The 68,938-nt window shown below is 54.1% G+C and overlaps 3 protein-coding genes and 1 long non-coding RNA gene across 19 annotated transcripts in view; 1 reads left to right on the top strand and 3 right to left on the bottom strand.

Moving 5' to 3' along the window:
• Positions 1-17,157: 17,157 nt before the first annotated feature.
• Tab1 (TGF-beta activated kinase 1 (MAP3K7) binding protein 1) lies at positions 17,158-43,934 on the bottom strand. Of its 2 annotated transcripts, none has more exons than XM_015501897.2 (11): positions 43,792-43,934; positions 30,380-30,516; positions 29,891-30,044; positions 28,623-28,709; positions 28,049-28,187; positions 27,646-27,759; positions 26,866-26,977; positions 23,968-24,112; positions 21,787-22,009; positions 20,136-20,298; positions 17,158-18,732 (listed from the first exon to the last, which is right to left on the bottom strand). In XM_015501897.2, the coding sequence occupies exons 1-11, from the start codon at positions 43,822-43,824 to the stop codon at positions 18,525-18,527; spliced, it is 1,515 nt and encodes a 504-aa protein (XP_015357383.1). In that variant the 5' UTR covers positions 43,825-43,934; the 3' UTR covers positions 17,158-18,524. The 2 variants fall into 2 exon arrangements, with proteins under 2 accessions (XP_015357383.1, XP_048659075.1); XM_048803118.1 differs by lacking the exon at positions 17,158-18,732 and adding an exon at positions 18,748-18,989.
• On the top strand, positions 43,606-47,582 carry LOC125616826. Its single transcript, XR_007347602.1, has 3 exons — positions 43,606-45,279; positions 45,735-45,870; positions 47,480-47,582. It is a non-coding gene; the product is annotated as an uncharacterized LOC125616826 (long non-coding RNA).
• On the bottom strand, positions 46,633-50,952 carry LOC125616825. Of its 11 annotated transcripts, none has more exons than XR_007347595.1 (6): positions 50,465-50,952; positions 49,978-50,235; positions 49,151-49,225; positions 47,983-48,014; positions 47,121-47,867; positions 46,633-46,853 (listed from the first exon to the last, which is right to left on the bottom strand). XR_007347595.1 is itself a non-coding variant. In XM_048803126.1 (4 exons), exons 1-4 carry the CDS (start codon positions 50,783-50,785, stop codon positions 47,633-47,635), a joined length of 846 nt encoding a protein of 281 aa, XP_048659083.1. In that variant the 5' UTR covers positions 50,786-50,952. The 11 variants fall into 11 exon arrangements, 2 of the variants coding, with proteins under 2 accessions (XP_048659083.1, XP_048659084.1); XR_007347601.1 differs by having other exon boundaries at positions 47,121-47,678; positions 47,789-47,867; positions 49,151-50,235; XR_007347593.1 differs by having other exon boundaries at positions 47,121-48,014.
• An 11,035-nt stretch (positions 50,953-61,987) lies between these two features.
• Syngr1 (synaptogyrin 1) overlaps positions 61,988-68,938 on the bottom strand; it is a 20,107-nt gene continuing 13,156 nt past the window's right edge. For 3 of the 5 annotated variants that reach the window (XM_048803124.1, XM_048803119.1, XM_048803125.1), the window contains exon 4: positions 63,855-66,985. In XM_048803124.1, coding sequence (XP_048659081.1) covers positions 66,764-66,985 — 222 coding nt within the window. In that variant the 3' untranslated portion in view covers positions 63,855-66,763. Of the gene's footprint in view, positions 62,795-63,854; positions 66,986-68,938 lie in introns of those variants that run through there. The other 2 variants (XM_048803123.1, XM_048803120.1) reach the window with 2 other exon arrangements.

Here is a 68,938-nt window from a genome sequence, read left to right on the forward strand (position 1 = left end):
GGTCTGGGACTCCAGAGTGAATTTCTCTCTTCTTCCAGTTCCACCCACCCGCAGGGTCAGCGGTCCCTCTGGCCACCAGGGCCAGGCCCCGCCCAGCTACCCACCCAGAAGTGGCCTCTCCCACAGTGGCCGACCCCACAGAGAGGAAGATGAGCATGGGGGGTGTTCACTTATTTACTGGGTGCCTTGCATAGGCCAAGCCCTGGACTCCCGGCTATCTTGGGGGTGAATATGAGTCAAACTTGTCCCTACCCCCAGGAGAGCCTGGACCAGGGCCGGGAGGAGCCAGCAGAGGGGAGGAGGGATGGTCTGCCTTCGGGACTCTTAGGGTTCAGACATGAATAAAAGCCCTTGTGCAAGACAATGCAAGAAAGCTTAGAGGTGAAGTGATGGGTCAGGAGAGCCTTAACCTAATCACTTGGTGAGAACTGTGGGCAGGAGGCTGGGCTGGAGGAGGGTGCTGGGGATGTGCCTTTGGGCTCTAGATACTTTCTGTGCTCGGTGAACAGAGCTCCTTCTCTCTGCTTCTTGGTCCCTTGTCCGGAGCCAATTTCCTCCACCACCCTCTCCTCCATGATGTCCTGCGTCACCGCAGACCCTGAGGAATGGAGTCAGCCATCTAGGCACGGAGACCTCTGAAACTGTGAGCCCCAAAATGAACTTTTCTCCTCTAAAACTGTTCTTGTCGGGTCTTTTGGTCACAGCAGTGAAAAAGCTGACACAGGGACCAAGGAGTGGGCCAGCATCTCCCCCAGGCCCTTAGGATCGGGCAGCATCTGGCTGAGGAACAGCGCCAAGTGCCTTTAGGGGAGGGCTTGGTCACCGCAGGGATGGGACGAGGGAGGTCTTTCAGGCTTGGACCCTTGTGAGCTCCAATGATGCCCAGGTGCTGCAGGCTGGATGCAGTCCCCAAGCAGAAGCAAGTAACTAGACACTCCCAAGGTCCCCTGAGCAAGAAAAAACTGTCCACGCTGGCCCAGGCACGTGGCCTGCAGAACGAGGCTGGATGCCCCGGGGGAACGGGCCAAGTCACACCAGTGGCCCCAACTGGTTTCTTCTTGCTTGGGGACCCTTCCAGAGGAGAAGTGGACACCCACACACCAGGTGGGGCACGCCCCCCCACCTCCCCTGACAGTATTCCGCGGGGTCACGGCAGGGGGTGCAGGGCTGGGAACCACGAGGACAGTGGCATGAGCCCCCCAGAGCCCCCTCCTCCGGGTTCCTCTTCCAGCCGCACCCCACGCCTGCTTGGGCAAAGGTGGTTTGTGACACAGAGATGGGGCCACAAGCCAGCGCCGACTCACAGCCCGTCCACCTAATGCAGCTGCAGTTCCTGGGCTGCTTCAGGTTCCAAGGCCCGGACACTGGGCCACACACTCCCCTGGACACAGGAAGGCGGGTGCGGGCCAGGCCTGGAAGGGACCTTGGGAGCATCTGGTATAAATTATCTTTTCTGAGCCTGAGAACGACAGGCCCAGAGGTGGCCTGCGCGGCTCAGCGTTCTCTCTGGTCCAGCTGACGACGGGAAACTCGGATGAGCTGGGAAGCTGCTGCAGGACCCTGGGCAAGGGTCTGGTGTCCAGCCGGAGCCAGGCCTGTGGGTGGAACTGGAAGAGAGAATCTCACCCCTGGAATCTGACCTGCAGCAGGAGAAGGCGACTTGCCTGCTGGGGGCCTGAGCTAGAAGCAGGGGCTCTGCTGTGACCTCGTCCTGCCTCCCGGAGGCAGCAGAACTGCCAGGCTCTCGGGGCTCAAGGCCGTGTCCTCCCCCACCCCATGCCGCTCTGCCAGCTCCTGTTGATGGGGCAGCTCTGGCTGCCTAGAACCTGCCGTGGGACCAGGTCCTCCTCAGGAACCCGGCAGCCCTCTCACCACTTACCTCCCTGCCCAGGGTCTAGGTGCCCTGGGGGGAGGCTGAGGCAAGAGGACCGCCAGTTTAAGGCCAGTCTGCACAACTTAGGGAGACCCTGTCCCAAAATAAAATAAAAACATCTCGGGGTACAGTCCAGTGGTAGAGGGCTCCTGGGTTCGACCTCTAGTACTGCAAAAATGAAAGCTTTCAAATTCAAATATGTTTGGGCCGATCTTTCAACCTCTCTGTGCCTCGGTTTCCTCATCTGTGGAAGGGGAACCTGAAGCAGCTGTGGCAGGGACGGAATGGGTGCACACGCATTCAGTGCCACTACTGCCACTACTCTGTGGGCGTTGCCCAGAGACGGGCTGCTCAGGGTCCCCCTCCTTCTGGGGATTTAGGGTCATGAAGTCTAGTTGGGAAGCTCTTTGGCAGCTCCTGAGTTGGAGTACCCCATTACACCAGTGAGGAAATGGGGTTCAGGGAGGTTGGCCTGTTCAGGGCCACAGGAAGCTGCTAGGATAGGACCCCAGCACCAGGACCAACTCAGCAGGGCTATGGCACCAAGGACCCAACACTTGACCACTCCTCTGGCACTGTGCTGCCACCCTTGAGAATGATGGACACCCCACCCCCAGCCAAGATGGGGGCTGCAGAGTCTGGGTCCTTGGGACCCTCAGAGGCTCCACCAGGACTAGAGGGTCTGCAGAAGGGACACCTGCCTCTGGCACCTCCCCTCGGAGGATAGAGCACCAACACCTCAGCACGGGACCGGGGACTTCTGGGCCTGCTGTCCTTACACCTACCTCCCGAAGGCCTGAGCGGGGGTGGAGAGAGCAGGGGTGGGCTCCAGGAGCTGGGGCCAGGCCCCTTGATCTGCCGAGAGTCACCTGGACACTGGGCATCTTGTTTGGGAATTCCTCGGAGGAGCCGAGAGCCTCCGAGTTCATAAAGCCAGTCCTCAAGCCTTGAGTCCCCAGTGTCAACCCAGGCAGGGGAGGGGAACCCTGAGCCCAGGAAAGGCAGGGTGTGTGGCAGAGGCCACACAGCAGGTCACGTTAGGGACCCTGTGAGCAGGAAGCTTCTACCCCAGGGCCTGACTCTCCCCAGGCCTGAGCCCTACCAGGTGCCATGTGTCCCCCAGGCTGGCCTCGGTCATCTTCCCTGCCCTGGGGCTACCTGGCCTGGTAGAGCAGGGCCAAGGGCTCAGTGACCACTGTGGGGACCCGGCAAGCCGGCTCTGGGGCCCACCTGTGGCAAGGGCACCCTGCCCCGGCCACCCCTCGCTGGAGCTGTTTGACTTCTGCTGGCTCCTTGCCCATCCTGCCAGGCGCCTGCGGCAGCGGCCAGCCTGGTGCCCGGGATGGAGTCAAACTGGGTGCCGGAGGCCCAGGAGCCCCCGTGCACCGCAGGTAGGGACGTCGAACCGCGCAGCGGCCCCTGGGAAGCCACCAAAGAGTTGGCACGGGACCCGGCAAGTCCCCACCTACACCCAAAAGAAAGGAAGGCAAGCAGGGCACCATGTTCACGGCTGCGCCACTCAAACTGCATCCTCAAAGATGGAGGCAAGCCAGCCGTCCAGCGGAGTCGTATGTTCACGTGGTGGGACGTTGGCCTTAAAAAGAAGGGCGTCTGTCACTGCCAGGGTCGGGTGAGCCTGGAGTGGTGCCAAGCAGAATGAGCCAATCAGAAAAGGGCAAAGCCGCAGGCCTCCACCTCAGTGAGAGTCTACAGACAGACAGGACAGACAGGATAGACAGCAGGACTGTGGCCAGAGGCCGCTGGGGGTGTGGGGCAGGGGCTGGGGTTTGATGGGTGCAGAGTCTGAGTTTCTAAAGATGAAAACGTTCTCTGGGCCTGCACCTGGGAGCCGCATGGACAGGGAGGAGAGCAGAGCTGGCCCCCGAGAATCCAGGATGGTGACAGTGTGTGATAGTGATCAGAACCACAGAGAGGCGCTGACCACAGCTGGCTGGCTCTTCCCACAAGCCAAGACACCAGTCAGGGGTGGGGGCAGAGCGGCCACCCCGGCCCAAATCCCGAATTCCCCAACTGTGACCTCAGGCAAGTTACCTGACCTCTCTGTGCCTATCTCCTCCTGCCTATAAAGCCAGGTGCATCCTGGGTAGGGTGGCCACTGAGACTTCCTGGGACTTTCTAAGGGTGGAGGAGGAAGAAGGACCTTCCACCCACCCCACCCTCCCCAGAGATCATCAACATCATTAATGTCATTATCCTTGGACTTTTTCTCAGAACCTGTAACAGGGTGCGGCCAGGGAGGGGCAGGGGAGGAAGGTTCTCAGGCCCAAGGCAGGGAGGGGCAGGCCTGAGAGGACAGGCGGGGCCCACTGAGTGACCCCCAACAGGAGGAGCAGGCCCGGCCTCATTCCTTGCTGGGGCCAGGTGGTTCACCCTTGGACGGGAAGCAGGGTGACAGTGGCCGAGGAAGACAAAGGTCCTGGGGCCTGGGGAGAAAGGGCCCGGCCAGGCCAGCTGACCACCCAGCGCCCACCTCGGGCCCCGCCTCAGCATTCACGGGCACACACACCCTCCACCCTGTCGCCCAGGAGCCCCTTGGCAGCCCTCTGTGTCCCCACTCTGCCTCCGAGGTGGGCACCCACCGGTGGAAGAGTCTGCCAAGGTGGCGCTGCCCGTCCCCCCTCTCCGACACAGCCTGCGCCTCCCAGTCCCCCTCCCCTGGAATCTGTGCTGGCCTGTGACTCGCCTTGGCCAATAGGGGAAGTGACCTGGAAATTTCCAGGCCTGGCCTCAGGAGACCTTGCAGTGTCCCTGTCCTCCCGTGTGGAAGCCGGAGGTCACAGAAGGAAACCTGATGGCCCTGGTGCTGGGGAGAGAGGCCACCAAGGAGGCAGCAGCCCTGGAGACCCCCAGGGACAGGGGCCCAGCGTCCAGCCCTGCGTGCTGCAGAGACATGACCTGACAGAGCAGTCCCACTTCTGCTAGCTAGGAGGGCTAAGGGCAGGGACGTTTTCACTACCGCTAGGGGGTGGGCACTTGGGCTCCCTGGAGGGTCCCCACCCCACGGGAGGGTGGCCTCTTCCTGTCACTGCTCTGCCCGGCCATGGTGGCTGCTTTTCGTCAGCCGAGACAGGCAGATGGAGCTGGGGGAAGAGGGTCTTTCTCTCCCCATCTCAGGGAAGCCATGGGGCTCCTGGGCTTTGGGTCTTCTAAGGTAAAAAGGTCCCAGGACGGAAGCAGGTGGACCCCTCCCAGCTGGCCCCCAGGGAGCTATGGACATCACCGTACGACAGGCTACTGCTGAGTGACATCCGCCCTGCGCCACGTCTGAGCCTCCTCCAGCCCCAGGCGGGAGGCTGAGGGATAAGTGACTTCCCCAAGGTCACAGAATTTGGGCAGAGCTGGGCCCCCAGCCCAGGCCTGGCAGGTCTGGTGGCCCTGTGCCTGTCCTCCTTCTACCTGACCTTAGTCCTCTCCTGCTCTAGGGGAGGGGAAGATGAGCAGGGCCACCTGCCAAGGCTAACTGGAGAGTGGCACAGTGTCCACCCTGTGTCTCTTCCCCTCCCCCCATCCCTGCTGCCCATGCCTGTCACTCTCTGGCAAGGTGACCAAGAGCTCGGCTCAAGGAGCCAATTGCTTGTTGGGGGGAGGGGTGACGCCTTTCCCCGTCAGCAACATTCCTGAGAACCCTCAGGAGCCCAGTGTCCCCAGAGCCCAGAGAAGTGGGCGCCACGCCCCCGGCCACACAGCAAGAGGATGGCCGCCGGCCATCTCTCCCCTCGGCCAAGTCCTGCCCCCACCCCTCACGTCAGGCTCTCCAGTTTGAGGAACTGCCAGAAATTCAGGGTGCTCAGCCCACCCGGAAGGGTTGTGGGACTAAATTTCTACAGAGGGGCTCAGCGGGGCCTGGGGACACATGTCTGCTTGGCCAGCAAGCACGTCCTTTGTAAGTCAGTGGTAGGTTCATCTGAGGCCCATGGGGACTGGAGGTCACCAAGACCCCTGGAAACCACCACGGTGCTGCGTGGTCTGCCCTCCGCAGGGCCTGCTTCCCACTGCCCGCTCCATCCCCTGGGCCTGGGCACGGTTCTCCCCCCAGAGCCCACCCTAGACCCTCCTGCTCAGCCTGGACGCTGCCCACTGCTCGCCAGCCCCCTTATCTTGGTCACCGCTGCAGCAGACAAGACCCAAGCAAGACCCTGTCATCCGCTAGCAGGGTTCAGGGCAGCCAGGTCCTGGGGCTGACCCCTGGGGGCCCACCCAGCCAGAGGCCTCTCCAGCCTCTGCCCTTGGTGGTACATCCTGAAGGGTGACAGAACAGGCCTTCCCCAGAGATGTCATTTTAAGAATTATTTGGGGCTAAAGGCCCTTAAACAAAAGGTGCAAGACTCTCTGAGCCTCTCCTTTTTCCTCCTGAAAACAGATGAAATTCCATGTCAAAGATGTCCTCTGTGCACCACCAGGAAGGACCATGCTTACCTTCCAGGCAGGAAGTTGGGATCAAGAGGTTTCTTTTGCTTCCATTGCTGGGGATGGAACTCAGGGCCTTTGCACATGCTAGGCAAGCGCTCAAGCCCAAGCCATATCTCCAGTCCTTATTATTTTTTAACTTGAGACAAGGGCTCACCAAGTTGCCCCCGACTGTCCTGCTACCTCAGTCTCATGAGTTGCTGGGAAGGCACCACAGCTCTGTGTGTGTGTGTGTGTGTGTGTGTGTGTGTGTGTTACTGGTGATGGAACTCAGTGCCTCACGGATGCTCAGCTAGTGCGGTACCACTGGGCCACTGGACCCCATCCCACATCCCCCCACCCCAGACTGAGAGGTTCTCTGCGGACCTCGTTGAATGATTCTAACCCTTCCTTTGCCTCCCCACCCAGTTTCCGGACTTCCCCGGGTCTTCCTTTCCTCTTGAGGGCTCCTGTATGTGCTAAAATTCATATTAAATAAATGTGCTTGCTTTTCTCTTCTCTATCCTATATCAGTTTAATTTTCACGTCCTATCCAAAGTCCCCAAGAAGATAGAGATAAATTTTTGTGTCCCCTGTGACCTTTGCTGGCAGGCTGTAATGGGGCAGGCCCAAGGGGGGTCCTACCTGCCTAAGTCACACAGCAGGAAAGGGCTGAGCCTGGCACCTGGCTCTGATCTGATCTCAGCATCTCTCGGAAATGGCGTCTCCTTCCCTGGGGCTGAAGGGAGAGCGGAGGTGGCCACTGCTCCTCTGCCACCAACTTTTAACCTTTGATTCCAGTAGAAGCAGGTGTGCGGATCTCCTCCCGTGACCTGCTCCCCGCCCCTTGGAGGGGCCACCTCCACGTCACAGGTGGCGGGGAAGCCTGGATCCATCCAGCAGGTGCCTGGCGCCAGCCCTGAGCCGGGCATCGGGGCCCCACGTGGCTTGAGCAGGTGTCTCTGCCCGGGGAACCCTGGCTCGCTTCTGCCTTGCGGGTCCCTCCACATCCCAGGTCTGCCGGTGCCTGGGACCTGGGGACAGGAGGAGGCACTGATGATCACATGGCAGCCCCTGAAACCGCAGGAGGGGACATCTGGTACTGGACTCGTGGCCCATGGGCAATCGCATTTGTGCTTGGGGACAGGAGAGGGGCTGTTTATAAATGGGGTCCCCCAGCCTCCCAGAAGGGTTGGGGATCCTGTGACCCCCGCAGCTCCACACCCGCCCTGGAGACTGACCTGCTCCAGATCACGCAGCCACCCCATCCTCTGCGGGGACTGAGTCGGGGGGAGGCCCGGCCCAGGCAACTGGGCTGTGTGCAGACCTGACAGTTGACAGAGGCTGAGGGGTCACACCCGGCAGGGCTGGCATTCCCGAGAGGCCTGGGGCCAGGCCCCTGAGGGCACAGAGTTTCCCGAGTGCCCTTCCTCCCTCGCCTGTCTTCCCCCTGCTGCCCTGGCCACTGGCTGGGTGTGATGCGGGCACCATTTCCTCTTGTGCTGGCTTTCTCTCCCCGGGCACATACTAGGTGCTCAATGCGTATTTGCCAAAGGAGTGAGTCGGCGCCCACTGGCCGTTCCTGGAGATGCAGGTCAGATGGACAAGACTGGCAGAGGGGAGGCCCATGGGGGGCGCTGGGTAGCGAGAGGTGTGGCTAAGGGGCCTGGGCCAGGGGTGCAGGCTAAAAAGGAGAAGAGGCCAACAGGTCCAGGCACTCTGTGGGAGGCTGGGGCAGGAAGGGGGTGGGGCACTGACTGGGCTCTGAGGGGCTAGGCTGCCCCTTGGCTACCCACTCCTGCAAACCTGCGAACCGGGCTCAGAGTCTGGGTTCCAGGTGTGACGTAATGGGGGCAGAACCAGGTGCCCTCAACCCTCCCTGCACTGGGGCTGAGGCCCCCCTGGATATGCCATTCCACCTTCATCTCTTGCTCCTCCAAGGCTGGGATGCAGGCCTCCTCCAGGAAGCCTTCCCTGATTCCCCTCCCCTGGGCCGAGCTCCTCCTCCCCTGCTCCTCCACTCACCCCCTCCCTCACTGGCTTCACTCAGGAAACAGTTCTGAGACTGGCCCTGGATGCAACCCCTGGGGACACAGATGACCTGGCTTCAAAGGAAGATACCGGAAGCCAAACCACAGCCTGACTCACCACCCGGCGATGCCTGAGCTTTCTTCTCATGGAGCCTGGGGTGGTCCTCAATCATTTTTATTACGGTGTTTCTTAAATATGTGCAGACACTGAGCCAGGTATAAACAGCTGTGTGCAGCTGGCCTCCGACTAAGCAAACTTACAAAGGAATACAGAGGAGGCATCGGAGCCAACCCAAATCCAGATTGGCAGCAGGAAGAGGCTTCCCTGCCCTCAGGACAGGCAGGAGTTCAGGAGCCCAGGAGGGCTTGGGTCTCCAGGGCCGGGTGGCCTTGGCCACCATGGCCCCGCTTCTCCCTGTCCCCTCCTGTGCCCAGCCACCCTGTGAGCCGTGGGCTGACATAGTGCCTGACAGTACAGGGCCATTCCGGGCACCTCAGCTGGGCACCAAGTCTTCCCCGTCTTTTCTGATTGACCTCTGGTGACTACAAGGCCCCAATGCCCTGGTCACCTCAAACCCTAACACACTGAGTAGGAGGACAGTTTTTAACTGTGGTGGCCAAGCTTGGCGCACGCCTGGAATCCCGGCAACTGGGGAGGCTGAGGCAGGAGGAAAAGGCTGAGACCGGAGGATGACAAGTTCAAAGCCAGCCTCAGCAAAAACCCAGGCGCTAAGCGACTCGGCGAGATCCTGTCTCTAAATAAAATACAATATATGGCTGGAGATGTGGCTCAGTGGGATCAATCTCCAGTGTTGAATAAGCACATACATAAACAAAAAGATTGTGGTAAAATATACGTGATAAATAAGTGCCACGTTGGCCACTTTTGAGGGTGTGGCCTGGGGGCGTGGAGAGCACAGCCTGGGGGCATTGAGCGTGTTCCACTGGTCACCTCTGCCCCTCTAGAGATCCATTTCCTCCTCTCCCCAGCACTTTCCGTCTATGAGCTTGGCCCTTGGTCTTCACACGAGGAGAGCCAGGTGCTATTTGCCCTTTCGTGACTGGTGCGTTTCGCTTGGCAGGGTCTCAGGTTCATCCAGGTTGTGGCCCCTGCAGGATGCCCACCCTCTTTCTCTGAATGACATTCTGCTGTCTGGACAGACGCATCTGGCTTGCCCATCCCCCGTGGCGCCCATTCCCACCTTCCGCCATGGTGAGCAATCCCCGGCCAGCGTCACCGCGAGCATCTGCTTGAGTCTTCGCTTTCAAATCTTTGAGATGTGTACCCCAAAGAAGAATTGTGGGGTCCAAAGGGAAGTCGGTTTTTTATTTAGGACATTTTTAAGGTGCTTATTTACATGATCTTAAATGGGATTATAGTCAATATGTTTCTAATTTATAGACTCAAAAATCCACCAAGTTAAAAAATCCTCACACTCTTCAGATTATGTCCAGACTCTGTTGGAAACAGTCTGGAGCTGTACCATCCGGTGGGGCAACCTTGAACCCCGTGGCCAAGCAGCCCCAGAGGGTGGCCGGCCTTGTGGGAATGATCTGTAGGAGCAGAAGGCGGCCAGATTCTGCCGACGTGGCAAACAGAGAACACGAGGCAAACACTGCAGTGTTTCCCATCCCTATGGGTTTGCCTCTTCTGGACGTTTCCTTTCAAGGGAATCATAGAACACGTGGCCTTCAGTGTCTGGCTTCTGTCACTGAGCATGATGCTTTCGTTTTGTTTTGTGGGTACAGGGGATTGAACCTGGGGGGTTTCTACCACCCCTTTTTATTTTTGAGACAGTCTGGCTAAGTTGCTGAGGCTGGCCTAGGACTTGTGATCCTCCTGCCTCAGCCTCTTGAATCGCTGAGATTATAGGTGTGTGCCACTATACCGGGCAGTGAGCATGAGGTTTCTAAGGTTTGTTCACACTGTAAGGCGTGAAAACGTTCATTCCTTTGCACAGCTGAATAATATTCCATTGTATGGACATACTGCAATGTGTTTACCCCTTGATCTGTTGATGAATGTGTGGATTGTTTCCTCCTTTTGGCTATTACGGGTAACACTGCTGTGAACTGTCTTGTATAGTTTATGTATGGATAAAATATAGAACTGTCTTGTATAGTTTATGTATGGATACGTGTTTTCATTTCCTAGGAGTAGAATTGAAGCTCATACAGCAATGGCTGACTCCTTCTGTCTTTTTAACATTTACCTTATTTATCAAAGTTCCAAGTTGCCAAGGTCAACTGGCTCCTAAGAGTGCGAGGACAGACATTTGACTTCAGTGAGGTAAGGTGTGGGAGTACTTGTTGCGCATCTCTCATGTCCTTCCTGGTGGGTGTAGGCCTGGCTGCCCACTGGTGACTCAGCTGCTACCCTGAACACTTGGGATATAGCTTTTCAGTGTCCCTAAGTCAGTTGCCTCTTTTTATGGGGCACGGGAATACCAGGGATTAAACTCAGGGGCATTCAGCCACTGATTCATATCCCCAGCCCTAAATTTTTTTTCTTTTTTTTTTTTTGGTGGTGCTGGGGATCGAACCCAGGGGCTTGTGCGTGTGAGGCAAGCCCTCTACCCACTGAGCTGTATCCCCAGCCCCTCCTTTGTATTTTAGTCAGAGACAGGGTCTCACTGAGTTGCTTTTGCTCACTGTTGCTGAGGTTGGCTTTGAACTCATGATCCTCCTGCCTCGGCCCTTCTGAGCTGCTGGGATTACAGGTGTGGGCCTCGGCACCTGGCCAGTTGTCTTTTTTTTTTTTTTTTAATATATTTTTAGTTGTAGAGGGACACAATACCTTTATTTTTTTTTATTTGGATTTTTTTATTTAAAGGCTTTTTAAAAAATGTTTTTATATGTTGATGGACCTTTATTTATATGCAGTGCTGAGAATTGAACCCAGGGCCTCACACATGGTAGGCAAGCGCTCCACCACTGAGCCCCAGGCCCAGCCCCTATTTGGTTTGTTTTTATTGTTGTTGTTCTTGTGCTGCTGGGGATGGGACCCAGGCCCCACGCATGCTGGCGGGTGCTCTGCCGCCGATCCACAGCCCGCCCAGGCAGCTGCCTCTTTACATCTACTTCCCAGCTTCAGAAATCATGTGGATGGCCAGGCACACGCCTATGATCCCAGTGACTCAGGAGGCTGAGGCAGGAGGATTACAAGTTTAAGGCCAGACTCAGCAATTTAGCAAGACCTTGTCTCAAAATAAATAAGTCAGTAAATAAATAAAAAGGATTGGGGATGTGGATCATTGGTGAAGCGTCCTGCATTCAATACCAGGTATCAAAAAAAAAAAAAAAGAAGGGGGTTGTTCTCTACTGCTCAGCTCACCCCACCCACCGTTCAATTCTTAAGAGTTTTTTGTTTGTGGTTGCTGTTTTGTTTCCAGTTCTGGGGAGGAGCCAGGGCCTTCAGGCATGCTGGGCAAGTGAGCTCAGGGAAGCCACTGAGCAGCCCTCCTTGTGGGTTTAACCAGGAGGGAAGGAAAGAAGGAAGAGAGGAAGGGAGAGCGCTCGTCCGCTTCTGACATTTTATTTATTTATTTATTTTGTGGTGCTGGGGACTGAACCCAGGGCCTTGTGCATGGGAGGCAAGCGCTGTACCAGCTGAGCTGTAGCCCCAGCCCTCTCTTCTGTCGTTTTAATGAGAAATTCCTGTGTTCCGCCTGCCAACTTAGCAGCCTGGTCAGGACAAGGCCAGCCTCCAGCAGTGCCCAGCCCTGGTGCAGCGCCCACCTGCTCTGGGAAGCTCCCCCGACCTGGCCTCAGTGCCCACTCTGGCTGGGCCTCCAGAGGCTCCCTTCACCCAGTCCTCCGAGTCCTTTCTCTGCGCCCTCCAACTGCAGCCCCCGTCTTGTGCTTTGTGCTGCAGAACAGAGGGGCGGGCACTGTGGAGGACAGAGCCTGCAAACCCTGGGAGGTCACCAAGGGCCCCTGTGGGCACCTCCCTTGCCTCCCTCTCCAGTCTCTTTTGGCCTGTTCTTAAAACTTTTCCAGACCCCATTCCTAGTTCTAGACCCCAGTGGTCTCAGGTTCAGGAAGGCTGGGACGGAGGCCTCCCCCAGGCCACCCCACTGAGGACTTAGGCCCTGCAGGTCCGTGTGACAGAGCTGTCTTCCTGACTGGGTGCAGGGGGCACAGAGCCTTGGGTCTCTATGCTTTTAGGGGCCTATGAGAATGTTTCACTTTCTTTGAGTCAGAAAAAAACCCCAAAACTTTTAGTTCAAAGAAGAATTTTAGTTGGATGCGGTGGCACACACCCTCAATCCCAGCAACTGTGGAGGCCGAGACAGAGGATTGCAAGTTCGAGGCCTGGGTAACTTGGAGAGAGTAAAACTTAAAAGGGCTGAGGAAGTAGCTCAGGGGCAGAACCCCTGGATTCAATCCCCAGGACCAATATATATATGCATGATACCAACATAGTCAGAAAATACAATTTTAAGTTGTTTTGCAGAAGAGGTCCATGGAAGCCCAAGTACACCCATGCCCATGCCCAGGGCCACCCACCATCTTGAGCTCCCGGAATCTGCAGGTAGAGTGGTCCCTTCCACAGAACAGTAGTGGCCCTTCCAGTCCCACTCAATGCCCAGATGCTGCCCTGTACAGGGTGCTGGGACCTACAGATGAACCACACGTGGGTCTCAGCAGGAGCCTCAGGGTCACACTGTGGACTGAGTCCGGGAACTGTCCCGGATGCCCTGGGCCTTTGGGATTCAAGGAAAGACTGGGAGCAGGGATGCCCTGGGGAGGGAGGTGTCATCGAGCTGTGGCCTGCAGGTGAGTAGCTCTGTCAGGGAGTGTCAGCAAAGGCACAGCTGCCCAGTGTCCAGGCCAGTCCCAGGCCTGAAGGATGGCCCAGCTGGCTTGAGTGAGGTCTGGGGCCTGCTGCTTGGCCAGTGTCTTTCTCTGCCAGTGGACTCCAGCCGCCCCTGCCCCCAAGGTCACAGAACTGCTGGTGTACATGTCGCTCTCTGGGCTCAGTCCAAGGGGCCTGAGCTCCTGGCCAGGACTGGACAAGACTGGTGATGGCAACCTCTTCCCACACTCCACTGCCTGGCCCCCTGCACCTGCCCAGACCCACACCCCCTGCTAAGCTCACACCCCTATCTGAGGCCCTACTTAAGGCACTGTGAGCACCCAGGGGACACGGCCACACGAAACAGTCAGTCTCTAATTAGGATCACCTGGGCCCCTCGGCCAGACCACATGGGTCTTCAAACCTGTATGATTAACATGTTTTTTTTTCTGATGCACTGATTTACTTTGATAATGAGTAATTTGAAATATCGTTTTTGAAAAAAAAAGTGATGCTATTTTTGTATTAAAATTAACACAGGACCTGACATACAAAAATGATAGGTGTGTGAGCTAATAAACATTAGTTAGCTTGACTTAGTATTCCTATATGTATACATGTATCAAAATATTAAGGTACACAAACACATATATGTATAACTTTTGTCAATTAAATAAATGAAATAATTCCTATCCCTACTTTAAACCAAAAAAAAAAAAAAAAAAAATTTAACGCAGGGAACTGGGAACGTGGTGGCATATACCTGTAATCCCAGTGGCTTGGAAGGCTGAGACAGGAGGATCGCTAGTTCAAAGCCAGCCTCAGCAAAAGCAAGGCCCTAAGCAACTCAGCGAGACCTGTCTCTAAATAAAATACAGGGCTGGGGGTGTGGGTCAGTAGTTGAGTGCCCCTGAGTCCAATCCCTGGTACCAAAAAAAAAAAAAAAATTAACACAGGGAAGGATGGGGAGGGGTTCTGAGGACGGTAAAGATGGTGGAATGAAATGGACATCATTACCCTAAGTACAGGTATGATTGCATGAATAGTGCGTCTCTACACCGTGTACAGAGAATTGAAATGGTGTGCTCCATTTGTGTGCAACAGAAATGCACTCTGCTGCATTAAAAAAAAAAAAAGGTAAATAAATAGAAAGGCAAAAATTTACTTTGTTTTTCTATTCTTATTAAATATCCTTCTTACATAAAAAAATAAAATTAACACAGGGATAGTATGAATTTAATTACAGAATGAACGACAAGGGCTGGGGACGTAGCTCTAGGGGAGTGCTTGCCTAGGGGTCCAATTCCCGGCACCCCCACACACATAACAAAATGAGGACACATCTAACTTCTTTTTTTTTTTTTAAAGAGAGAGAATTTTAATATTACTGACCCCCAAACCCTGGGGCCTGGGGTGAAGACCTTCCTGTAGCCACACACTGGAGCCCTGCTCTGTGGCTCACCACCTGTCCGTGGTTGCCCTGGGGCTGGGGAGGACCAGCGGCAAAGCAGGTGCTGGAGGTAGAGGCTGGGGCCACGGAGGTGCCTGAGCTCAGAAGTGGGCCCTGGGATGGCTCTGCGAGGCCACAGTGCAGGACCTTCATCCTGGTGCGCGTGGAAACCAGCCACAGCGCTGAAGGCCTGCCTCTGCCCTACCCCGGCCTCTTGGTGACCCGAGAACAAGGCAAGAGGGCTGCATCTGGCAACGACCACAGTCCAGGGTCCTCCGACACCTGTGGGGTCTCCAAAGGCAGTTATGGGGTCCAGGCGCTGGGGTCAACACTGCTCAAGGCTGGCTGCCAGGCGGTCTGTCCTCATGAGGCCACCCAGTCTCGCGGAAATGTCCAGCATTGGTCTGCTCCGGGCTGGTGTCACCTTTGAGTGGGAACAGAGTGTGCTTGCGCTGAGCCCACCAGGAGTGGCAGAGACTGGAGTTCTCCCAGGTTTCAGGAGGTCCCCCAAAGACTCCTCAGGGGGAGTAGGGGGCCTGGCCACGGCCTCTGTCTGCGGCTGAGAGGAGGCAAGAACCACAGCCACACCCAGCCCCTGGGTCCCAGCAGCCACAGGGGCATCAAGCCTGCTGCCTCCCCGCCACCAGGTTTGAGCATGAGCATGTGCCTGTGCCTGTGGGTGGTGTTCCTCTAGGGACGTGTCCTGGACCAGGCTCCACGCGGGCGGGAGGGCACAGGTAGGGAGGGGACCGCCTGGGACCACTGGACAACCTCAACAAGCAGGTCCTATCTTCACAGAGGGGAAGACCAAGGCTCAGTGCGAGCCCCTGGCCCAGGTCACAGGACGAGTCCTCCCCCCACTCACTCGTCCACTGAGTCCCTCAGCACTTGTAAGAGGGCCCACTAGGGGCCTTAGGGCTGGACCCAGTGGAGTAAAGGTCACAAAGTCGCTGTCCCCACAAAATGGATAACAGTGGACAAGGGAGATGACACAGATAAAGGAGCAAGTGACATTCGAGAATTTCTAGGAAAACTGAGCAGAGTGGACGGGTGGCCTCCCACAGGAGGGAGCGAGAAGGGGGAAGCATGAAGAAAGCACCTGTGCCTTCCCCCATGACTCAGGGCAGCAGAGTCCCTGCTCCTGTCCCCTCCCACAGCCACCCATGGAGGTGCCCCATCAGCAGGGGTGTCTTGGGAACCTGCGCTGCAGCCTGGTGGACGACCAGCTCAGGACAGTCAGAGGCCGGGGCCAGGCCTGGAAGCCACAGCAACCAGTGGTGGCCCAGGTGCTGTGGGCCTCCCTCAGTGCCCTCTTGTCTCAGCTGGGCCGTGCAGTGGCTCTGGGGGCCTTGCTCTTTGGCTGGTCCAGTCCAGGGCCCCAGTGGAGCCCCAGGCTGCTGTCAAGGGATGGGGCTGGCAGTGGGCTTCCCGGCTCTCACCTGCCTCAGGGAACGAGGGTCTCCCCCTGGAGCTGTGGGAGGGGTCAGCCCTAAGACCCTGGGCCCAGGGCCAGCCGCCTGCCACCTGTTGGACACCTGGAGAAGAGGCTCACCAGTGACCTGGCCACGGCACAGCTCTGCCTGGCCGTCGGACGTTCTCTCAGTCCTGACCTCTGGCTCTTCCCTCAGTCCCACGGTCTCACTCACCATCAGCCAAGGGGACCCGGCCTCCAGTGGTGTCCTTCCATTTGCCCTCAGGAGGGCTCACACAGAGCTAAATGACACCAAAGCAAGGGATGGAGACAAGGCCAATAGGGTGTGCCCAGGGCCTTCGGGTTGGATGTGGCCTGTTTCCTCCTCTGAGAACAGGAATGGCCAACCTGCCGGCAGCCCTGGCGGTGCCCCTCCAGTGGAGACGGAGACCGTGTGAAGTGGTGCAGCCCAGGCCTGGCCAGCCCAAGCCTCCTGCACCTGTCGCTCACCAGAGAGCAGTGCTCTCACCACCTCCCCAAGGGTGGCCGGAGGGACACCATGGCTGCAGGAGTGTGCAGGGCCCTGTGGTCATCAGACACCAGGGCACGGCTGGGTGCTGAGGGAGGAAGAGACCCTGAAAGGCCCGACAGCGAGGCAGGTGTGCGGGACTCTCTGACCACACCCAGCTCTGGACCAAAGCAGCACCCAGCCTGCCAGGCCGGCGCTTCCAGAGGGAAGAGTCTGTCCCAGGGAGCAGGAGGCCCGCTGGGGCCTGGTGCTCACAGGATATCCTTTACCAAACAAAGCCAAGTAAAGCAAACCAGCCAGAGGGCGAGGCCCCTCCCCTGGTGACCTGAGCCCTGGGCAGGCACAGCACCACTCCCACACACAGAGGCCCTGGGCTTCCACTCTCTCAGGGAGTGAGGAGAGCACCACAGGGGAGCCCCTGGCACGGCTGGGGCCCTGCCGCCTGGCAACGGTGTGGCTGTGAGCGCCTGACAGACAGCGCCTATGCTCCCCTGGGGACGATGGGCACAGATGTAGTCAGGACCCCTGGCTCCACCCCATCTCTGCCCTTACCGGCCTGGCTAGCATGGTCCTTAGCATCCTGGGCAGGACAGGAGGCAGCCACCTCCCAGGGAGAGAGTCATGTGGGACAGAAGTGCCAGCACGAACACTGCACCATGTGACGCCACCGTGTGTGACTTTACTGCATTAGAAACAGGACTCTATTGCTAGAGACCAAACAGCGACAGAGACATTCCTGGGAGAATTCCCTTTGTTCCAGAGCCTTTGTGACGGTTTAACCTGCTCCCTGCAGGAGAGCGATGGGTGGCTTCAAGGGGCCTTTCCTCTGCTTTCCCAGGAGACTCGGCCTGTCCCTGGCACTGCACTGGCCTCAGTTCTGCTGCAGAAATGGACTTTGGGATCATGGAGTGGGCAGAGGACCCTGGGGCCAGCCTCCACACTGCAGAGAATAAGCACACTGGGGCTGTTCAGTGGTGGTAGGTCCCTGGCCAGAGGGACATCATGGGTTGCAGACTCTAAAGAAGCCACAGGCCTGAGCTCCAGCTCTGCCATCGATGGTGTGACATTGGCCAGGAGCAAGTCTCTGTTTCCTCCTCTGAAAATGGGAATGGCAACCCTGTCTGGCAGCCCTGGCGGTGTCCCTCCAGTGGAGACAGACTGTGTGAAGAGGTGCAGCCCAGGCCTGGCCAGCCCAGTCCTTCCCCTTCAAGGCCTTGAGGCACCTCTTCCCTCGTGGAACCAGTTTTTGCTCTTTTCTCTTTTGACCACGCCCCTCAGTCTGACCCACAGGCAGTGTGTCAACCAGAGACCTCCAGAATCGTCCTCAGTGTAAAGGCCGCGCACCTCATCTGTTCCTAACGTGGCCTCCCTAGCACCAGTAGGGAGGATGCAGGGTGGAACTGGCTCACTGACTTGGGCCTCCCCTGCCTTCACAGCTCAGTGGGGCTCGGCCTCCCCTCTCCCGCATCCTCTTGGGAAGGCCCAGCTGCCCAGTGCACGCCCCTCTGGCAGCTCCAGGGCTTCTCTTAGGCCAGTTCTCTCGGGGCCTCTCTGTCTGACCTGGTCCCTGTGGCCATGGGAGCACGAGGCTGAGAAGCTGGAGAGGGGAAACCACCTCCTGGGAGTGGAGGGGCGCTAGCAGTGGCCCAGGTTATTTTACAGGAGATGGTGGCACTCGGGGCCCACAGGACAGCCTCTTCCCACGCTGCTGCAGGGCTGAAGGAATTCCCGGTGGCCTGCAGGCCAGCTGCAGCTTCCACACTTGGGCCCTTGCTCTGAGGAACAGCAATGTCCTGGCTGAGGCTGTGGCCAGGAGTGGCCTCCAGCCTCCCGCGAGGTGACAAGGCGTGGACAAGCAGCACAGTCTGCACCTGCAGCTCTACAGCCCAAGAGCCATGGGGCAGAGGCCGGTGCAGGCCGAGGACGGGAGTGCCCCTGCTCCTGGGCACAGGCAGTCAGGAAAGGCTGAACCAGAGCTGGCTCCTGCCCTCACTCGAGGTCCACTGGGCTACACTCGCCGGCCAGGCTACGGCGCCGTCATCACGCTCTGCTCGCCATGGTCCACGCTCCAAAGGCGATAAAATTCAGCGAAGTCCACGTAGGGCTCCACACGGCCGTCCTCCCCAGGCGGGAGCGAGTGGGCGGGCCGGGAGCGGAAGAGGCCGCCATCAGAGCTGGAGCTGCTGCTCTGGGTGCGCGTGTCGGTGGACTGCAGGGTCAGCGTCGGGCTCTGGCTGCAGGGACAAGAGGGGAGAACCACTCTGGGATGGCTGGGTCAAGGGGGCCTTGGTCCCCGGCCTGGGGACAGAGCATTCCCTGACTCACCAGGCCCTTGGGCCACAGGAATCTCTGGCAACAGTGGCCGCAGAAGGACAGATAAAATGTCAGACATGTGTCTTAAGGACTGGCCGCATGTGGCTGTTTAAATCAACTCAGGCTGAACAGAACACCCGGTTCCAGTGTAGAAGCAGCCACTCCTGGTGAGTGGCTCCTGTGGGACAGGCAGACACACACCCCTGCCAGCCTCCCAGTCTGCCTGGCCACGCCTCCACCCCACCCCACCCTCGGCCCACTGAGCACAGGCAGCCAGTCCCTTCCAGACACCTGCCTCCACTCCCCTCCCCCTGCTCCTTCCCTGGCCACACAGGGATAGGTGCCCATGCTCTCCAAGGCCCTGGACATCCACCTTCTCTTACACAGAACTATCTGTTAGCCGCTGACCTGTCAATGCCCAGGACACCCAGCTCAGGCACAGGGCCAGCCCTGGTGGGACCCAACCAACTCTCGGAGCTGGGGAGGGACGAGGCCGCACAGCCCAGGAGGCCAGAGGCAGAGGATGCTGAGTGTCCTGTCTTATCCGGGACAGTCCACGGCCATCAGGCTCTGCCTTGTGGACACAGCTGGTGGCTTCCTGGGGCAGCCCCACAGGGGTGAAGGATCGGCCACCCTGACCCTGTGCTGGAGGTGGAGCTTGGCTGCCTGGCAGGCTCCCACCAGCAGGGGCGGCCACAGCAAGGACAGCAAGGACAGCAGGGGAGGAGGCAAGGGAAGGAAGGACCCCTGCAGAGTGGAGGAAAACAGGCCACTCCCTCCTTTCAGCCACTTGTAATTGGCCACATCCTGTCAGCCACCCTGGGACGGGCTGGGTGTGGCATCTCTATTATTCGGTGCTGGAATGTGGAAACCAGATTTGTCGTTCCCCCCTTCCTGGGGTGGGGGGTGTGTGGGTGGTGGACACCAGGCCTGTCAGGCAGCTCTGCACGGAGGTGCCCCCTGGATCCCACCCAGGCTGCGGCCTCCATGCACCCCTCTTAATCTAGACAGCCCCCTCAGAAGCTGGACTCTGGGCATCACAGTTGAGAGCAGCAGCCGTGCCAGGCCAGGCCACAGGGAGAAGAATGAGAGCATGTCCCGGTGAACAAAAGCCAGAACACAGGCCCCAGCAGGCAGAGCAGCGGGCTGGCACCTTCAGCAGCCCCGCTCCCTGGCAGTCCCCCTGCAGACTCCCCCAGGTCCAGCTTCATCCAGCTGCTGGACCAACAGTGCCACCTCTTCCTGCCCAGGGCTCTAAGGAGATCTCCCTCAGCCAGGGCCCCAGGGCTTGCCTGTGTTCTCTCCCTGGGGCATGAGGGCTTACTTGGTGAGCGTGGGCGTGGCTTCATCCAGGGTGGAAGCACTGTGGGCCCCATTGACCATCTGGCCCTGGGAGGGCATGACGAGGGAGAGGGTCACGCTAGTCTTGCTGGTGCTCTGGGCACTCGAGTAAGGCACGGACACGGGGTACACGCGGCCCCCTGCAGCTGTAGGGGGAAGAGAGCATTGGGCACCAGATCAGGAGGAGGGGTAGGGCTACTCTGGGGCCTAAGGAGCACCTGGGGGCTGAAACCCTTCAAGCCCTGGCGCAGTCCTTGCCCCTTGGGGCAGCCCAGGAGTGTCCCTTGGCAGAGACTCTTCCAGACAGGCTGGGACCTCCCTCCACCAGGGAAGCCACTGGTGCTCAATGGAATCAAGGGCCCGGCTTCCCGTGGATGATCCAAGGATGGTCTGCTCCTAGTGGATCTCGACCCAATGCAAACATGGCTGCAGGAACAGTGAGCCTGAGAAACTCCAGCAAGCCCAGGGGCACAAAGCATCAGCGATGCCTGGGCTCCAAGGTTTCCTTGTTTAAAAAAGAAAAGGAAGTCAGCCCTGAGGAGCCCAGTGATGCCTTGGGAGGGACACCCCAAGGCACGACCACCTCTGTGCTTATGATTTAAGAATTAAAAGGAAAAAGGAAGAAAGTAACACGTCTCCCCTGTCCAACAAGGCCAGAGACAGAGCCAGATGCTGCGGCCTGACCATCTGTCCAGTACCTAATCTTACCCAGGTCCCTTTGCTCTGAAACTGTTTCCTCTTCCTGTCCTTACGGTTGCTCACAAGGACTACAGCAAGCAATGCAGGTCAGGATCTGGCCTCGCGGGCCCTCAGCCAGGGGTGCTATCACCTTCATGTGCCTCTGTGACACTGCACACCACCTGTTCACCCCTTAGGTCTGCAGGAGGACAGGGCAAGTGGTGCTACCCTCATTTCACATACAGAAGGAATAAAGGGGCAACCAGGTGTAAAGGCGCATGCCTGTAATCCCAGCAGCTTGGGAGGCTGACGTAGGAGGATTACGAGTTCAAAGCAGGCCTTAGCAGCAAGACCCTAATCATGGGGCTGGGGATGTGGCTCAAGCGGTAGCGCGCTCGCCTGGCATGCGTGCGGCCCGGGTTCGATCCTCAGCACCACATACAAACAAAGATGTTGTGTCCGCCGATAATTAAAAAATAGATATTAAAAAATTCTCTCTCTCTCTCTCTCCCCCCCACTCTTTCTTTAAAAAAAAAAAAAAAAAAGACCCTAATCAACTCAGTGAGATCCTGCCTTTAATAAAATATAAAAAATAGCTGAGGGGGCTGGGGTTGTGGCTCAGTGGTAACGCGCTTGCCTAACATGTGTGAGGCACTGGGTTTGAGTCTTAGCACCACATACAAATAAATAAAATAAAAGTTCATCAACAACTAAAAAAAAAAAAAAAAAAGAGCTGAGGATGTGGCTCTTGGTTAAGCATCCCAGGTTCAATCCCTGGTACCAAAAAATAAATAAATAAAACAAAACAAAACAACAAGGGGCAGCTCAGAGGCTGGAGGTCAGGGGCTGGGTTAGAACTGCAACCCAAACCTCCTAGCTCCACCTGCACTCCAGGTGCGAGTCCAAGGCTCAGCGGCTCTGCACCCACCTACAGCCTCTCTATAAGGTACACATACCTGGGGCCTGGGTTGGTGTGGGCTGGCTCATTTCACCCAGCGGGTAGCCAAAGTTCCTCACCAGCAGGGTCATGTCCTCGTGCCGTGGGCAGAACTTGGCACGCTCCCCACCACTGGCGAAGGTGTCACCATGGATGCGCTTCACCCGGTCCACCACAGCCTGGGCCACTGCGTCCAGGGAGGTCTGCTTGGCGAACTCAGTGTCAATCATTGCAGCAATCTCCTGGGGACAGGGCAATGAACCTGGTGAGGAATGAGGGGTGGCCAAGGGACTGGGGGTGGTCACTCCAGAGCCTTCTTTGAGAGACTTAGGTTTTACCAGACCAGCAGGTGGAGGAAGTACCCCGTTAGCCAAGCCAATAATCTGGGCTTGTCAAGGCATTCAGGATAATCCTTCTGGAACTTTCTCATTAGCAAAAGGCAAAAGATTTATATGATCCAAAGAGAAACCAGAGTATTAAGAGTATTAAGAACTTTCTCATTAGAAAAAATGTGTGACCTTGTGACCTCTCTGATTGTTTAAATGGGTAATATCCACCTTGCCGGTCATCATGAGGGTTACATAACACAGACGTGATAGCACTCTGCACACTACCACGGGGCCCAGTGTAGATGCACATCAGTAAGGAATTCCTTCTGGAAAGACTTCATGTAGGCTATGATGCACCAGATCAGGCATTTTATTAGCAATTAGGGATGTGGAACAAAGACACTGTTCTTGCCTTCAGATAAATCCCCTGTCCAGCATAATCTAGAACCCAGTAGAAGCCACTGGAAAATTCTATTGATTAGACAAAAAAAAATGAAAGAAAAAGAAAACCACACTGATGAAAACATCAAAAATGGATCCAATCCCATTTTACTCAGGAGGCTGAGGCAGGAGGGTTGTAAATTCAAGGCCAGTTTTAGTAAGGCACTCAAAATAAACAATAAAAAGGGCTGAGGATATGGCTCAGTGGTAGAGCTAGTACTGACTCAGTCCCCAGTACCAAAAAATAAAAAATTAGAAGCACAAAATCCTCTACATGAGGGCTGGCTACAGCCTGCTCCCCCATTACTGGGCCAAGGGTGCTCTACCACGGAGCTCTGTACACAGTCATTATTACTTTTTGAAACAGGGTCTCACAAAGTTGCTGAGGCTGGTCTTGAAGTGTAATCCTCCTGCCTCAGCCTCCTGAGATGCTGGATAACAGGCATCACTACTGCACCCAGTCTTTGGCTCCAGCTTCTTGGAGGCAGGAAGGGAGGGCAATTAAGGGCAATGTCCTTGACCTGGACCTGGACCTGGACCTGAGGAACCCAGCTCCACTGCCATCAGCGGTGTCACCTCAGGGAAGATCCTGAATAGAACTAAGTAAGCCACCGGCCCCTCTTGTTAGGAGGCTGCTGGGATGAATAATAAGATAAAATGGTGGGAAAACCTTGAGCACAGGGATCAGGGATAGTCAGGCACTTAAGACTTCTTCCTTTTAGTGAAAAAGGATGAGGCAGAAAAGGTGAGCCTCCCATCATACCCACTGCTGATGGAGGAAGACACCAAACACAACCCAAGGCTAGGCGAGGGCGGCCTCCTCCTGAACACCTGCCTGCAAGTCCCACTTCCTGCCATGGTGCAGAAGAAATAAACCACTCCATGTTCCCACGCCTGACCTCACCACGGTCCCTCCAAGGGAGATGTCACCCTCCCCATCCACTACAGGAGGGAGGACACTCTGGTGTTCTGACCAGGAACTGAAGCCCCAGAGAACCACTCCTGGAAAGGGGAACAAGCCTGACCCACTGCCCTCCTGGGCCCAGGCCTCTGTCCAGCACCCCAGAGCAAGGCTGCCAGGGGGAACTCACTGCCCTCTTGCCCTCTGCCCTCAGGCCTGAGGGCCCTGGGCGCTGATACTGCTGCTCACCCAGGAACAGAGCTTTGGGAGGGACAGGTGTTTTCAGAGCTATGGGCTTTTCTTTTTGGTGGTGCTGAGGATGGAACCCAGGGCCCCATGCGTGCTAGGCAAGTGCTCTACCACATCCCCAGCCCAAGCTCTGGGCTGTCCCTTCCCTCAGCTCTGCACTCAGAAAAGGTGTCTGGTGATGGCATCTGGGGATCAGTGCTCTGGGCTGCCAGGGGAGCACCCACCCTGCAGGCCAGCCAGTCATGCCCCGTGGTTGCCAGCTCTGTCCCGACCAGCTCACCTGGTTGGCTTGGCCAGGCCCATGGGCAGCCTCCAGGGCCTTGTACAGCCCCTCAGACATCAGGACCAGGAAGCCGGTCACCCCGTCCAGAGGCTGTGCACCATGGATTTCTGGCTCTGCGATGATGGGTTTGGACTTGGCAGCACTATGGGGAGAGAGTGGAGGGAGGACTTTGTGTGGAAAGGTCTCCAGGTGAATGTTGAGTCTGCTGAGGGGAAGAATCTACACCCAGAGTGTAAAATAAAACGCATGAGTTGGTGAGAGGGAAAGAAAGAGAGGCAAGAGAAAGTGAGTTGCTAGAATAAAGCTCAGAGGGCAAGAAAAACTGGCAGGCTGGGGGGTCAAGACAGCAAAGGCCCAGTGCTGGCTTCTGGCCCTGCTCCATCCTCCTACCCCCAAGAGCTCAGCCCTGGCAGGCTGCAGGGCAGAGCAGCAAGAGGTAGCATGTGCACACTTGTGTGTTCTCTTTTATACCAGTGATTGACCCCACGGGCACTTAACCACGAGCCACATCCCTGCCCTTATGAGATAGTTTCACTAAATTGCTTAGGGCCTTGCTAAGTTGCTGAGACTGGCTTTGAACTTGTGATCCTCATGTCTCAGTCTCCTGAGCCACTAGAATTACAGGCAGGCACCACCGTGCTGGCTAGGAATGGCTGCCTCTTAAAGTCTGCGCCTCTTGCTATTACTGGGGCTCCACCAAAACAGATTCCCATGCTGACTAAGGGCATAGGGACTATTTCTGATGTGCGGGTCATTAGATGTAAAAAAAAAACTCTAGTGTGTGTGCACATGAGGATGTGCCTGGTAACAATACTTGGAAGAGAGAAGTCTAGTGTATCCTGAGGGTTGGTCAGTTGGGGGCTACTCAGGTAAAGAATCCTATGGGAATCCCAGCAACCTCCACTGCAGGTGTGCGGGGAGGAGGGATGCACATTCTTTGTGAAAACAGGGGGTCGGTGTAAACTTAGCTCTAACCTCACCGAGCTGCATACATTAAATATACACAGCTTTTGTGTGTCAACCGGACCTCAATAAAGGGTGAGATCAGAACGCCAGGAAAGTGTGTCCAAACTTGTGGCAGCCTGCTTCTCAGTTGCCACAAAACACAAACTTATGCAGAGGCACATGTATGCACACGTGCACAGACATCTGTGGGCAGGACACACGAGAAACTAGAAGGCTCTGGGTGGGGGTCCTGGCTGACTTTCACCACACACATCCTAAGGCCTGTTCAACGCGCTTTAACCACAGACCCACTTTCCTTCTTTTTGTAGTACTGGGTTGGTTTTTTTTTTTTAATATTTATTTTTTAGCTACAAGTGGACATAATATCTTTATTTTATTTTTATGTGTTGCTGAGGATTGAACCTAGTACCTCACACATGCTAGGCGAGCGGTCTACCTTTGGGCCACAATTCCAGCCCAGGATTTTTTTTTTTTTTAGTATAAATTTTTTTAGTTGCACATGGACACTATACCTTTACTTTATTTACTTTTATGTGGTGCTAAGGATTGAACCCAGTGCCTCACATGTGCTAGGCAAGTGATCTCCACTCAGCCACAACCCCAGCCCTGTGGTACTGGGATTTTTAGACAGGGTCTCACTGTTTTTTTTTTTTTTTTTTTTTTTTTGGGGGGGGTACCAAGGATTGAACTCAGGGGCACTCAACCACTGAGCTACATCCCCAGCCCTTTTTTGTATTTTATTTAGAGACAGGGTCTCACTGAGTTGCTTAGTGCCTCGCTATTGCTGAGGCTAGCTTTCAACTCGCAATCCTCTTGTTTTAGCCTCCTGGGTGGCTGGCATGTGACACCATGCCCAGCTTTGTTAAGTTTCTGAGCCTGACCCGGAACTTGCAATCCTTCTGCCTCAGCATCCCAAGTAGCAGGGGGTCACCACACCCAGGTACCACAGACCTAATTTTTTTCTTCTTTATTCTTTTCTTCCATGGTACTGGGGGTTGAACCCAGGGCTTTGTGCATGCGAGGTAAGCACTCTACCGACTGAGCTACATCCCCAGCCCACCAAAGACCTAACTTTCAAATAAAGCAAAGAGAACCCCACAAACTAGGGACAAAGGTTCTAAACTTGCTTTCCTAAACCTTGGGTGGACAAGGAGTTGAAACTAACCCACGAGGCCTGCCTGCAGCTGGGGTCTCTGGCAGGATCCCTGTAGCCCTGGCTGTGACTGGTGACCTACAAGTGCACAGGCGTGTCTGCCCAGCCGTGAAGGTCAGCCGGCAGGTGAGGACACATGCTCCAAGTTCAGACTGCCTGGGATCCAGGCCCGCAGCAACCATCCTTAGCCCTGAGACTGGTGGCCACCTCAGTTTCCTCCTAGGAACATGCCTATGGGGTGGTGACAGCATGCACGTCACTGCTGAGTGGGAGGTCCATGTCTGAGGAGCTGTGCAGGGTGGACTCAAGGGCTCGCCATCACTACTACTGCTAATTTGTTGCCATGAGGACCTGGGTGACACCCAGAAGGGAACTGTCCCTGGAGGGAAATGGATAACTAATCTCAACTCTGGCCTTGCCTGTCACAGGCAGCATCCACCAGCCATCCATCCCTATCCATGCCAGGTACCTCATGCCAGGTACATCCATGCCAGGTACATCCATGCCAGGTGCTTCATGCCCCAGACTCTGGGGCACTACCGCTGTCTTGGGCTTTGGCCCAGCGCCCTACTATGACACCGTGCCGGTCTGGCTTCACAGACCCCAACTCTGCTAGGCTCGGGTCCCACCCTACACCAACCTCTCTGGGAGGAAGACAGAATACCCTTGTGCTCTGAACTAGTTCAACTGTACCCACCCCTGCAGCCTGAAATCTGCTTCTGCCTCAGACCCTCAAGTCTTACAAAGAACTGGGGGCAGCTGGGCTGGCCACCTACCTGAGCAGGTCAATGTCAGTGTAGCCATACTTGACTTTATAATCTCCAATGCGCCTGGTACTCTCCTGCCCACAGATGATCCCCACTTGCTTGATCTTTCCTGCATCCAAACCTACCAGAGGGAGAACAGTGCACATGAAAAACCAAGAAAAGGGGACAGAGACAGATCCACAAAGACGAGGAGTGAGGACCCACCAAGAAGGAAGTGAAGACGTCAGGGCACTGGAGAGCAACCTAAGGTCCCTTGCTGTCCTCAGCCTCACTCCCATGAGAATGCCCAGGCCCCTCCTCCACACACCGCGGCCCCGCCCACCACAGCCCTGTCTGCCTTGGGAGCAGCAAGCTGCCCTCAGCGGCCTCCATGTCTGTCACATCTGCCAGGAGCTCAGGGAAAGAAGGAAAGTTAGGCAGCGGCTGGAATCTCAGGGTTCCTTGGCTTTTCTCAGTTTCTGTCAATAACAGTGAGTACTACTATGTGCCAGGTACGTTAGGGAGCATTTTCATGTAATTTTAACTCTTTTAACCCTCACAACACCCTGGGGTAGGTGTTACTACCATTCTCATTACAAAGATGAGGAATCTGAGGCAGAGAAAGCTTGAATATGTCCCCGAATCACCACTTAGTAAGCAGCAGAGCTGAACAAAGCCCCAGGCAGGCTGGTCCCAGGGTCTCGTGGCTCTTCCACTATGCACCTGTCTGCCTGCCACCAAAGGAGGACAGGGGAGTTCAAGAGCCAGTCTCCTCTCCTATTTATCCCTCAGCTGGGCGCCCCCTCTTACCCAGCTGCGAGAGGCGGAAGAGCTCATCCTCATTCTCTGTGGTGTGGTCCACGTTTAGTTGGGTCACCTGCAACCCGTCCACTGTAGATTTGCATAGAAGTGCCCGGTTCGTACCTGCAGTAGAATTTGAACAGCTGACCAGAGACTTAGCGGAGGAGGAGAGGAACCCATAGCCCAGAGGGATTTAGGCCTCGGGCCCTGGAAAGGCCTTTCCTCCTTCCCTTCACTGCCCACAGCTGGCATCTCATGCCTGCATCTGCCCACCTCCAGGTGGGACGCGACACACGGTGGCAGTGAGAAGGAAACAGGGGATGGCCTTGAGACACTCTGCGTCCAAAGCATCCACGTGTGTGGACCCTGAAGCCAACCTTCCTCCCCCTGCCTGGATGGGTGAGCAGCTCACCTACATTGGCGACGTAGAGTTTGTTGTTGAGAAGGACGGCCACCACGGCCATGGCTCCTCCTGAAATCTCCCTCTCCAGCGCCTTGAGCCTCTCAAGGATCTTCTGATACTGAGGAGGCAACTGGTGCTGAGGGACGCCCTGCAACCCACCACCAGAGGTCAGGGCAGGGCTGGTCCTCGAGGGCCAGCTGACCAACCCCCTCCTACCCTTGGGAGCAAGGATGTGAGCCCCGGAGGACAGATGGTCTGTGGCACCACCAGGAGGGAGGCCTGGGCTGAACCCCAGGGAGTGGCAGTGACCCAGCTCGGTGGTGGCCCCACAGGTGCTGGTGGGTGACAAGAGGGATAAGTGATGAGGCTGGGGACTGATTTAGGCCTTGGGCCCTGGAAAGGCTTCTCCCCCTGCCTTTCACTGCCCATGGCAGGCCAGGGAGGCCCCTTGAGGACAACCCCTGGCACCCCCCAGCCTCTCCATCAGGATCTGTTCCCTGAGCTCCTGCTGCTCTGGCCCAGCATGCGAGCGACACAGTGGAGGTGTCTGGCCCTGACCTCCTCGGGTGCGTGGAAAGAGTACCTCTGGCAGCTGGGACTGGAGGCTGGCCTTCTCAGCCAGGGTGTCGTCGATAGACTCCAGGAAGCTCCTCTCCACCACATCAAAGGCCTGTGGGGACAGAGAGGGGGCAGAGCCTGGCTCAAACACCACTGCACCTGACGCCAAAAACGTCCCTACTGATGACGCCGTTGTCATGTGACAGGGGCTTTGCACACAGCAGTCCTGTCTCACAAACTGCAAGGCACCCAATGCTTCCTGCAAATCACCTCTGACAAAGAACTTAGGCCCAAGGGACAGGCACACTGCACGGGAGCCATCGTAGAAGGGACAGCAAGACAGGCTCAGGGAGGCAGGACCAGAGCACAGACCTAGAATCAGACTGGCAGGGTGTGAACTCCAGCTCCGCCACCTTGGGCTCCTCAGCTGCAGAACGGGACCACAAGGTTCTGAAGTGAGATGAGCTTCCCCAGCCCTCGGCACATCTCCGGCACAGAGGAGGGCTGGGCACAACCTCTGCAGGAGCAGGGTGCCTTTCCCAGGGCTTCTGCAAATCCTCCTGCTCCCTGGACACTGGTGACACTGACACCTTCCCTGGGGTGTGGGGCCTGCTGAGAACCACTGGCCCAGAAGCCCTAGGGCCCAGGAGGACAGCCTCACCTCAGGCAAAGGCCTCCAGCTATGCTTTGAAGAGCCCCCAGGAGGGCTCCCCACACAGCAGCAGCAGAAAGGCAGACTCCCCCTGGGGGGCTGGGACTCACCAGCCTCCCCATCAGGAACTGTTCCCTTAACTCCTGCTGCTCTGGCCTTAACACCACATAAAAATAAGTAAATAAAATACAACTAAAAATACATTAAAAGAAAAAAGGCAGACTCCCAGCAAGCGTGGGGAGGCCAGGCCCCCGAACACCCACCCAGGACTCTCTGCAGTCAGAGGCGAGCACCTGACCACATCCAAGGAAAGGAGTCGCTCTAAAGCACCTACAGGCCTGGCTGTACCCACCCAAGCTTCAGCCCGAGCCCACAACCCTGGCTCCCCTTCTCCAGCCGAGCTGCCTCCTCGGCCAGCCAGTCGCAGGAGGGATGGCTCCTCCCTGCCTGGCCCTACACTCCCTGGGAGCAGCGAGTCCCTGCCGCTGGGAAGGGCTTCCAGGGCTGACCCTGGGTGGGATGAAGAAGCCAGGAGTCTTCAGAACAATCCTGTCACATTTCACAGTTGCAGAACCCGAGTTCTGGAGGGACGGGGAGGACACACAGTGGGCGAGGGTACCACAGCAGCCTGCACCCCGTACCTGCAGCAGTACCCGCCGCACGTCAGCCTCAGTGTGTTCGGCGTTGAGCTGGCCGAGCAGGAGCTCTGCGGACAGCCGCTGGGCAACAAAGTTGGTCACCCGGTTGCCATCGTAGCCATTGAAGACCCCATAGAGGAAGCAGTTGTTCTCACTCCTGGCGGAAGCAAGGCACAGGAGGCCTGAGACCAGGGCCTCACAGGCAGCGGGGGAGAGGGAAAGGAACTGGGGAGACTAAGGTAGATCAGCTGCAGCTTCAGGTACCCACTGGGGTCCCCCCACTTTGGCTATCATGTCACTGTAGCTGTGCTCTCTTGGGATGCCCTCCCCCAGCTGTATCAGGCCTTGAATTACACACGGAAGGGACCACAACAGAGGCCACTCCTGTAGGCCACATCTCATCAGCAAATCCCACAAGACAGTGGCAAGACTGGCGCCTTTTCTTGCTTACAAACCAACTTCCTCCGCCAAAAGCAAGGCCAGCATGCACACCTGAACTTGAGCCAGCTGTCCTCTGGAGGGTGGCTCTCGGTGCCCTTGCCATCAGCAGAGTAGATGCGGTTGGAGGCTGATCCCACTCCAGAGAGGTGGCAGAGTGGCAGGTCGTCTGTCCAACTCGGTTGCTGCTCCTAGAAAAGGGGGCCAGGAAGCCATGAAGTCACCTTCCCAGGGCACACCCCATCTCACTTTCTTTTTTTTTTGGGGGGGGAGGGGGTACCAAAGATTGAACCTGGGGGCGTTCAACCACTCAGCTATACCTCCAGCCTTTTTTAGTTTTTATTTTGAGACAGGGTCTCCCTAAGTTGCTGAGGTTGGCTTTGAACTTGCAATCCTCCCCGCTCAGCCTCCCGAGCGGCTGGGATCACACAAGTGTGCACCACCTGCTTCCCTTTACCTTCTTTCCCAACAAAATCCTAGCAGGCCCAGCAGAGCCTGGACCCCACCCCCTGCAACACGCACAGAGGGCTCCACTTCTTTCTGGAGAACAGTGATGCTTCTGTGAACAGACACCTGAGGGGGCTTTGTTAGTCCGCAAACTGGAGGTCTCCACCAGGGAGCTGTGCAGCAAATGCCCCCACAGCCCCACTCCTCCCTGCAGAGCTTCTGACTGCGTGCACAGGAGTCCCCTGGCACCGGCTACACCTGCAGGTCTCAACGTCCAACCTGGGCACAGCCCTGGACATCTGCCTGGTAAACACCTCCCCACATGGGACTCTCACTGGGGCCTGAACTTGAGAAACTCCCACTTACAAGCTGGCCGCAGACCCTCTCCCTGACACTGGGGCCTCTGCTGCTGGCATCCTCCCCTCTGCCCCTCCAGCTTGTCCTCCTGGGCCAACACCTACAGCCCTTAGCCCTGCGCACACCCTTCTCCCTCCACGCAGAGCACCCCGCAATTCTTGCCCAGCAATCCTCCACGTCCTCTGGCTCAGGAGCCTTGTTCTGGGGGACTCATTCTACACGCCATTCCACCCTCCGCCTATCCGCATCTGACTCCCACCCTACGCCACACACTATCACTGCGGCTGACTTGTGCGTGCTCACACAGGTGTCCAGGCCCTGATCTGTGATGAACTTCCTGTATCTCTATGGGGTACGTACGCTCTGAGTAGCTATATCTTGATAAGCCCAGAGACAACCCAAAACCCGGCCCAGGTGTGATTCCTACTTCTTGCCTGGCCTCTCACCTGAGCACCACCCCTGGTTCACACAGGTCCTGCCACTGTGTTGAACTAGAGCAAACTAAACAACTGAACAGGGCCTCTGCCACCCAGCCACATCCGCAGCCCTTTTTATTGTTTGAGACAGAGTCTTGCTAGTTTGCTGAGGGTCTCACTACATTGCCCAAACTGGTATCAACTTGCAATCCTCCTGTCTTGGCCTCCTGAATAGCTGATATTAAAGGCATGTGCCATGGGCCGGGGATGTGGCTCAAGCGGTAGCGCGCTCGCCTGGCACGCGTGCGGCCCGGGTTCGATCCTCAGCACCACATACAAACAAAGATGTTGTGTCCACCAAAAACTGAAAAATAAATATTAAAAAAAAAATTCTCTCTCTCTCTCTCTCTAAAAAAAAAAAAAAAGGCATGTGCCACCACAGCAGGCTCTACGTCTAGCTTTTGTGACTATTTTCATCTTTTGTTTATTTACATACTTAGAGGGAATTGCTTTATTACCTTTTCCCCCCATTTTAAATGCTTTTATGCTACATTTATCTATTTCAGTGTTTTAGTTCTACATTTAGTACACAGGAGCAATTTTGGCAGGGTGTGGGAGTCTATTTTATTCTTAAATTAACACGTAGTAAAATTCACTTTAAGAGTCCTGTTAACACATGGAGAGATCACTGCAACAGCTGGGCACAGTGGTGCATGCCCCCGATTCCAGCAACTTGGCAGGCTAAGGCAGGAAGATCCCAAGTTCAAGGCCAGCTGGCGCAACAGTGAGACCCCTGTCTCAAAAAAATAAAGGGTTGAAGTAGTGGTAGAATACCTGTCTATTATGTGTGTCCCCAGTACAAGGAAAAAACAAAACAAAATAAAGCATGTAAGTGAAATCATGCAGTGTACATTCACGTTACCTTCTGTACTAGGGATTGATGCCAGGGATGCCCTGTCACTGAGCCACCTCCCACCCCCTCTTCCTTTTTATTTTTTGAGACAGTATTTCACTACCACTGAGCTACATTCCCAGAGGAGGGCCCCACCTTTCTTTTTATTTTGAGATAAGGTCTCACTAAGCTGCCAAGGCTGGCCTTGAACTTGCCATCCTCCATCCTCCTGCCTCAGCCTACTGGGTGGCTGGGATTATGGGCGTGCATCCAGTGCCCTCTGAGGCTGGCTTCTTTCATCCACACCATGCCCGAGACCCCTCTGTGTGCTCCTGTGCACACCCACAGCTGCTCCTCATGCTGCAGACCATTCTCTGAGCAGTGGATGTTTACTTACTCATCCACCGGAGGGCACAGGGCTGATTCCAGGGTTTAGTGATCATTAACAGTGCTGCTATAAACATTCACATTTGGTTCTCTGGGGTAAATACCCAGGGGTGGGACTGATGAGTCATACGGTGAATGTGTGTTTATCAGACTCTGCCAAGCGGTCCTCCAGAGTGGCTGTACTGGCTGCACTTCCCCCTCCCCGCTGTGTGGTTTCATTTGTTGTTTTGGACTTCCAGGAGGCTGCAGGCGCTCCTCCTGCTTTAATTCAAACTTCCCTCAAGGTCAATGATGTTGAGTTTCATGTGCTTATTTGCCACCTGTCTCTCTGCTCAAGCATCTGAGCCTTAAGCCCCCTTTTAATGGAGTTTCCTTAACTATTGAGTTTTTTGAGTTCTTACTGCCTCAGCAATAGCAAGGTGCTAAGCAACTCAGTGAGATTCTGTCTCTAAGTAAAATACAAAATAGGGCTGAGGATGTGGCTCAGTGACTGAGCCCCTGAGTTCAATCCTCAGTACCAAAAATAAATAAATACATAAATAAATAAATTCCCAGTCCACAGCCGTTCACTCCACTCCCTCAGCCGTGTCTTCTGCAAAGCAGGCTTTAGTTTGATGGTATCCATCTCACCAATTTTTTTCCTTTCATGGTTCACACTTCTGGAGTCCTAAGAACTTTTTGCTCAGGCTCGGGTCAAAAAGATCTTCTGTTTTCTTCTGAAAGTTTTTAGTTTTACATCTTACAGATCTGTGATGTATTTTGAAATAATCTGTGTAGAAACTAGGAGCTTGAGGTTCATTTTTTTTTTTTCCTGCACATGATATCCAATTATCCCAACACCATCTGTTGAAAAGATTAGCCTTCCTCCACTGAATTACCTTTGTTTGTCTGTCAAAGTTGACTGGCCACATTATATGGGTCTATTTCCAGACTCCACTATTTTACTGATCTGTGTGTCTCTCTGCCAATATCACAGTTTATTACCTCAGCTTTATTACTGTGGTTTTATGGTTAAGTCTTAAAATCACACAATGTGATTCTTCTAATTTTATCCTTTAAAAAAAAAACATTTATTTTTTAGACATAGTTGGACACAATACCTTTATTTTGTTTATTTATTTATTTATTTTTTAGAGAGAGAGAGAATTTTTTAATATTTATTTTTTAGTTTTCGGTGGACACAACATCTTTATTTTTATTTTTAATGTGGTGCTGAGGATCGAACCCAGGGCCTCGTACATACTAGGCAAGTGCTCTACTGCTGAGCCACAACCCCAACCCTAACTTTATCCTTTTTCAAAATTCTTTTGGTTGTTCTTGTCCTTTGCTTTTCCATATAAATTTTATTTTTAAAATCTTGTTAGGAATTTTTTATTTTTTGGTTTACTGGGGAATGAACTCAGGGGCATTGGACCATTGAGCCACATCCCCAGCCCTATTTTGAATATTATTTAGAGACAGGGTCTCACTGAGTTTTCACTGAGGCTTGTTTTGAACCTGCAATCCTTCTGCGCCACTAGGATTACAGGTGTGCACCTCCCACCTGGTCTTGTTCGGAATTTGATTACACCTGTTTTAAACCCATGGGTCAATATGGGAAGAACCGGAATCTTCACTGGCTGGTTCTTTTAAATCCATCAACATGGCATGTCTCCATACTTATTATGTCATTTTTTTTTTTTTTTGTACTGAGGATTGAACTCAGGGGCACTCAACCACTGAGGCACACCCCCAACATGTTTTTTTGTATTTTATTTATAGAAAGAGTCTCATTAAGTTTCTTAGGGCCTCAATAAGTTACTGAGGCCGGCTTTGAACTCGTGACCCTCCTGCCTTCAGCCTCCCAAGCCACTAGGATTACAAGCATGCACCACCACGCCCAGCTTGACCTGTCTCATTTTAAAGCAAAATAAATATCTCTCTTTACATAAATGGGAAATTAGGTCTTGGGAACCCACCTGTGATATTATGTGATTATAGTACATTCAACTAATATATTCATTCAACAAACATCTGCTGAGCATTTGCAACAGGCTGGCAGGACGATCCCAAGTTCAAGGGCTTCTGGCATCTTAGCAAAACCTTGTCTCAAAATAGAAAATAAGGGCTGGAGTGTAGCTCAGTGGTAGAGCACCCTGGGTTCAATCCTCAGTATTGAAAGAGAAAAACAAAGGGTTGATTGAGCTCATCCTGTGAGATGAACAATACAAATGCATCACCCACGATGCAAAGCCTGTCATGGATACTGCAGTCACTGTGCCTCTTCTGCCGCATTCTAACTCCCACAAGGGGCAGGAACAGGCATCCAGGGCTGGAATCTTTCTAACAATCCATACTTTCCAGCAAAAAGTAAACATTACCCAAACAATTTATGGGCCAACTCGATATTAGAGATACACTATTAAAAAAACTAGTGAAGTTGTCTTGCCAAGAAGGAAACTATTCAAATTGGCAACTGCAGGGCTCGCCACATTGGTATCATGGCACAAGGACAATTCACCTGGAAGCACTTCATGGGGGTGCCCAGGGGCAGGAAGTTGTACTGACAATTTGTCATATTTGGCTGATGTGGGAATAACAAATTCTCCCAAACTAGAAAACCTATGTACGTGACAATGATCAACCTACTCGGCAAGCACCTTGTTTCTGAGGAAGTCTGCTGAACAGTGAGTCAGACTAATATCTAGCTACTTCCTTCTTTCTTCCTTTGTTTGGTACTAGGGATTAAATCCAGGGGTGCTTTACCACTGAGCTACATCCCTAACCCTTCTTATGAACTGGGTTTGTTCAACTTGAAAAAAATAATCAAGAAAACAGAAATTGATTAAGACTTTTTTTGGGGGGGATGGGGAAGAGGTACTTGGGATTGAACCCAGGTGCACTGTACCACTGAGCTGCATCCTAGTCTGTCTGTCTGTCTGTCTATCTATCTATTTATTTGTTGTGGTGCTGGGAATTGAACCCAGGGTCTTGTGCATGTGAGGCAAGTACTCTGCCAACTGAGCTATACCCCCAGCCCTCATTTTACTTTTTTTTATTTTGAGACAGGGTCTAAGTTGCAGAGTCTGGCCTCAAATTTGCAATCCTTCTGCCTCAGCTTCCTAAGTAGCTGAGATTACAGGCATGTGCCACCACACCCAGTGATCAATACTTTTTAAATATGCTATAAATGTATACTTTAGTCAGTCCCAATGCCAGCATCTTACTTAGTAGGAAAGACAACAGAAGAGACTTTCCCATTATGACTAGGAACCCATTATGATCAGAAACCCAGCAAGAATGCCTGTTCTCCCCATTACTTAACATTCAACTGGAGGAGTCAACCCATGCACGTAGACCAGAGAAAAGATAAGCGCATAAGAACTGAAGGGGGGAGGGACTATCTGCATTTGATATGATAGCATACCTGGAAATCCTAAAGAATTAATTAAAAATTAACTCAATAAAAGAAATTAAGTGGCAGGATAGAACGTTAACACACAAAAACCAACAGCCTTCATATATTAAATGAAAGACGGCAGCTAGCTGCCTTCTCAAAGTTCCTATCTGCTGTTAACTAAACCAGCAACATCTTCCCGTAAGTCCTGATGTGTCAGTGTCCCCCAACCACACTCCTGCAGAAAACTTTTAAATCTAGATTTATATAGGTCAATTCTGTCTTCATGCTCTCATCCCAGGAGGCTGGCGCAGTACTGAACACTGCCCTCTCACACCAACAACCTCACGCAGCCTCTATCCCGTGCAGATAAAGCCACCTACGCAGGGTTCCAAATGACTGTTGTAAACTGTAACCAGACCAAACTCCTGGGAAGCTAACCAACCCACTTCTGGCAGGAGGGGCCCACACCAAACACAGAAGAGAATGACATTTCCACCAAACACTGCATTCCTGGAAGGCAGGAGACAATCTGGGACCTCAAATAAAGAAGCTCTGACCCCACAGGTACAGTCCCAGAGACAAGCACACTTAAACAACTATAGATATACATGTCTCTTGCTGAGCAAAGTCCTACTTACTTTACATTGGCATTCTTTAAACTTTAAATACCTAGCTAGTTTGTCTCGATTTGCTATTAAAATAAAGAAGAAAAAAATTACCCAGAGAACATATTTAAAAGCGCGTCTGTCTCGGTCTTATCTAGCTGGTGCCAGGGATCAGGGTTTCCCAAACCTCAATCATCCCTACACCTTCTTCAATAAATTTTATACTTTTCATTTTATCTTTAAATTACCACATTTTTTTCTCAAAAAAAAAAAAAAAATTGGAGGGGGGTTCCCAGGGATTAAACACAGGGATATTTGGCCACCAAACCATATCCCCAGCCCTGTTTCGTTTTTTATTTAGAGACAGGGTCTCACTGAGTTGCTTAGCACCTCACCACTGCTGAGGCTGGCTTTGAACTCATGATCTTCCTGCCTCAGCCTCCCAAATTGCTAGGATTACAGGCACACGTTTCTACACCCAAATGATTTCATTTTTGAATGTAAACTTTCCCTGTATTATAAGTAGAAAACCAGTAGTACTTGCCATTCTATTAGATTAAAAAAGTCAAGACAAAACAAAGCTATTCATTCTAGCTGGACCCACTGCTTGCTACAGACTGAGCAGCAGTCCCACTGTTTTGTTTGGGGTTTTTCATGCTGGGCATTGAACCCAGGGTCCCAAATGTGCTAGGCAAGCATTCTATCATGGAACTATGTCCACAGACCTTTTTTTATTTTGAGACAGGGTTTTGCTAAGTTGCCCAGGCTGACCTTGAACCTGTGATCCTTCTACCTCCTGAGTAGCTGGGACTACAGTACGTCACCACACCTAGCCTATTTTATGTTTTTAAAAAGGGAGATTAGCAAATATCAGAAAAGAGAATGACATTTCCACCAAACACTGCACTCCTGGAAGGCAGGAGACAATCTGGGACCTCAAATAAAGAAGCTCTGACCCCACAGGTACAGTCCCAGAGACTGGTAAGACCAAATCAAGTCTTTCCCTGGAGAACATCAGAAATCTGAAAACCGAAAGGCAAGGAGCTTTCTCAGCTTTTAAGATCAGTTTTATTCCCTGTCCCTCCAGCACACTCTGAACCAGCTCATGGAGGCCCAGACTCGGGGCACAGGGCTCAAACCCTGGAGCCCCTGCCCTGAGACTCTCTCCCCGTGGCCTCACCTTGGCACTCTGTGTACATTCAGCCTGTGGCTTCTGTCCATTGTCACACTAGAGCCTGGTGGGTTTTTTTTTTCTTTTTCTTTTTTTTGTACTGGGGATTGGACTCGGGAGCACTCAGCCATTGAGCCACACCCCCCAGACCTATTTTTGTATTTTTATTTAGAGACAGGGTCTCACGGAGTTAGTTGCTTAGTGCCTCACTAAATTGCTGAGGCTGGCTTTGAACTCACAATCCTGGCTCTGCCTCCTGAGCCACTGGAATCACAGGCGTGCGCCACCATGCCCAGGCAGCGCCTGGTACTGTTAATTAGCTCCCTTAGTCCGCTGACTTAAGTACCTGCACTTTCTGTTTTATGATGTCTGCAGAGGGTATGTTACAAGCTAATTAGCATTTTTTTTTCCTAAGTAGTACCGAAAAATACTGATGTGTCCTTACCATAATGGTGTCTCAGGTTCACTAACAAAAGGGCATTTTCTTGTGTCATTTGGGCCCTCCTTTGGTGGCAGCCCTGCCTGGAAGGTGGTCCTTAGAGCACCTCAGACACTGACTCAGTAACAGGTGGCCCAGAATTCCAGGAGGTCCCACCAACAGGAGACTTCGCAGTGTGGAGGCCGAGCTTCGAGCTTTCCCATCTCATCTCTGACAGGAGTCACCCACGCAAGGCACCCAGGGCCCTCCACCAGCAAGCCTGCCAAGGCTTGTCCCCCCACTTTGGAACAGCTTCAAGAAAGGTCACGTTTGCTATTCTCAAGCCGCCCACCCGCCCTGCCATCCCTGAGGCATGCTTTCTCCCACATCCCCAAATGCCAGGCGGTGAGCTCAGGGCACCAGCCTCCAGGAAGCTGAGAAGGGGGCGACTCTTGCTGGCACCCTCAGCACAGAGCTGTTCGCACACGACAGTGAGCACAAGGGCATTCCCTCCTCCGCCGTTCAAAGGAAATTTATGAGAAATATGGCAAAAAGAGAAGGCTGCTCAAAAGGGTCCCACGCCGACCTGACTTTGTGTCCAGAAGCCCTATTTGGCATGAAGAGCTTCTGCAGAGACCCATTTAACCTGCCAGGGGCTTCCGAACACCTGAGCAGGTCTGTTTGGGCATGAGCTCTACACACGCACATGTGTCGGTGTCACACTGAGAGCAAACACCCACGCTCATCTCCAACTCCTGGGTCGCACATGAGGACAAAGCACAATTCCAAGCTCAGGGCTCAGCCTCCATGTCAGATTATGGTGTGAAAGGCCAAGTGTTCCTGTGCTGAGAGCACCCGGATGTCTGAGGCAAAAAGGCACTCACAGGGGGGACTAAAGGCCTCCGGGAAAGTGGCTCAGCGACAGGGACAGCAGTTTCTCCTCTCCAGAAAGCCTCCAGCCATCTCTATCCTGCTGAATGACCCACTTCTCCAAGGCCAACTCCCTCCTAGCCTCCACTGCCCCAAGGGTTTCCACCAAAGGCCCCCTGAGCTGTGATTACAGAGGCCCTAGCACACACCTGTAGGGGTACTTAGGGGACCAGGGCAGCAGGTGGACTGCATGACTGACTGCCTCTGAACAGCTACAGGTGACAGCCTAATGGATGTTTTTAAAAGATGTTTTTACTTTTGTAGGTATATACTTATTTTAATAGAAAAAAATGCATGACTAGCACCTGTGATTTCATAGATGTAATTGCTTACAACACGCATGTCTAAGTTTAAAAAATTGATTTCAACCTCATTATCTTGTATTTAACTTTTATTTTTTTGGAGACAGGGTCTCACTGTGTTGCCCAGGCTGGCTTCAAACTCCTGAGCTCAAGTGACTTCTGGTCTCAGTTTCCAGAGAGGCACACACCACAGTGCCTGGACAACTGTTTTTTCTCTCAGGACTGGGGACCCAACCCTGGGCCTCAGGCTTGCTAGGCAAGCGCACCACCACTAAGCTACATCCTCAGCCCCTGTTTTAAAATTTTATTTTGAGACAAAGTTTTGCTAAGTTGTCCAGGCTGGTTTCAAATTTGCAATCTATGGCCTCACCTTCCCAAGTAGCTGCGGTTACAGGCGGACCCCATGATTTTCTTTTTATACTTACATGACCGTCCTCAAACACTTGTCCTCCCTGGCCACAAACCATAAAAGGCACCAATGTTGTTCAAAACTAATTTTGAAGCCCTTCTTGGCTTTTCTTCCTCTGCCATGCCCCCAACATCAGTAAAACACACCAGCTTTTCTGCCAAAATACTGCTGGACTCTGAGACTTCCAACCACTCCTGCTACCAGCTGGCCAAGCCACTGTCCTATCACACCTAGATTATTCTAGTAGCCACTTGGCAGGTACCAGGTTTCCATTCTTGCCACTAAAAAGAGGGTTTTTCTCTGATCATAAATCACACCACATTAGGCCCCTACGACCCAGAAGCTTCATATCATGCTTAGGATGGAATCCAAAGGCTACTCCAGCACCCACAGACCTGAAAGGGCCCAGCTTCCCTGGATGGTACTGACCCAACGTGATCCTTTCTAGCCACACTGGCCTTCTTGGGAGTCCTGAAAAGGGCAGGCCTTTGTACCTCCAACTCCCTTCCCATGTCCCCCACTTCATCTCATCAAAAACTGACATGTCATCCCCTGCCAAAAATGGCCCTCCACCCTTGTGTGTGCCTCACAACACACCTGCGGTTGGATCAGAGACACTGTGCCGTCACGATCATCTGTGTGGGCTCAGGGCTCACTGCCTGTCTCCACACATAAGCTTCACCACAGCAATGTTCCTGTACCTGCAGGCAACTACCACATGGTGAGTGCTCAGTGACACTGGAGGGGACAAACAAAGACATTCAAAAGCAGGATTAAAGCTGGAAGTTCATGGCTAGAGTGTGACCATGCCAGGCTAGGGGAATAATGTGAGTTCATTTAACACCAGCAATATTCCCAGGAACCTTCTTGGTTTGGAGAAACTGAGGCTCAGGGATAAGTGACTTGCCCAAGCCCATCTGTTTTATCAGGCTGAAAGGGCTGGGTTTTTTTTGGGGGGAGGTTGTTTTTTTTGGTTTTTTGGTACCAGGGATTGAACCCAGGGGCGTTCAACCACCAAATCCCAGCCCTTTTTTATATTTTATTTAGAGACAGGGTCTCACTGAATTGCTTAAGGCCTCACCAAGTTGCTTTGAACTTGAGATTCTCCTGCCTCAGCCTCTCAAGTTGCTGGGATCACAGGGGTGCACCACTGTGCATGGCTGAGGGCTGGATTCTTTAGAACATATCAAGCTTTCTCTGAAAGTCTTTCTTCAAAAAGATGTGTTAAGGTATCAATCCACCTAGGGAGGAGGTGAAACTCTTCAGGATGATGTTCCGCTCTGCCAACATCAGGGTACAGCCTGGCAAGCTCCAAATCAGCAAACCCCCACCCTTGCCTGCAATCCCACTGCCCCAGTCACTTGAGATGGCTGCACTGCTCAACACAGACTGTGGTACCCATTCTAGCCTGGGAAAGGCTTTCCAGACACCTGATGCATACATATTTAAACACATGTCCCCCTGGAATGTCCCTCCTTTCCCCTGCCTGGCAAGCTCCAATGTCCTTTAAAGCCTCTGCAGTTCTCTGCTATCTGCCCAGGGCTCCTAGCTGACCCAGGTCTACATTCTCAAGAGTGCCTTACCCACCGTGCCAGTGGTATAGGCTCCTTCACAAAGTTGAACTGCAAACACAGTAAGAGTGGACACCAGGCCTCACTCATCTTCACACCTGCAGGGCCAGCAGCCACAGAGCAGGTGGCTAAGCACAGGTGTTTGAGATGCTCTCAGCAGACTTGGGTCAGAGGCCAGGTCAGCAAGGCCTACACTATGGACTAGACCCTCACACCCCCTGTAAGTAGGAACGTCCTGGTTATTATGAGGCCAGGAGGGACCTTGTATAGACAACCCTGCCAGCCAGCCCCTTGCCTTACATCAAGATGCTATGTTTTTAACGCAATTCTTATTTATTTATTTATTTATTTATTTATTTGGATCAGAGGTTAAACCCAGGGGTGTTTCAACACTGAACCATATCCCCAACCCTTTTTAAAAATTATCTTGAGGGGCTGGGGATGTGGCTCAAGCGGTAGCGCGCTCGCCTGGCATGCGTGCGGCCCGGGTTCGATCCTCAGCACCACATACAGACAAAGATGTTGTGTCCGCCAAATACTAAAAAATAAATATTAAAATATCTCAAAAAAAAAATTATCTTGAAACAATGTCTCACAAAGTTGCTGAGGCTGGCTTTGAACTTGTGATCCCCCTGCCTCAGCCTCCTGAGCCGCTGGGATTACAGGCATGTGCCACCATGCCCCACGACACAATTCTTTCTTTAAAAAAGCCCACCACCATCCAGAGAAGCACATTCTAGAGCTCATAAAGCTGAACTTCTATCTAACTCAGGTCCCTTGGGCCCAATTACACCTAGGAGGGAGGGAAGCTGGCAGCCACCCTGCTCTGCATGATCCAGATGACCGTTTGCTCCTCAGCAAAACAGCTCAGTCTGCCCTATTTACCACTTCTTCCCAGTCCTTCTTTCTTAAGGGTGCAATCAAGCTAGTGTTTCCTGGATGCTTTCTACAATGAGGACATTTATACAGGGGCCCTGCCCTCCAGGAGTTTACAGAGCAGAGGGCCAGAACTCTCTGCTTCCAGGCTACACAAAGTCCACATTAGCATGCAGCAGTGATGGCCACCCCTCACGCACCAGCTCCAAGGCTTCAAGACCCTCCCAGACTCCACCAGTGGAACTCCACATCATGTACAACCACAAGAATGGGACGTTATACCCCAGTGTGTATATGTCCAAATACATTCTACTGTCATGTATAATTAAAAAGAGCAATGACAAAAACTGTCACAAGCAGGAGGGCCACAGTCTGCTCATTTCTGTAAGGGAAAGGTTTAACACTGGGCCTGGCTTTACTCATATTTCACCGATATTGATTGAGCATCCAGCGTACAGGGGTGGTAGGAGGAGGCACAATGGTAAGCAAGAGATCACAGCCTCTGTCTTAGAGGAGTCCACTTTCTAGTTTAGGGGACAGAAAAGTCCACAGGCAATTCCCACAGAGCTCCATAAGAGGGGAGGACTCAGGGGACAGGCACCCTGCCCTGGAAGGTCAAGAGTAGGCCACAGTGCCAACTGCGTGTGCACCTGCCTGTCAGGAAATGCAGGGGCTAGAAAGCCCTGAGGGCGACTGGGGGAGTGGGAGCATCCCGGCTCCACTCTCACGGAGGCCAAAGGCACAGTGAGTTACAGGGGGACCAAAACCCGGGTCCCCACTGCTTGTCATGGCTTCAGTACAGCCCTGAGATTACGGGGCTTTAACTTAAGGGGAGAAAAACTGCCGGATTTTGATCCTGTCTCTGCCACTTATCAGCTGCGTGGCCGGGGGCCGATGACGGCCACTCTGTGCCTCAGTTTCCTCATCTGTAAACAGGAATCACTATGGTACCTATCTCCTGAGGCTGTCATGAAAATTAAACTCACAGACGTAAGGCCATTGGCACATCACGTCTCACGCAAGCGGAGGCGGCTATTGCTATTACTGCACGCACGCTCGATCCCGCTGCGGGCTCGCCACTACGCCGGCTCCGCGGCGCCCCAGACCCCTTCCCGCCCGCGGCGCGCATGCGCAGGCCTCGCTGGGCCGCGGGTCTCGCGCGCGCTGCACGCGCCGTCTGCCTCGAGAGGGAGGCTAGGGCGGCGGTCACACTCCGCCACCGACAGGAGCGGCGCCTGCACCTGACAGCCACCCCCCTCCCCCGCGGGCTCCCAACCCCCAGACTTGGAGCGGGTCGGATCCTCACACTCTGCAGCAGACTCCTCCTCTGCGCCGCCATCTTGGAAGGACCCCCGCGGCGCGCCCTCCCCTGGGCGGAGCAACGAGTAGGGTGGCTAGAGCGGCTTAAGGAGCCGCGGAGGATTGCGCCGCCGGGGCGCGTGAGCACAGCGCCGCCCAGGACGGGAGGCGGGATGGGGCGCGCGGACCATGTGCGCAGGCGCTCACCCCCCCCCCCCCCCGGGACGGAATTTGCGGAGTATTTATTTAACACTCTATACGAGATTGTTCCTAGCCCGTCTCTCTTTTTTCTTCTTTTGGTTCCTGGAATTGAACCCAAGGCACTTAACCACTGAGCCACATCCCCACCCCTCTTTTTTTCTATTTTATTTAGAGACAAGGACTCGCTTGAGTTTTTTAGGGCCTCTCTAAGTTGCTGAGGCTGGCTTTGAACTCGCGATCCTCCTGCCTCGGCCTCCCAAGCCGCGGGGATTGCAGGCGTGCGCCACCGCGCGGCTCCTCACCGGCCGTTAAGTGCTGACTTTCTCCAGGATGCCTTTCCGAGGGGATTCCTAAGGCTCTGGCTTAGGGCTCTGAATCAGGGGGACAGGGGAGTGAATTATTCACTCAGTGAACTCAGGCTCTTGGACTGTGCCTGGCCCTATAGTGAATTTCACAACCAGCAGAACAGGCCTTCCGGAAGCTAACGTTCTAATTTGCAAGGACAGAATTTACATACCAAAAACGTTGCAAAGGTTTTGAATGATTGAAAGAAGTTCAAGTGTAGAGGCACTGGAGTGTGGTATTGCTGGCGACAGGGACACAGGCCAGGTGCAGGGAACTGGTGCAGAGGAACCAGGGAAAAGAGTGAGTTCAGGAAGCATGCAGGTCACAGAGGGCCACCAAGGCCAGGCAGAGGCAAGCTGTCGAACCCTGAGGAAGCCATTACCGTCCCCTTGGTAGAAAGAGTCCTTTGATATGTTCAGGGGGATTGGAATGGGGACAGGAAGACCAATTAAGGGACTCTTCTAGGTTAACAGTTGTGTCGGCTGATGGCAGTGGGTGAATTTTATTTAGGAAATGATTTGATCCTGGATTGGTTGTGGTGGTTGCTGAGGTTTGAATGTGTCCTCCCAAAATTCATATATTGGAAACTTAAACCCCAAATTCATGTGTTAATGGTAATTAGAGGTGAGGCCTTAGGGACTTAATTAGGATTACGTCGGGGGTAGATCGTAGGGGGTGCCTCACGATGTCATTAATGGCTTTTTGAGAGGACGAGAGACTCCATTCCCACACTTGCCTGCAGCGCCTTCCACCGTGTTGTGATGCAGTGCGGGGGCCCTTGCCAGCTGCTGCTCCAGGCTCTGGGACTTCCCAGCCTCCGGAACTATGATCCAAATAAACTTCTATTCTTTATAAATTTTCCAGTCTCAGGTATTTTGTTACAGCAACAGAAAATGGACTTAGATAGTGGTGCAGGAAGAGAGGTGTCAAAGATTCTCCCCGATTTCAGGTAAGAACAGGTGGACTTGTGGGGAGAGTGAAGGGAATGGCTGTGAGTTCTTTTTGAACATGTGGAGTTTGAGGTGTTTTTGAGACAAGAAGAGAATTCAAGTCGGTAGTTAGAGGGTGCTATACAGCAGGAAACCCCAATTCAGTGAGTCACCCCATAGATAGCTGTAAGGTCAGGCAGCGCCACCAAACGAGGCTTTATTGAGATTTCACTCCCAGGAGAGTCTCTCCAGACCAACCGGGCAGAGAGACCATGCAGGGTTCCACGGGATTGGAATTTTTTATTGGGCTTAGGACAGGAAGGGAGGGCTTGGGACAGGAAAAGGGGTTTTTTTAGAGTCCCTTGTCCTACTGGGGTTGGTCGGGAGAGCTGGCTATGATCCAGGATTGGCCAGGAGACCCCGCTGGTTGACATGCGGTTCTGTTGGGCCTGATTGGTGGTTCTTGCGCTCACAGGTTGCTTGGTGCTTGGTCCCTCAACTGGCCTAACAATAGGTGTCAGAGTTTGAACCCAGGACTCGGGCTCCGGATCTTTCCTGGGAGTCCTGTGAGGTGAGCGGACTCTCCAGTCTCGTCCCTGCTCAGCCTCCAGGTAACTACTGTAATTTCCCAAAGAGCCACTTAGTTTCCTGTCGCCACCTGTGGACAGCGTGTTGGCCCTGCCCCGAGTGCCCTTCCCCCACACCCAGAGACGACCCGCTGAGCTTCTGCTCTTATGAAATTCCTCCTTAGAAAGTTTTCTTGATTCCCACCCCAGTATGAGCCCCTCTGTCACTTTTTTTTTCTTTTTGGTTCTGGGGATTGAACCCAGGGCCCTGTGCATACCAGGCCAGCACTCCACCAACTGAGCTATATCCCCAGCCCAACCCCTCCTCACTTTTAATCATTTAGTCACTTTGAGTCATTTAAAGGCGAGTGTAAATGTTCACAGTGAACTTCCCGAGGGCAGGAGCTCCGGAGACTAGGCCCTGGGTTTCTCCACAGCCTCCAGGGAAGCTGCTTGGCAAATGTTTGCAGCACCGAATTGATTAAAGAACCAAAAAGTGGGGTGCGTTGGCACACACCCGTAACTAGTGGCTCTGGAGGCTGAGGCAGGAGGATCATGAGTTCAAAACCAGCGTCAGCAATTTAGCAAGGCCCTATCCGGAGGGGGCAAATTGCGACGTATGCAGTCGAGGGGAGAAATAAAGAATGTCCACTTGCTTCTGCCCCTTTCAATGCTTTATTCACTCAAATTACTCGATACAATTTCACTCTATAGGTTCTTAATCAAGAAAACAGCAATCCTAATGCTGGGCACTGCAATAGACATGATCAATTGACAGCAAACAATTCTAGATTAATTCTAGGCACTGCAGACACACTTAATCATGACAGGCTCGTGACAGACATTCCCTCTCGTGCTGAGTTCAGAAGTCTCAAGCCTTAGGCTTTACGTCCAGCAGGTGCCCGCTCACTCAGACCGCGGTGACCAGGTCCGGAACAAGGCAGGCTTTCCCTGGCGTGGAGTGGACGGCTGGCTGAGGAGAGGGTCGCGGGGAGAAGTTGCGGCTCCCACCAGGGTAGAGTTTGGAGCTGTGAGGATCACACAGAGGATCGGGAAGGATGACAAGTGATGGGATGTCAGGTCCTCAGCAGGCTCTCCAGCTCCAGTGCAGCCTTGTTTCCGCTGGCTGAATCCCTGCTCATCAGCACTATTATTTATACAGAATTTGGGGGTTTTGGCCCCCCTTTCAGTCCTTATCAGCTACCACTGGATTTCTCAGTGACATCATTCTCTCTGGGGTCAGAGACATCTGATCTGGTGGTTCCCACCCTGATCTTCTGGCCTTTCCCTCTTACCAGGCGCGGACAGCCTGCCGGGGGCTTCACTCTGTTTATCAGGGTGAGGGGAAGTGACTTGTCTGAGGCCTCACTGGAGGGCTCCGTGGGTGTGCCTGGGGAGACTGCAGGTTAAACTGGAGTTTTTAAGATGGAGTTGCTTAGGCTCAGGCCTCAGGCCATCCTCACAGGCCTAAGCAACTCTGCATGACCCTGTCTCTAAATAAAATAGAAAAAGGGCTGGGGATGTGGCTCAGTGATTAACTGCCCTGGGTTCAATCCCTGGTCCATGTCCCCCCAATAAAATAATAAAGAAGAGGACCCTGAGCCCAGCATGGCCCTTGGAGAATATACATTAAGTCAGCACCTTCTGTTTGCAGGGACTGAGCTCCGAAGGACTGCAGGAAGGATACAAGGACGTCTGCTGTGGACGGGCCTCCTTCCCCTCTGGGGACAGCGTGCCTGGAAGCCAAACTAAATGGATCCTCTTCTCCCAGGAGAACGGTGCTCGGCATGTTGGAGTCTGCAGTCAGTTAAGACTGTCTCCTGCTGGAGGGACTGAGGCACCGCAGCCACTGGCTTTGGTAACCATTTAAACAGCCAGAGTGAGCTCTGGGCCACATCAGGCTGTCCTCGTGGGCGGGCTGGCTGGGGTGGACCAGGGTCCCCATGCGCCGTGGACCGCACACCTGCCTGGAGCCCTGGTGATGACTACACTGTGACCTTCCAGACCCAGACACCATCAGCTTTGGGTGCAACAGCCACCTTCTGGGAACCGAGAAGGGAAGGTTCCAGACCTCCTCTTAAGTCACAAGGAGGGCCCGTCACCCCCAGCAGCGCCACCCAGCCAGCAGATGCCAGTCTCCCCTTCGCCCTCACATACGGTGTTGCAGCCACCTGGTTTGCAGACAGTTCCTTGAAAAGATGACACACATGGGAGAAGGTCGTGAAGGGACAATAAGATTCTCCCCTCGCCCACCTCCGCCCCCTTCCTTCCCCTTGCTCTGACGCGGATCCCAGACAGATGCTTTGATGGGAGGGCGAGGAGCAGCAGCCGAGCCCTTGGCCTTCTTATTCCTTCTCTATTACGAGCATTGTGTCCTGCGGCCCAGCGGCCTTGGCATCTTAATGGCTGCATCAATTGGAGATGGTCGGTCAGAAAACTTCTCTGCACTTGCTGTGCACTGAGGACTCACTCGTGCATTTAAGAGCTATTTATTGAACTTCTTAGAGGCACAGGGAAATGCCGTGGGAAGGGGAGGATTTGTTTTTATAACACGTCAGCAAAGGAAAAAAGGAGACGTGGAACCCGTGGGGTGAAATCTAGATCTCTGTGGGATCTGGGGTGCGGGGTGTCTCTTAATAAAAAATTCAAAATTCAGAATACGCTCCACTGTCATGTCTATCTAAAAAGAACAGATAAAAAATTAAGAATAGAGGATGGGGTAGGAGACCCAGCCGGGGGCCACCTCCTCTGACTCCGGAAATCAGGGGCGGCTTCTTGGACAAGGTGACATCTGAGCTGAGGCCTGCAGAGTGCCTAGGTGGAGAGGGACTGGCCCGGGCAGGGAGCTGGTGGAGACGGCGCGGCCGCAGGGACACTGGACGCAGAGGCCCGGCTGGCTTGAGTGTGGTGAGTCCACAGGGAGCCACGGCCAGCTCGGCAGGGCCGGAGCAGCCTCACTCCGAACCATGGTAGAGTCCGGGGTCCCCCCGCGGGCCGTGCAGCAGGGGACGCAGGACCTGAGGACACTCCCTCTAGCTGCGGGGCAGGACCGCTTGTGGGGCTGTGGGTGAGAGACTGTCGCGCCTCTGGGCACCCCTTTCAGACAGTGTCCCCAGGTCTTGTCCCTGGGTGTCTCTGTGCACCCTGATTTTCAGACCAGCTTGTCCCTCCTGGCACAGGCCTTCCAGGAAGCAGGGCTCGGTTCTGCTCCTCTCTGCCACCCCGCGTCTCGCACACAGCAGTCACCAAACAAATGCTTGGTGAATGAGCATGTACTGAGCGCTCACCAAGCGGCACATTCATTACTTCCTGTGCCAGGGCTTACGGGTGTGTGACTGTCATCCCTGCTCTCCGGGTCCTCCAGCAGTGAGCGCCAAGATCAGGTATTCTGGGGAGACCCCTGTGGAGGAGGGAGGGGAGCCAGAGAAGAAGGGAGCTCCCCAGATGGAGGCAGGTCAGCGTCCCGCACAGGGGACCGGGGTTAGGGGAGATGAAGGGGGTTTGGTAGGAGGGGCTCAGACCTTCGTATAGCCTAAAGAAGTGCTGACCAGACCAGCCGGGGTCCCCAATCTCTCAGGAGCCCCCTTGTGCTCAGTCGCTGGCTGGGAGCAGCCTGTTCCTGTAGGAATATGAGGGGAGATCTAGAGGGCAGCAGCTAGAACTGCTGGCTAACAATGTGCACAATCGCCATTTATAGCTCTGCGAATTGAGGCCCAGAGAGGTAAGGCCACTTGTCCAAAGTCACACAGCTGGGAAGGAGCGAAGCCCCTTTGTTTTCGAGGCTGTGTTTGTGACTCCAACTTGACAACAGCATTGTTACGGTGGAATTATGTCCCCAATTATGGGATTACGTCAATGCAGATGTAATGAGTTAAGATGAGGTCACACTGGAGTAGGCTGGGCCACTGACCAATGTAACTGGTGCCCTTACGAAGAGGGAGAATTTGGACCCAGAAACAAATGCCTACAAGGAGAACACCAGGTGGACACTAAAGCAGAGCGTGGGCTGCAGTACCTACAAACCAAGGGATGCCGAGGGCCACCAGAGCCAGGAGAGACTCGGGAGAGCGTCTCCCTTCCGGCTTGGAAGGAATGGACCCTCGGACACTTTGACCTCAGACTTCCAGTTACAATCCAAACCCAAGCCAATACCTTCCTCTTCTTGGGCCCCCAGTAGGTGGCATTTGTCACAGCAGCCATAGGCAGTTCATACAGTGTGACATCCTTAGGAGCAGTCACATGCAAAGAAGTCTGAGGTCTCTGGCTGAGAAGCAGCTCTGGGCTGCAGGAGGAGCCGGGCAGGCCTTGGCCGTGGATCCAGGTGGGCACAGGTGCACATGGAGTCCAGGGCTGCAGGAGCGTTTCCAAAGGTGTCCAAGTGGCATCGGTGACAGGATCACAGCCAGGAGACTGAGGCCCAGGGGATGGGAATGACCAGCTTGAGGGTGGCATGGCCATCAGTGAACCCCAGATGGGCCCATGTCCCATCTCCCCAGCCAGCCCCCTGGAGAGGGCCGAACTGCGGCCAGCTGCACCCCTGGCCTACCTGGGCAAACGCACAGGCAATCCCTGGCCCTCCGGAGGCTTGTGGCCGGCCAGCCTGGGACGAGGGCTGCTGAGGCCCCTCTCCTGCACTTACCCTCGGCTCTGTCCACCGAGGCCCTGGCTTCTGAGCCGTCCTTTCCGAGGCCCCCGGGAGGCTGCCAGTGCCCATCTGCCAGGCAGGCTGCTCTTCCGTCTGGAGGTTCCTGGAAACAGCCGCCTCGGACCCCTCCCTCAGCCACCTGCCCACCCCAACCACCTGCCCACCGGCCCCAAAGGAAGGGGAGTTTGCTGGAAGATGGCCAAGGGTGGACCCAAAGGTCTTTCCGGAGTGTCCAGAGGACTGTGGGCAAGGAGAGCCAGGGTTTGCCTCCCAGCCCCTGGCACCCACTTTGCCATCTCTACAGCAGACAGGCATCCAGCAGGTGTCAGGCCACAGCAGGGAGGCCGTGGGCGGAGGGTGGACTGAGGCACTGCTCTCAGGAGACCTGGTTTGGGGCTCAAGTCAGCCACTACTCACTTTGTGACCTCAGATAGGTTGCTTCACCTCTCTGGGCCTCCTTTGCCTCAACAGTTAAATGGAGGTAATTTTACCCCCTCTGCAAGATGCCTGGGAGATAGAGCAGGCATGGGGCAGGGGCCAGCGCAGCCGGCACTCAGCAAAGACTCCACCAATGGCTCTGTTGTTGCTATGGAAGGCGCTGGGGGTTGAGCGGTAAGGTGGTGCCCCTGTCCTTGAGGAGCAAACAGGTGAAGACAAGTGTGACTCACCATTACTGACCCACACCACGAGCGAGCGAGTCACAGAAGAGGGCCGAGCGAGCGAGTCACAGAAGAGGGCCGTACAGGCTGGTGGTGGGAAGAGGACGGAGAGGAGAAAACCCCAGAAGGCTTCCTGGTGGAGGGGGCAGCCCCAGGCAGCACGGGGCCTTGCTTACCCAAGTTCTCTACCACATCCCCAGCCCCTTTTATTTTTATTTTGAGACGGGGGTAGTGCTAAGTTGCCCAGGTTGGCCTCAAAAAGTAACTTTGAGACAAAACTCTATGGTGACCAAAGCAGATCAGTGGTTACAGGAGTAGGGCTGGTAAAGGAGCCCAGGGAATGTTCTGGGCCTCATTGTGCCGGTGGTTACTCGGCTGTGTTTGTCGGACCTCATGGCACTTCACACTTGGAAGTGGTGAGTTTTATTGTGTGTGAATTGTGTCTGATGGGGCGGGGCTGGGGCTGGGGCTGGGGCTGGGGCTAGGCGGAGAGCGCTTGCCTCACAAGTGTGAGATCCTGCGTTCCAATCTCAGCACCACATAAAAATAAATCAGCAGTCACCCATAATCCCCACTGCATTGTTAATGACTTGGTAAATGACCTAGAGAAATAATATGTGTACTCCATACTTACCTTTACAAAAATTTGGTATCATTGTACATACTATTTTCTAATCTGATTTGTGTGTGTGTGTGTGTGTGTGTGTGTGAGAGAGATCAGGGATTGAACCCAGGGACTTAACCACTGAGCCACATCCTCAACCCTTTTTATTTTTATTTTTTTGAAACAGGGTCTCACTCAGGTGCTTAGGACCTCACTGCATGGCTGAGGCTGGCCTCCAACTTGCAATCCTCCTGCCTCAGGCTCCTAAGCTGCTGGAGTTACAGGTGTGCACCACTGTGCCCAGTTAATTTTCAAATCTATTTTGATATTATCACGTGAACATTTTCACTCTGCTATTATCCTGCAATGAAGTTTTATTTCCCACATGGTGGCCCACCTACAGATACCACCCGCCTGAGTGCCCCCCCTCCTACTCCCATGTGATGGCCTGTCATTTCCTGCTTCTCAGGCTCCTGCAGGGTGCCCTGTACATCCTACAGCACAACTCAGCATTCCCTGTGTGGCCCCAAGTGGACCTGGTGTGAGGGCCCCCAGCAGACCGTCTCCCTTCAGGAGAGGCAGAGCAGCCCCTGCCCCAGCACCTCCACCTGAAACTGAGCCCCCAGGCCAACCCAGCCTGGGTGAGCTGACCAGGGGACCCACAGATGCACGATGAGTCCTGGAGGGTTTGCTCTGCAGCAAAAGCTGCCCCATGCAGTAAGGGAATAAGGCCTTCAGCCTTCGTGCAGAGAGCAACATTTGGGCTGGTGCTGCAGTCCGGCTGCAGCAAAATAGCCAGGGGGTGACGAACAACTTGTGTACGTTGATACAGCAGGAGTGGAAGCCGTTTATTGCAGGACAGGAGCAGTATTTATACATTCCACACAGCTTATCTAATTAGCATAAACTAGATACATCAGTCAACCAATAAGAAATCTCCACACTTAATGGCTCGCTGGCATTACTTTACAAACCACTCCCTCTGGCATTTTGCCAGGTGCCATCCAGACTTGTTTACAGACTCTAACATTTCTCTGGCAAAATGCCAGGTGTTATTTTTGACTTGTTTACAGACTCTAACATTTCCCCCTTTTGTTTAATTTAAATAACGACCATAGTGGTTTTTACAGAAACACCATAAATAACCTGCTACAAACAGAAAGGGAGGATACAAAATGCCACAATACCAAGCCAATTGATGGCTCCATGTAAGAAGCCCTTGGAAAAATTATACCAGCAATGACACCATTTGCAAAGATACCGAGTTACAATTTGTTGTAGATTACAGTTTGTTGTCTCAGTCCAGGTAAAGCAGTGTCTCAATAGATTAACTCACAGTCCAGGTAAGTTCTGCAGGCAGCTAGCTTAAGTCACAGTCCAGGTAAATTCTGCAGGCAGCTAGCCTAATCTGTAGCAGCAGAAACAGCAACAGCTCCGAAGTTTCGTCCGTTTCTCAGCGGAAGTCTCGTCCAGATCTCAGCAACACTGGAAATTCTTCCACCTTGGTCTTTACTGGCACTGGGATGAAGGCAGGAACTCTGGATGGCTAAAGAAAATCCTGTAGCATTCTACTAAGAAAACAACCTTCTGAACAATTTAGTACATTATCTCAAGGTTTTTTACATTTGAAATAAGCCTTAATAGTGCTCATTACTCATTAGCTTCCAGGTGTGGGAGAACCATTGTAGTTATTGGCCTTGGAAATGACCAAACATCAGGGACGCCAGTAGCGTCTTTTGCTGGCTGTAGTGTCCTGGGCAGCCCCAGATGGCCCTGGGGAGTGTCCCGGACTCAAACTGCTACTGGGCACAGGGAGCAAGAGCCTGCGAGACTGTGCCCCCAGGTCAGGTCTAGATTTGGGCTCGCAGCAGTGGAAGAGCCAGCTCCCCGGCCAGGAGGCGGGGAAGGGCCAGTCGCCGCCGCCTCTTGGAAAATCCTTGCTGCGCTGTGACCTGCTTGCACACTCGGCAGCCGCCTCTCCGCTTCACGCACCCTCCGGTAACGAAAAGTATTTAGTAATAGCCTTTTGCTGTAATTTTTTTCCTGATAATCCTTCTTCTTCTGAACTTTCTTTTTCTTTCTGACTAGAGTTCCTGGGCTCCTATCAACACATGCCCTAACTATTCTTGGTTCCACTGGGGTGCCTTCTTCCCTTAGTAATTTACTGCTCACCCCTTCCATATTCTCATCACAAAAACAATACAATACACTGAGACAAAACAAGACACAAACATACTGTATCAATCTTCTCCATTTTCTCGAAATGGTCATTTTTCCTCTCGCCCTATCTGCCTAGGGACGAGCAGATTTGCTCCCGTCCTATCTATGGACGGGCAGCTTTTTTTTGTCACTTGCCCCCGAGTGTCCCGGGGCTCCCCGTAACGGGCCACCATCTGCCACAGGCTGGGAGTCAGGCCAGGCCGGGGAGGGCCAGGAAGCACTGAGGGTGCTGCACATCGTGAGCCTCAGTCAGACGTCGCTGCACACCCTCCATGGCTAAATCCCAACACCGACTACACCAAGTGCTGACGAGGATGCAGAGCAACAGAAACTCCCGTTCTTTGCTAGCGGGAATGCAAACTGGTGCAGCCACCTGGAAGATGGTTAGGGGGTCTTCACAGAGATGAATATTCTCCTACCATAAGAAGCAGCTCCTTAGTATTTACCAGAGATGAAAAGAAATGCATTATCAGACTGTGAAAGGACATGAAGGGACTTCACAGTATATTGCTAAGTAGGAGAAGCCAGTCTGCAGAGACCCTATACTGTATGATTACAACATTCTGGAAAAGAAAAAACTGGGGAGATGGCAAAGAAAGCAATGGCTTCAGCCAGGCACTGTGGGTGGAAGCCCAGTGACTCGGGAGGCTGAGGCAGGAGGATTGCGAGTTTGAGGCCAGCCTCTGCAAATTAGTGAGGCTCGGTCTCAAAATAAGTAAATAAATAAAGATGTCTGGGGTTGTAGCTCAGCGGTACAGCACCCCTGAGTTGGAAGGAAGGAAGGAAGGAAGGAAGGAAGGAAGGAAGGAAGGAAGGAAGGAAGGAAAGAAGGAAGGAAGGAAGGAAGGACATCCAGGAATGCAGGGAAAGAGAGGGAAGAATGAATAGGTGATACATAGGGGATTTCTAGGGCCATGAAATTATTATTATTCTTTATGTGCTTCATTTATTTTCAGAACTAGAGATTGAATCCAGAGGCATTTTACCCCTGAGCTACAGCCTCAGCTCTTTTCATTTACTGATTTCATTTTATTTTGAGGCAGGGTCTTGCTTAGTTGCTGAGGCTGGTCTCAAACTTGTGATCCTCCTGCCTCAGCCTCCTGAGAAGCTGGGATGAGAGGCATGCACCACCCTGCCTGGTGCCCTGAGATTATTAAACCCCTAGGAACGGTTCTGTTGCATAAGCACATGCCCGTTTTTAATGGTTGATGACTGGAGAGTTGACTCTCAGTTTACAGCTGGGCCTCTGGGCTTTTTAACACTCAGATGAAAACAGCGGCAGTCCCTAGGGTCAGGCCTTCGCAGGCCCCCACCCCACTCCCCACCCCTGCTTATGTCCCCCCAGCAGGGCTTCCTGTTGTCTGCCCCGACTTTGGCTGTGGCTCCTCATCTCAGCCACGGCCTCTCCTCTGGACTCCTCAGAGACATCACTTCCCACAGTCTGGTGACATCTCCAGGCCTCGGGGGCTGGCTGGTGGCTCCTGTGGGCTGGGCACCCTTCCTGAATCACAAAAACGTGGCCATGATCAGCTGAACAGAAGCTTCTCGAAGGTTTGGGGCAGATCTCAGCCTGGCCCTGGCCGAGGGAGGTCCTGCCTGGGATGGCACCAGCTGCCTCTCCGCTGTCTGGGGTCAGGCCCAGGCCATGTCCCACAATGGGAACGCCACAGGCTGGCACCGCACCCAGGGCCCTGGCCGAGGCTGCTGCAGCTCCTGCTCCTGAAGGGTCCACAGTGGGAATACTGTTCCCCTAGGGAAGGTCCTGACTCCGCTAGAGGGCTGGTCACCTCCCCAGGCCCGGCCAGACCGCCACGCCAGTGACCGTACATCTTCCAAGCCAGGTGAGCTCGCCAGCCTGCTCTGCTCAGGTCTTGTTGCTGTTGTTGTTTTGTCTTCCCTGTGAGCAGAAGACCTAGCAGAACAGTTAGAGGAGGAGAAGTTTATTTGGGATCATGGTTTCAGAGGTCTCAGTCCACAGATGGCTGTCTCTGCTGCTCTGGGCCCGAGGCGAGGCAGGACATCTTGGCAGAAGGGTGTGGTGGAGGGAAGCCACTCAGACCAGGGCACCAGGAAGCAGAGAGCTCCACTCCCCAGGGGCGAAATATGCACCCCCAGTGACCCGCCCTCCAGCCACGTCCTACCTGTTCCACTCAGTCAGTCTCTTCAAGTGGATCACGGGCTGCGTGGGCTAAGGCGCTCGGATCCCCAGCGTTTCACCCCTGAACTTTCTTGCTTTGACTCACACGTGAGTTTCGGGGGGACACCTCATATATAAACTCTAATACCAGGGCGCCCCAGCAGGCCCAGGGCACCCTGCTGAACTTGGGCAGCCCCCCCACATCCTCCTGTGGAAGCGGTAGTTACAATGTGAGCGCACACACACACACACACACACACAATCACAAGATTTTCCTGCATATTGCTGTCAACATTTTTTTATTCTTTAACACACCAGCTCACAGGATTGAATGGAAGACGTGACACTGCAGTCGGAAGTGCCTGGCTTTGGGCAGAGCTCTTCCCTCCAGCTGCCCGACAAGGCCTTTCAAGAACAGAAGGAGGGTCTTCCCAGAATAAATCCCCTCTCAGGCCCTTAATGCAAAAACTGCCCACCATCTTAAAAATGGCAGTTTGCAGCTTGGCACCTCTAAGATGCCTTCTCCCGTGGCACCTCACCACGCGCTCATTCCACTTGCACTGATGTTTGAAAATTGGCAATTCAGAACGGTACTTTTCCGTCTGGGTACTTTGGCTGGGTGTGGTGGTGCACGCCTGTGATCCTAGTGGCTCAGGAGGCTGAGGTAGGAGGACCATAAGTTTAAGGCTAGCCTCAGCAATTTAGTGAGGCCCTAAGCAACTGGTGAGACCCTGTTTCAAAATAAAAAATAAAAAGGGGCTGAGGATGTGGCTCAGTGATAAGGGCCCCTGGCTTCAATCCCTAGAAGACACACACACACACACACACACACACATATACAAAGGTACTTTGATTTGTTTTAATTTGCATTTCTCTGATTGCTAGAGAAATTGGACATTTTGGGGTACATAATATTGGCCCATGTGTATTTCTTCCTATGTGAGTTGCCTATTTCAATGACAGGCTTATGTTTTTGTTGCTAACATGTTGGGATTATTTCCCCCAGTTTTTCATTCTCATTTCATTTATGTTCTGACAGCTAAACATTTACATCTTTACATGGCCAAATAAAATATTTTCCTCTATGACCTCTGTCTTCTGTGTCATCCTGAGGAAAAGACTCCCCACCTTAAATTCATGTCAACATTCATTTATGAGGGCAACCTTGATTCTTGTTTGGGATTTCAACGCAATGGAAGGGATCCAATTTCATTGTTTCCAGATACAGAGCCAAATTCCTAGGAAACTTGCTTATTGAATAATCTCTTCTTCCCCTCACTGTTTTGAAATGCTACCTTTATCGCTTTAGTAGATCCTGTACACCTACACCGGTGTCTTTGTTCTTAAAATCCCTGCTTCCCAGGGTGTTATGAGATTAAAGAAGTAACCTCATCAGGCCTGAGCACGGGGGACATGGGATCTGCTCCAGGTGTGTGGTCTCCCCTCCCCTCCCTCCCTCCATATGCTATGCCATTGACCTTGGGGTGCGGCCACAGCTCCTCACCATTAGGCCCCAAGCCACTTTCTGGTCTTTATCACCTCCGTCAATGTGATCTGGCTCAGGAGCTGGGGTGGATTGGGGTGGGGTGGCCTGTCAGGGAGACTTCACAGGGAGATGGCCTTTAAGCTGGGTGTGGGAGGGGAGAGGAGTGGGCAGTGGAGCAGGGAGAAAGGGCCATGCAGGCCAAGGAAACAGCATGACCCAAGCGGGGATGACATTGGGCAAGGACAGGAAGTCCAGGGGGAGGGGGGCAGCAGCTCACCCAGAAGGAGCTGCTTGTAGGGTGAGGGGCTTTGTCTTGTAAGGTGAGGGGCTCATGGAGTGGCAGCCACATGGTCACGTCTCCGTGACTTAGGAAGATCACCCTGGGTCAGATGGGAGGCAGGGAGGCCAGCCTTAGGAGGCTACTGAGACAGCCTAGATAAAGGGTCACAATGGCCGTGAGGGTGGAAGGAAAGGGACAGTTCACAGGAATATCCTAATGGTCAAAGCTGGCGGCAGCCGGCAGGGGAAGGAAGTGGGGGTGGGGAAACTGCAGGCTCCTGGCTCCGGCAGCAGGACGGATGGTGGGGGCGGGCACTCCAGGGACAGCAGGTTTAGGCCTGGCAGGGGAGGGCTGCGGGGGACAGAGGGTGTGTTGGGAGACACTGAGAAGTTCAGAACGTGGAAACCGCGGCACGCAGTGTGTGCTCTCCAGGCTCCTGGAGGCCAGGGCCGAAGCAGGGCAGAGGGACGGCGGGAGTGGGCGGTTTGGAAAATATTTAGGAAGGTGAGTCAAGGAGATCTGGTGGGTGAGAGGAGAACTAGTCTAGGACCATACCTGGGGGTCACTGGGTGTGACACAGGGGAAAGAGGAAGCTTGATGGGCAGATCTGTTCATTAACCAATCTTCAATTAAGCAGCTGTGTGTGTCAGACTTTAGCACCTGATAGACCAACACCATCCCTGCCCTCGGGGACCTACATTCAGTGAGGACAGATGGACGATAAAAAAAAATCAATAAGTAGGGCTGGGGCTGGGGCTCAGTGGTAGAGCGCTTGCCTGGCAGGTGTGAGGCACAGGGTTCGATTCTCAGCATCGTATATAAATAAATTAAATACACTCCACTGATCAATATTTCTATCCTTATCCCAGTACCAGTCTTGCTTGCTGGAGCTTTATAATAAATTTTGAAACAGAAAAAAAAAAATTAAATAAAGTCCATTGATAACTAAAGATACATTTTAAAATAGAGCAATTTTAAAAAATCAATCAGTAAATGTGTGTCAGGTGGTAACAGGTGCTATGTAGGAAAATAAAGAGGAACTGCCTTTAAAAAGGCATGGCCAAGGGTGGTCCCACTAAAAGGTGTCTTTGAGCACAGACCTGGGGAGAGGGGAAACGTGCATTCCAGGCCAAGGGAACAGCAAGTGCAAAGGCCCTGAGACAGAAATGTGCTAGGAGCCAGTGGCTGGAACGAGGGAGAGAGAGGCCAGGCACGAGATGGGAGAAGTAGCGGGCAGATCCTGTGGGGCCTTGGAAATTTTGTGGGGGACAGGGGGGTTACTGGGGATTGAACTGAGAGCACTAGATAACTGAGCCACATCCCCACATCTATTTTGTATTTTATTTAGAGTCAGGGTCTCTCTGAGTTGCTTAGCACCTTACTTTTGCTGAGGCTGGCTTTGAACTTGACATCCTCCTGCCTCAGCCTCCTGAATCACTGGGATTATAGGTGTGTGCCACCATGCCTGGCTTTGATTTGTATTTTAAATGCTTAATGGTTAAAATTTCCTTGGTCTTTGGATCCCAATGCTGTCACTCTAGATGGATGAGTTTGGAGAACTCCATGCCTTCACCATCTGTAAAGTGGGGATAGTAACAGGACTCCCTTTGTATGGTTATTTGAAGATCAAATAAGATTAACAGAAGGAAAGGTCTCGCTCAGGACAGCCTCTGGTGAATTCTGATCACTACACATGGAAGCAGTTATCATACTAATGATAATCAACACGATGCTCTTGGTGAGGATACACTGGCTAAGGTCAGGGTGGAAATGGGCACCATCTGAGTGGCCCCTGCCGTGGGGCAGAGCGATGGAGTGGCCTGGACTAGGGGGACCACAGTCCACGCCAGGTGGTCAGCAGTGGAGCTGGCTGAATGTGCTGATGGGTCAGATGTGAAAAACGGGAGGGGCGCTGAGCACTGCTTCAGGGATTCTGTCCTGAGCTGCCGCTTGACGACGGACGGGAGGCTGCAAGAGGAAGCCTGGGCGCCAGCGTGGAGCGTGTCAGCTGGGAGACGGGGCCTGGGTGTCTCCGGGTAAACGCAGCTGGAGTGGCCTGAGCTGGGCGAGGACACTGGACAGCAGCCGGGACACAGTGGACATGTGGTGCTGGGAGACCAGATGGGCTGGCAAGGAAGGGAGTGTGGAGGAGAGGAGGCCCCAGGATAGGCCTGGGGCTGCCAGGTGGACACCGAGGGCTCCCCCCCAGCCGGGTTCAGCGAGGTGCCTGGTGAAATGCCTGCACTTTTGAGGCGCCTTGTGCAGAGGGCTTTCTGTTTTGCCTGAAATCTCTCACACGTCTGAAGTAGCATTTCTAGGACACATAATTGGGACGGGGCTTGGGAAGACACCAGAACACAGAGGAAGCACAGGGGACAGATGGGGAGCCAAAGCAGAAGCCTTTGCCACTCCAGAGACACGCAGCGCAGGGAGGATGTTCACATTAGAGACAGGCTTTCAGGGGGCGCGAGTGACCCAAAACGTGCAGAAGGATTGAAGGAAAGGCAGCGGGGGCTAGGAGTGCGGCTTCAAAGATGGACACACTGTGGTTCAAGCCAGGCTCTGCCCCACAGTGACTCTGGCTGTGGCACTGTCCTTTTGTCCTAGCTTGTCTGTGAAACAGGAGCATCAGGGCGTCTCTATCACAAGTATCGGAAGCTGTGAACCAGATAACGCTTTATAAAGTGCTCCACGTAGCTCCAACCCACAGTCAAGTGCAGCTGCCTAAATTCACAGGGAGAGCGGGAAAAGCAAAAAGGATCCAAAATAGAACAAAGGGGAAATGCACAGGGCTGGAATCAGTGCTGGGAGCGGGGCTGGATTCTCGGGAGTGACTCTGACAGACCGGCCCTGCTCTCAGAATAATGTGCTGCCAAATCCCTGTGCTGTCTTGGAACGCTCCATAATTTCATCCTTGAACTTGTGTTTTGCAAGCAAATCCAGTGCAAAGGAAGTACATGCGGGAGCAGAGAGGACATACCAGGTGGCATCGAGCAGGTTGAGGCCAGTGAGAATGACTGGCAGTGAGTAGCACAGGTGCCTAGTAGTTGCCCTGGCCACCTGGCACGCACCCACATGGCTGGGCAGCCTGGGACACTGTGGGGCTGCAAGGGGACAGCAGGGGCCAGAATCTGTGCCCAGACTGGCAGCAACAGAAGAAACAATGGTGGTGGCACTTCCAAGCCAACCACGCCAAGGCAAGAGAAGGGGTCCACCTGGAAAGGCACTCCCAGCTCTCCGCCCAAGCACTGGCCAGGTGCCACCCGCCCACCACTGGCCCGCCGCCTGCACCAGGGTGGTAAACTTTGTCATGATATGTGAGTTATTAAAATATAACATGTGAATTATTAAATTGTTAGAAAATAAAAGCATCCACCTGGATGTTGCAATAAAACATAACAGAGAATTTTCCAAAGAGTTTAGAATCTCTGGTTTGGAAAACTGCTGCAACATTGCAAAGCAAAAATCCTCAGGCTTACACATGGAAATTTAAGTAGAACGGTCATCACATTCTATAGAAAATAATTGTATGTTCAGGTGAAGTTTCACTGTTATTGAGGAAGACAATTTTAAGATTAATTTTTTTTGTAATAGAAGAAAAAGCAGGTGACTCACATAAACAGGTTATTAAAATAATATACATGGGCTGGGGATGTGGCTCAAGTGGTAGCCCGCTCGCCTAGCATATGTGAGGCACTGGGTTCGATCCTCAGCACCACATTAAAAAAATAAAAATAAAGACATTATGTCCACCTAAAACTAAAAAATAAATATTTAAAAAATAATAACAGGGCTGGGGTTGTGGCTCAGCGGTAGAGTGCTCACCTAGCACATGTGAGGCCCTGGGTTCAATCCTCAGAACCACATAAAAATAAATAAATAAATAAATAAAGATATTGTGTCCATCTAAAAAAAAAAGCAATAAATATATTTTAAAATAAATAAATAAACAAATAATAACAATATGCAAATCACACTTGGCGAGGTAGTGCACACCTGCAATCCCAGCAACTCAGGAGGCTGAGGCAGGATTGCAAGTTCGAGGCCAGCCTCTGGCTACTTAGTAAAAAGGGCCAGAGATACAGCTCAGTGGCAGAGTGCCCCTGGGTTCAAACCCCAGTTCCACTAGCAAATAAATAAATAAAAATTAATTAAAACATCACAGCATGAACAACTGTTCTGGTCACCTGGGAAGGCTGGCACATCCGCCTGGAGCTCCAACTTTTCTAATTTGTCTTCCCATCATCCCCTTTAGAGAGCTCTCAAAGTGAAACTCCTGCTTCTGAATTACCCTGGGGCGGGGCGGGGCACATCCGGGTCCCTGGCAGGTAATACCTGTGACAAGTGCTTTGGTGTCTGAAGACTGCCGCTCCTACTTGAATGAGGGCGGGGAGCAGTTGCACGTGGGGGGTGGCGTGACCACTAAGCAATACCGCCTCCGCGTCCCAGTTAATCTTCTTGACTGAGATGGGCAGCTAACCCGGGGTCCAGCAGGGTGGGTGGCCTGGCCAGCCCACGGCAGCACTGGGTAGGGCCCAGCGCCGCGGGCCCCAGGGCTCGTTCCCTGCGGCAGGCTGCAGCCTCCTGGCCGCGTCTTCCAGGCGGTGGGGCTCCAGGCCCAGAAGTCCCTTCAAGGCAAGGGCTTAGCGCCTGGGGAAACGGAAGTGCGAACCCCCCCAGGCCCTTGGCCCCTCCCACTTCTGCTTAGCCAATCCTTGTGCCCCATCGTGGAGGAAGGCGACCTGATTGGCTTAGCCATCACCAGGTGTGGGCGTGGTCACATCATGACTGACAGTGGGCCGACTTACCTGCTCCTCCACCCCAACCCGAGCTCCCGCGCCTGCTCTGATCAGCTGGGACCTCTTTCGTCCTTCTGATGGCTCCTCCAAATTCATCTTGACCTCTTCCGCTCTTTCATCATCAAGGTGATCCTTCCGTCTGCACAATGGTTGGCATCTTTCAATGGTCATTCGGCCCACAACACACCAGTTTGGCCACCACCCTTAGTGGCTTTCCATGTCACTGGGCCCCCATCTAGACCCCCAGAGAATGAACCCCTAGAGAATGAACAAGCCCCATTCCTGAGACCTCGAGTGGTGGGTCTCCTTCAGCCTGTCCCTCTTCATTCTCCTCTTTCCGTGCCTGCCACTCTCAAGCTCCTCCCCAGCCAGCCCCCTTGCTGCCAAACCCCTGTTCATCCTAGAGAACTCGGGGTGTCACTTGCTCAGAGGGCTGCCTCTGAGCTCCTGGTTTCACCCGCATCTTCTGGCCTTCTTGCCAACCCCGCCCCAGCACAGTTCACAGTTTATACTTGCGGTTGTCTAACCCAGACTTCCTCTACTTGGTGACCATCTCTGGAAGGGTGGGGACTTATCTGCTGTGGAACTCCGAGGCCCGGCACAGTGTCTGGTACTTTCTAGGCTAACTCAGTGGCCAATTCAGGGCCACTAACTTTAAAAACAGAGTCCCAGACCTTGCATACTGAAGAGATGGAAATGGTCTGGAATGAGGCCTTCGCCTCATCCTGGTTACCTGTGGGGTTGGAGGAGAGACCAGGACAGGGAAGTGGGGGGCAGGGGTGTGCATTTGTGCACATCAGGGGGAGACTGGCTTCAGTTGCAGTGATTTTACAATTTTACTTTTTAAAAAGGAGAATATATTTGGAGCTTCATGTAATTAATAGCTTCCTGTGTAATTAAAAATTAACCGAACAATAATAAATAAATAAGACGTGGCCAGGCACTGTGATGCAAGCCTGTAACCCCAGTTACTTGAGAAGCTGAGGGAAGAGGATTGCAAGTTTGAGGTCTGCCTGGGCAACTTAGCAAGCACCTGTCTCAAAATAAAGAGGAAAATGGGCAGGGGATGTAGCTCAGTGGTAGAGCACCCTGGGTCCAGTCCCCAGTCCTGCAAAACAAACAAATAAGACATGGCCCAGGTCAGGGGAGACAGAGGCGATGGCAACGCCAAGCCACAAAGAAACACTGACAACTTGTGATCCGCTGGTGGGTTCTGAGTCTTCACTTTATTACTATGTCACCAGAAGTCACCACCTTCACTTGGTTCACCACAAATGGACAGATGTCATAAAGGAGGGTGCCACAGGGCCACTGGATTCACTCTTGAGAGACTTGACCAGGTAGTGGTGGGGGTCTAGATGGGGGCCCAGGATGGGGACCACCCTTCACCACACGTGCGCGTGCACGCACACACACACATAGATATATTTGTGGAGCCTTATATTATACATCTTATATATAGAAAATATATATATTTATACTATACACAGGCAGTACCGCTGCGGGAAGGGCCAGGGCACCCAGACAAGGGCTGTGGGCACCAGGGGCTGGGAGTGTCAGGTCAGGGGCAGCGCTGGGAGGTGGCTGGACCAATCCATCCTCCATAAACTCTGGGGGTCAATCCCCCTTCATGCTCCTTAGAGAATCGAAGGAGCCTTGGGCCAAGGGTAGCAGCCCCCAGGGGTAACACACGTGAGCTCTTGGTACATAGGAAGAGCCTGGGGCCCTCAAGAGTCTTTGAGATCGAGATTCACCAGGGAAGGAGGGAGAGGGGAAGCCGACGCAGGCCCCTGGGAATTAGCCCCTCCATTATCACACCTCCAGGTGGATGAGGAGCCACCCAGGCCTGACGGCCCACTGCACAGGATCATGTCAACTCAGGAGGCAGAAGAGAGGGCTCCCCACCTCTTGTTCTGTGCTTGACCTTGGACAGATTACTGCCTTCCTGTCCAGACTGGAGCCTTTCTAAGGGTCCTTGCAGCTCCACACTGTGGAACCCATTTCCAGGGCCTCTTGTGCTTGATGGGGAAGGGGGAGTCCAAACCCTGCAGGGTTGGGCTGAGGGCGAGGTGTGGGGCACTTCTCCAAGGAAAATTTGGAAAAAAAAAAGGAGAGCAAAGGGCATTGGAGGAGCCCGAGGGGATTCGAGATGCCGGGGCCTCGGGCTCAGGGCCCCAAGGGGCTGTGTGCAGACAGCAGAAGGGGGATGAGGCCTCCAGCAGCACTCAGGGGTGTGTCCCGTCCAAATCCTACCCTCGAACATCTGTCACCCTCTGTCTCATTTTCACATAGAACCCAGCTGCTGTCCAGCTGTCTCAGGCCTTCTGCCCCCACTGCCCTCGGGGGGCCTGGACAGACCCAGTTCTGATCCACGCCCACTGCTAGCTTGCCTGTGCTCACGGAACCTCAGCGTCCCTTCTGTTCAGGGGGACAGTGCTGCTCCTTCCCCGCTCCTGGCCCACCTCAGGACCCTTGCTCAGGGGAGCCTTGGGCTCACGGGGGTTTGCCCCACGCCTCCCACCCTCAATGGCTCTGTGTACCTTTTCTGGCTGGTGCTTGTCTTCCCAATGGACCATAAGCTCTGAGGGCAGGGAGCAGGGACCATGCACACCCTCTGTGTCCCCAGCACAGGAACCTGACAACTGGCTGCTGAGAGTGAGCAAGGCAAGGGGTGAAGGGGTCAGGGGGCGAGGGCTCTCTCTCCCCATCCCTGTGGCCAACCCACAATCCCCTCTGCTCTGCTGCCTGAGGTACTGGCTTGTATGCACCGGGCAGAGAGGTGCAGGAGGACGGACGGCACAGACACGCAGCCTCCCTGTCACTTGCAGCTCAGGGTGGAGGAACCTTATGCAAGAGCCTTCCCTCCCCAGCTCAGAAGGGCCCACTATGCCCGCAGGCCCCACCCATGCCTGTGTCTCAGGGGTCGCCAATGCCCTACCCACTGCAGCCCAGTCACCCTGAGCCACTCTGCACCAGCCGCCCTCCCTGGGTCCCCTTGGGGGCTTTGCACTGCCTCCCACAGCAGGCCTCTGGAAGGCCAGGGAAAGATGCCTCATGTCCAGGGTTGCTCCAGCCGGAATCCCTGGCTGACCCCAGCGAGAGGAGGATGAGTGTCCCAGATCAGGCAGGGTATCAGGCACCTGCTGGGTGACTGGGGTCAAGGAACCTAGGCAGCAAACCCAGCTCAGCTCCACCAGCTCATTGGGACCTTGGGCCAGCCCTGCCCCCCACCTGGCCTTCTTACCCACCAGCCCTGGGCATGGACCTGGGGAGCCAGTCGTTTGGGAGACCACAGAGGGAGTTGCTAGAGCTCCCTGCAGGACATAGAGCAGGAAGCACGGGGTCATGGGCAAGCAGGGTGAGCACCCCGGGAGAAGGAGAAGGCCAAGGGTGGGCACCCACAGGAGCAGGCCCCTGGCTTGCAGCAGGATTGTGGTGTCTTGGGGCTGAGGCGCCCATGGCCCCAGGACGAGGACACCACGGAGCCAGGCTCGTGATGCGGGGGGCGGGCAGGGCAGGAAGAGCGGGCAGGCACCATCCTCGGGGCTGCCTGCCCAGCCCTGCCTTCACTGCCAGCCTCCTGAGCCACCTGGGCAAGCAACCTTGACCTTCCCAGGCCTCAGCTTCCTCAACCTGCCAGTCCTAGCAGGTCGGGTGTGTTGACAGGTTCTGGGGGTGACAGCCTGAGCCCCGTGCCACCAGACCTCTGGGCATCACCCCAGCCCTGCCTTGGTGCTAACAGGGTTCCCTCCACATCTCACCCAGCCCTTGACAGGGATCACCTCTGCCTCTTTCCCATGTGTGCCGAGCACAGGCCTGGCACACAGCAGGCGCTCAACAAGCACTTGAGGACACAATGAATGAATGCACCTCACCCCTGTCCCCCAGTCCCTGCTGGGCACATGCCCTGGACACACTTGCAGACTCAGGCAGAGAGAACCCAACACCTGGCTGCTCCCACCCCTCCAGAGCTCCCGGGACCTCAGTGGAACACCTTGAGGCTGTGGGGTGCTGGGCAGGGCAGCCTGGGAGGGGAGGGTGTGGGGCGGAGAGCAGGGCAGAGGGCGGGGGCAGGGCACGCGAGGATGGGGCAGGCGGTCACTGCGGCTCAGTAGCCCTGCGACTGGTAGCCCTGGGGCTCAGTGTCAAAGGCGTTGGCCGGCTGCTGGTAGGTGCCACCCATGCCGGCGGGGTCCGGCCCGGTGCTGGGCTCCACGTAGGGGGCGTAAGGCATGCTGGAGTCCTGGCTGGGGTCCATGTAGTCCTGGGAGAAGAGGGCCGAGTCGGCGCCAATCTGGTACCGCTGGAAGGCCAGCACAGCCTGGCCCGCCTGGGGGCGGGGGCCAGCAGGGACAAGGACAGGTGGGAGGGGTGGTTAGGGGAGAGACAGACAAGAGCCGGGGTTAGTGGAGGTTAGTTCACAGGACACAGGCAGTAGAAGGTCTCAGGCCCTCAAAGCACTGAAGTGAAAGTAAGTCCAACTGGGGGCAGGAGGGCCGTCCTGGCGGCCACCCTGCCTGAGGCCCAGAGGTCACTCTAGGCCACCAAGAAGTCCTGACCTCTACTGTGGAGGGTTAAGATGGCCCCAAAGCCCACAGCCTCCTCCTCAAACTGTGACCTCAGGGCTGCTCTGTGGAATGGGGCAAAAAGTTTCTTAATAGGTCAGAGAAATCTTGGCACCTCCTAAAAGCCATCCTCTGTCTTGCAGCTAGGCATAGACACCTGACTAAGTTTTAGCCACTATGGTGCCCCCATGTTCTCTGTCCCACTCTCTGCTCTGATACCTGGAACACAGATGTGATTGCTGGAGCTTGAGTTGCCAAAATGGACCACAAAGTCCATAAGCTACATTGTAGGAGGGAAGATGGCTGGGTCACTGAAGACCTCAGAGCCACTCCGCCAGTCCTGGGCCCCTCCTTACACCTAGACTTCTTTGAAACCACGGTTATTTGAGATTTCCATCACTTGCTGCTCACTCTAATTCTTGCTGAAACACATGGTCAGAGAAGTTTGGGAAACGGAACTAAATGGAAGGAAACTAGTTTCAGGACCATAGGACTTGCCAGATCCCCACGGGGGAATGGTGGCACCCAAACTTTGCTAACCTCATCTGACCCCACGCCCGGTTCTCCCAGAGCCCAGGTGAAGAGACTCGGCTGTGCACACATGCGTAGGGACATTCTTTCTCATTAAAAGCAATTACACTGTCTTCAGGACAACGACGCTGGTCACTCTGAGCTAAGGGTAAATCAAATTCGCCATCAGAATCCAGCTCAGAGGTCTGGTGACGCCTGCTCTGGGGATCTTCAGCCTGGGGACCCTGCCTGGGGGAGACGCTGTGCTGAGCACCCCGGCTGCAGGGCTGGGAGACGGAGGTCCCCAACTCCTTCCCCACAGGGCCGGGGGGGGGGGCAGCGGGGGCACTCTGCCCAGGAGGCGCCGGGAGCGTGGTAACTAGGTGCCAACTGCAGCGGCCTTGGCAGCCCTTGCTGGGAAGTGGGTGTCACCACAAAGCACCACGGTCCCGAGGAGGGCGGAGCAGACCCGGAGAAGCTGGGCTGAGGCGTCAGGTGGCCTCTGGGGTTGCCCTCGGTGCTGGTCTGGGGTCCTGGCTGCTGGGGCTCGGAGACTGGGCCCTGAGCTGTCAGCAGCCCTAAGGGACAAGGCCTGCGGTCCTGGCCCGTCCGGCACTTCTACTCCCACTGTGGAGGCTGGTCTCCTTCAGAGAGGCAGAGGGCTGGCCCAGATGACCTCGGTGAACCCTTTTCCGAGAGGCTCTGGCCATAGGCAGCGAGGACTGTGGCTGTGGTCAGCCCCCACCCTGTGGGCTCAAGGCCCCATCTGGCCACCACTTCAATGGGCCACAAGTCGGGAGCAGAGGCCAGGCCTGGGCTCCCACTATCCAGGCCGCAGTAGGTGGCTGGGGTCCTTGGACACCTGGCCCTCTTCCTCAGAACAGGCACATCCCTGCAGCACGCCCGCGGGGCAGCAGCCACCTGCACCTGCAGCGCCCCCGGCTCCCGGCCAGGAGCCACCTGGGCTCAGCTCCACCAAGCCGAGGCCCTGCCCTGAGGCCTGGGTGCGCCACTGCCTTCTGCTGCCCTAGAGTAGAGCAAGAGGCAGGCTCCTGTCCAGGCAGCTGAGGGCACCAGGGAGGCCAAGCCTTCGGCAGAATGAGGATTCACAAGAGGCTCCCTCCCAAAGCGCTGATGGAATTGCCCCTGACTGTGGGGAGGATGAGTGAGTGAGTGAGTGAGTGAATGAGTGAATGGGTGAATGGGTG

This window comes from Marmota marmota, unplaced genomic scaffold (assembly GCF_001458135.2).
Source record: "Marmota marmota marmota unplaced genomic scaffold, marMar, whole genome shotgun sequence".
Classification (NCBI taxonomy): domain Eukaryota; kingdom Metazoa; phylum Chordata; class Mammalia; order Rodentia; family Sciuridae; genus Marmota; species Marmota marmota.

Bases quoted from the DNA above. Each gene is read 5' to 3' on its own strand.
- Tab1 (XM_015501897.2), bottom strand. From the start codon at position 43,824: ATGGCGGCGCAGAGGAGGAGTCTGCTGCAGAGT. The intron at 30,517-43,791 runs GTGAGGATCCGA...CCCCTTTTCTAG, and splicing joins GGAGGAGTCTGCTGCAGAGT to GAGCAGCAACCGAGTTGGAC. The intron at 30,045-30,379 runs GTGTGCATGCTG...TGCTTCCGCCAG, and splicing joins GACAGCTGGCTCAAGTTCAG to GAGTGAGAACAACTGCTTCC.
- LOC125616825 (XM_048803126.1), bottom strand. From the start codon at position 50,785: ATGCCTGTCTGCTGTAGAGATGGCAAAGTGGGTGCCAGGGGCTGGGAG. The intron at 50,236-50,464 runs GTAAGTGCAGGA...CCTGGGCCTCAG, and splicing joins CTCGGTGGACAGAGCCGAGG to TCTCCTGGCTGTGATCCTGT. The intron at 48,015-49,977 runs GTATTGGCTTGG...CATCTTTTCAAG, and splicing joins GGGGGCCCAAGAAGAGGAAG to GAACTGTCTGCAAACCAGGT.